Genomic DNA, 72,089 nt, shown 5'->3' on the forward strand with positions numbered 1-72,089 from the left:
GCAATGCTACCGAATACTAATTGGGTGTATGTAAACTTCAGTCCCCCCCTCCTCAGCCCCCTCCTGTACTCCCTGTTCACCTACGACTGCATGGCCAGGCACGACTCCAACACCATCATTAAGTTTGAAGATGACACAACAGTGGTAGGCCTGATCACCGACAACGACGAGACAGCCTAGAGGGAGGAGGTCAGAGACCTGGCCGAGTGGTGCCAGAATAACAATCTATCCCTCAACGTAACCAAAACTAAGGAGATGATTGTGGACTACAGGAAAAGGAGGACAGAGCACACACCCATTCTCATCGACGGGGCTGTATTGGAGCAGGTTGAGAGCTTCAAGTTCCTTGGTGTCCACATCAACAACAAACTAGAATGGTCCAAACACACCAAGACAGTCGTGAAAAGGGTACGACAAAGCCTGTTCCCCCTCAGGAAACTGAAAAGATTTGGCATGGGTCCTGACATCCTCAAAAAGTTCTACAGCTGCAACATCGAGAGCATGGTTGCATCACTGCCTGGTACTGCAATTGCTCGGCCTCCGACCGCAAGGCACTACAGAGGGTAATGCGTACTGCCCAATACATCACTGGGACCAAGCTTCCTGCCATCCAGGACCTCTACACCAGGCGATGTCAGAGGAAGGCCCTAAAAATTGTCAAAGACCCCAGCCATCCCAGTCATAAACTGTTCTCTCTACTACCGCATGGCAAGTGTTACGGGAGTGCGAAGTCTAGGACAAAAAGTATTCTCAACAGTTTTTACGCCCAAGCCATAAGACTCCTGAACAGGTAATCAAATGACTACTCGGACTATTTGTATTGTGTGCCCTCCCAACCCCTCTTTTACGCTGTTGCTACTCTCCGTTTATCATATATGCACATTTACTAACTATACATTCATGTGCATATGTACATACTACCTCAATTTGCCCCGACCAACCAGTTCTCCCACACATTGGCTAACCGGGCTATCTGCATTGTGTCCCACCACCCAACACCCGCCAACCCCTCTTTATGCTACTGCTACTCTCTGTTCATCATATATGCATAGTCACTTTAACCATATCTACATGTACATACTACCTCAATCAGCCTGACTAACCGGTGTCTGTATGTAGCCTCGCTACTTTTATAGCTTCGCTACTGTTTTTCACTGTCTTTTTACTGTTGTTTTTATTTCTTTACTTACCTTTCTTTGCACTATTGGTTAGAGCCTGTAAGTAAGCATTTCACTGTAAGGTCTACTACCTGTTGTATTCGGCGCATGTGGCAAATAAACTTTCATTTGAATAAAGGCGCCCTCTCCGAAAAGGTTAATTGACCCACTGTCCCACACAGTGACATGCAAATGAGTGAAACCGATTGCACAAAAAATTCTGGAATTTATATTTTTTTGTGCGGGCGCCCCATGCCGCCCCTGGTAAGATACCGCCCTGGGTGGCTGCCCATGTCGCCTATGTCTAAATCCGCCACTTCCAACAAGTGATATATGTTTCAGCAAGATTGGATTTTTTTTGTATTAACAGCAATGTTTATTGACTATACTCAATGGATGGAACGTAAGTCGCAGAAAATAAAGGTTGTGTTGGCAGCTGCAGAGAGGCATTTGGGTGTGCGAGACTTGACATTAGAAGGAAGCGTTACAGTGTGTTTAGCAGTGATGTCCCATCCTTTCAGGCTGTTGGCCTGAAGTAGGACTAAATACATTTAAATTGTGGAGTAGGGTATTTATTATTATTATATCATTTCATTTTTTGTGAGTGTAGTGTTATATGGTAGGGTAAGGTACAAATCTGTCGTTCTGCCCCTGAACAGGCAGTTAACCCACTGTTCCTAGGACGTCATTGAAAATAAGAATTTGTTCTTAACTGACTTGCCTGGTTAAATAAAGGTTAAAAAAGTATAAGGGAGTTATACTCCAGTCTAGTAGATGGCGGTAATGCAACATTATTGGATGCCAACTGCCGTTAAACCTCATCAATGAAGAAAACGTCGATCAGAGTGGCCATTATACAGCGAGTTTCCTTTGTAGGGGGCGACAGGGAAATAACAGTGCCGTCCCACACGGTGTATACGTGGGACATACAAATACCAGGAAGACTAACTAGCTTTGTATTGAGGATATCGGTACCGACAATAATCAGTGATTAGCTGCGCATCGTTAAGTTACAACGCCATCCATAGTTCCGGTTGACGTTATTTCATTACTTCACCATATCCACCAGTTAGCTAAAAACAGCACATTTGATCAGTTTTCAAAATGAACGATAAAGTCTTTACGATGGAATTAGACCAATGGGTCGAGCAACTGAATGAATGCAAGCAACTATCGGAGAATCAAGTGAGAACGCTCTGCGAAAAGGTAAGGACATCCAACTGTTTCTTCAACGCTAGCTTCTCACCGATAACTAGCGGACAATTTGTATGTCAGATAGCTCTCCCTGACCGAGGTTGCAGTCCAAACACTAAGACACACCCAGCCCCTCAGCCCTCAAATGAAGTGGACACTTCTGATGACGTTTCATGACGTCTGACGAGTGTACAGTTGCAGCGCGAGGGAGGAGTGATTTTGAAATGGACCGCCCTTGCGGAAATGTGTCACTAGTTCATCCCGCGATGGTTGTGTTTTCAGCCACGGGTGGTGCTTTATATGCGCTACAGTCAATTATGAGTGCATGTCTACTTATAGTAGCTATATAATTATTAATATATGCCTACTGTATGATAGCTAGCAAATTAATTAGCTAACTAACGTTAGCCTGCCTATCTGGAACTTCAGAAGGAACATTTCCAAAAGATAATAAAAAAAACATATTTGCTTTTTACGAGATGTGTTTGTGTAGTCATGTGCATTAGTAACACAATTTCTAATTATTTGCATTTGTTTTGACTTACAATTGTATGTAGACTCCTTTTTAAGTTTTGTCAGGCTTTTCTTAGCAGTTGTGCAATTGTCACAAATTGTATTATGGGGAATTTCAGGCCCCGGAGTGAACATAATAAAAACGAGGGCTGTGGAGCTTACGTTGCAAACTTCCCTTGTCATTTGTACCGCCCTCCAAGATGGTGATGGAGATTCCCCCAAGGGAATAAGTCAAGGGTAAGTGGACGAGGGTATGTCTTTTATGAGTTTGAACCGCAGCTCGAGTCTGTAATATCTACATGTTTCAAGCAGACTACAATAGTCTCTGTATTCAAGAAAGTGAAGGTAACCTGCCTAACCTCTTTCTAAAATTATCAGCTGAAATTGTTGCAACCTCTGTTACTAGCCTGTTCAACCTCTTTTGTATCGTCTGAGATCCCCAAAGATTGGAATGCTGCCGCGGTCATCACCTTCTTCAAAGGGGGATACGCTCTAGACTCAAACTGCTACAGACTTATATCTATCCTTCCCTGCCTTTCTAAGGTCTTCAAAGGCCAAGTTAACAAACAGATCACTGACCAGTTCGAATCCCACTGTACCTTCTCCGCTATGCAATATGGTTTCCGAGCTGGTCATGGGTGCACCTCAGCCACACTCAAGGTCTTAAACGATATCATAACCGCCATCGATAAGAGACAATACTGTGCAGCTGTATTCATCGACCTGGCCAAGGATTTCGACTCTGTCAATCACCACATTCTTATCGGCAGACTCAACATTCTTGGTTTCTCAAATGACTGCCTCGCCTGGTTCACCAACTACTTCTCTGATACAGTTCAGTGTGTAAAATCGGAGGGCCTGTTGTCCGGACCTCTGGAGGTCTGCTCGTGCCACAGGGTTCAATTCTTGGGCTGACTCTTTTCTCTGTATACATCAAATGATGTCGCTCTTGCTGCTGGTGATTCTCTGATCCACCTCTACGCAGACGACACCATTCTGTGTACTTCTGGCCATTCTTTGGACACTGTGTTAACTAACTTCCAGATGAGCTTCAATGTCATACAACTCTCCTTCCGTGGCCTCCAACTGCTATTAAATGCAAATAAAACTAAATGCATGCTCTTTAACCGATTGCTGCCCGCACCTTCCCACCTGTCCAGCATCACTACTCTGGACGGTTCTGACTTAGAATAGGTTGACAACTACAAATAACTAGGTGTCTGGTTAGAGTGTAAACTCTCCTTCCAGACTCATATTAAGCATCTCCAATCCAAAATTAAATCTAGAATTGGCCTCCTATTTTGCAACAAAGAATCCTTCACTCATGCTGACAAACATACCCTCGTAAAACTGACTATCCTGCTGATCTTTGACTTCGGCTATGTCATTTACAAAATAGCCTCTACTCAGCAAACTGGATGCAGTCTATCACAGTGTCATCCGTTTTGGCACAACTCCATATACTACCCTTCACTGCGACCTGTATGCTCTCGTTGGCTGGCCCTCGCTTTGTATTCGTCGCCAAAACCTCTGGCTCCAGGTCATCTACAAGCCTTTGCTAGGTAAAGCCCCGCCCTATCTCAGCTTACTGGTCACCATAGCAGCACCCACCCGTAGCACACGCTCCAGCAGGTATATTTCACTGGTCGCCCCCAAAGCCAATTCTTCCTTTGGCCTCCTCTCCTTCCAGTTCTCTGCTGCCAATGACTGGAACGAATTGCAAAAATCACTGAAGCTGGAGACTCATATCTCCCTCACTAACTTTAAGCACCAGCTGTCAGAGCAGCTCACAGATCACTGCACCTGTACATAGCCCATCTGTAAATAGCCCATCCAACTATCTCATCCCCATTTTTTTTCTTATTTTCTCCTTTGCACCCCAGTATCTCTACTTGCACATTCATCACTCCAGTTTTTAAATTGTCATTATTTCGCCACTATGGCCTTTTTGTCTTACCTCCCTTATCTTACCTCATTTGCACACGCTGTACATATACTTTTTTTTCCTATTGTGATATTGACTATTTGTTTGTTTATTCCATGTGTAACTCTGTCTTGTGTTGCACTGCTTTTCTTTATCTTGGCCAGGTCGCAGTTGTATATGAGAACTTGTTCTCAACTAGCTTACCTGCTTCAATAAAGGTGAAATTAAATGTAAAAAAATAAATGACTACCGCCCCTAGCACTCACGTCGTTAGCTAAGAAGTTGGCTCATATCAACACCATCATCCCTCAAACCCTTGCCTAGACCCACTCCAATTTGCAATACCCCCCAGAATGCTGTTCAAATCAAACCAAACTTTGTCATAAGTACTCAATGATGTACTCAAGTACTCAATGATGAGTACTCAATGATGAGACAGCCTATAGGGAGGAAGTCCGAGACCTGGCAGTGTGGTGATAGGACAACAACCTCTTCCTCAACGTGAACAAGAAGCTGGACTACAGGAAAAGGAGGGCTTAACACGCCCCCATTCACATCAACGGGGCTGAAGTGGAGCGGGTCGAGAGTTTCAAACTCCTTGGTGTCCACATCACCAACAAACTATCATGGTCCAAAAACACCAAGACAGTCGTGAAGAGGGCACTACAACACCTTTTCCCCCTCAGGAGACGTACAAGATTTGGCATGGGTCCCCAGATCCTAAAAAGTTCCACAGCGGCACCGCTGAGAGCATCCTCACCGGTTGCATCACTGCCTGGTATTGCAACTGCTCGGTATCCGACCTTAAAATGCTACAGAGGGCAGTGCGTACGGCCCAGTACATCGCTGGGGTCAAGCTTCCTGCCATCCAGGACCTATATACTAGGCGGAGTCAGAGGAAGGCCCCAAATTATTTTAATTTTTTTACCCTGCTACTACTCGCTGTTTATTATATATGCATAGTCACCTTACCCCTACCTACTAACCTGTACCCCCGCACATTGAATCTGTACCCCCTGTATATAGCCTCATTATTATTATTTTCTGTTGCGTTTATTTTTGTTTGTTTATTTTGTAAATATTTTCTTAACCAACAATGCAGTTCAATAATGAGTTAAGGGCTTGTAAGGTCTGTAGACCTTTTACCTTTTCATGGTATTTGGCACATGTGACATACAATTTGATTTGATAACTATGGGTGTGTTCTTAAATTCAATCTGGAGTGCTGGAGTGCGCTCTGGTCGTTTGTAAATTCATCGGTTATTCTGCGCTCTGGCACACTGAGATGAGAGCGCTCTGAAATCTAAGTATATTTTTTAATTTATTTTTTATGTAACCTTTTATTTAACTAGGCAAGTCCGTAAAAAAAAAAATCGTATTCTTACCCCGGCCAAACCTGGATGACAGTGGGCCAATTGTGCGCCGCCATATGGGACCAATCACGACCGAGATACAGCCTACAAGCCAGAGTGACTTTATGAACGCCCCCTATGTTTCCATTACTGGGCCGGTTAGTTTAGCTATCCAAAACGCCAACATAGTATCGCCCAGAGCAGGTTAGTTTAATAATCTGTCTATATTCTCGATTTGGGGGAGAAATGTATCTTATAAACGTCCGCGTCCAGTTACAGGTGATTCTACAAAAAAATCTTCCATGTTGTGCAGGTCTTTGTTTTGGGGGAACTGTGTGGCACTGTCGTCCACTTCTACACGTGTCTGTGTGGCACTGTCGTCCACTTCTACACGTGTCTGTGTGGCACTGTCGTCCACTTCTACACGTGTCTGCGTTACATGAAACGACTAGTTCCTGCAAAGATGCTGTGAAACGTTAGATGTGCGGCAGCTAAGATGAGTTAAAGTTGCCCGAGGTGCCTCCTCACGCAGTGCAAATAGGGTGACCACATTTAAAATACCCAAATGCGGATAACAGGATGGGACATTCATGGAACAGTGTATCCAACATGAATACATTTTTTTTTGGGCACAAGTTCTTGAAATTTTCCACGTTGACTGACCTTCATGTCTTAAAGTAATGATGGACTGTCATTTCTCTTTGCTTATTTGAGCTGTTCTTGTCATAATATGGACTTGGTCTTTTACCAAATAGGGCTGTTTTCTGTATACCACAATTAACTTGTCACAAAATAACTGATTTGCTCCAATGCATTAAGAAGGAAATAAATTCCACAAATGAACTTTTAACAAGGCACACCTGTTAATTGAAATGCATTCCAGGTGACTACCTCATGAAGCTGCTTGAGAGAATGCCTTGACAGCTTTGCACAGTATTGGCAAAGGGTGGCTACTTTGAAAAATATTAAATATATTTTGATTTGTTACACTTTTTTGGGGGTTGCATGATTCCATATGTGTTATTTTCATAGTTTTGATGTCTTCACTGTTCAACAATGTAGAAAATGTGTATATATATATATATATATATATTTTTTTACCTTGAATGAGTAGGTGTGTCAACTTTTGGCTGGTACTGTACATATTCAAAAATGTATCAAAACGTTCACCAGAGGACAATATTCAGAAATGATTTCAAAACCCACACAAAGGAGGCCATTGGATTGGCAAAGATTCTTACTTCTGTTCGTGTAAAAATTCAAATGACTATGATGATTTTTACCTTGTCAGCTTGTGGATTAGATCCAGCAGCCTTTCGGTTACTGGCCCAATACTCCTACCTGCCAGGCTACCTGCATCCCCTGTTAGGCTAGCGTAAGACTTTTTTTTGCCTATTTCACACGGGTCACTTTAGTGTTTGCATTTAACCTACAACGTGTCATGGAACTTCTGGAAGCACGGCCCCATCCATCAAAGGGGCACAGAACACGTAGAGCACCCAAAGGAGGTTTCTACACATCTCCCACTTTTTGCCCTGCTTCCATTCCGGATGCACACGGCACACCCTCTCTTGCGCCCTTTAAACTTCACCAGGAAGTGGCTGCTTTCAAATTATGAGATACAACTCGGTCTACACCCCCTGGTGCCACATTCTTGGTTTCCCGCTTCCTGCCACTATATCCATCACAAAGCGAATGCACAAGTTGCATTTTGAAAGCCTTCAGGGACATTCGCCTGTGGTTTCTGGGAAGGAGCCTTTGCAGGGTCCCCCACACAATGTAAGCATGATAATAGCAATTTTGAGCATCCCCCAAAACACTTACTTCCACTATTTCCTGGCTGTGTGTCCAACATTATAGTAGCTTCTGAACTGGTCGATGGTCAACCCCAACAATTTTCTTTCTTGTTGTAATCCAGGACCAGCTCTGGAACACAGAACTGAATGTTGTTCCTGTATTTTGATACTGGTTTTAGGGTGTCATTCTCTGAGCTATTAGAAAGTACACCTCATTTGTCCCTCCCGCAGCACACCATAACATTATCCACAGACCATTTTAGAATCTGACCTCTGTGGAGCTTGCCCTCCATAATGGGGGAATTCGTCCTATTGTGCCTTACTGTGCCACAATAGTATGTGTTAGTGCCAAGAAAATCTCTCACCAGGGGTTTGAGGGAAAATAAGATGTCATCATATACCTGGTGATCTGACAAGAGAAAGCCCCACATGAGCTCTATGACACCTAAGGCTAAGCCAAGCTCTGTTGCTTCATCCCCCTGATCTGTGTACACACTGAAAGCAAGGCAGTAGCCAGTCAAGGAGTCAGACACCATATTTTTATCCCGCACTTTTTGGGGGCATTTACTGCTTTCACAGTAGCCTACCGTTGGTAGATGACGTAGTAGGTGAAGTAGTTTGGGGAAATTCTCTTGCAGTTTTCTGATAAAAAGCCTGACTATGTCATTTCTGTCACATTGGCTGAATTTGGATCGAAGAAGTACATGTATTTACTAGGGATGCACCAATATGTCATTTTGGCCGATACCGATATTTAAATAATTGTGGCCTTTTAAGTATTATAGTACAGTTAAATAGTTGAAACACACACTGACCAAAAAGTTATTTTGTTGCCATCTACGTATGTCCCCATTTCCAGTAAAACCTATTTCTTTCACTTACTTGCTGTGTTGTTTTGTTCAGTCTCAACCAGGATTTCATCATACATGTCAATCAGTGAAGTTTCAGCTCTGTCTGTCCGTGGCCTCTTCATCTGTGCGCACTGTCACTGTGTCCGTTTCCATCTTGTCCAGCTGTATCTAATATTTCACATAAACCCTGTTTCTTGTCTGCATCGAAGTAGCAGTCCTTGTACCTAGCATCGAGCATGGTGGTGACACAGTGGAGGCTCAGAGAGAATGCCTGTTAAAGAAGTAGCGGTCCTTGTACCTAGCATCGAGCATGGTGGTGACACAGTGGAGGCTCAGAGAGAATGCCTGTTAAAGAAGTAGCGGTCCTTGTACCTAGCATCGAGCATGGTGGTGACACAGTGGAGGCTCAGAGAGAATGCCTGTTAAAGAAGTAGCAGTCCTTGTACCTAGCATCGAGCATGGTGGTGACACAGTGGAGGCTCAGAGAGAATGCCTGTTAAAGAAGTAGCGGTCCTTGTACCTAGCATCGAGCATGGTGGTGACACAGTGGAGGCTCAGAGAGAATGCCTGTTAAAGAAGTAGCAGTCCTTGTACCTAGCATCGAGCATGGTGGTGACACAGTGGAGGCTCAGAGAGAATGCCTGTTAAAGAAGTAGCGGTCCTTGTACCTAGCATCGAGCATGGTGGTGACACAGTGGAGGCTCAGAGAGAATGCCACCTAATCGCTTGTTCAGTACTTTTGTAAGTTTAACCCCACGGTCTGTGTGGGCAGTTTTGTTGAGCATGCGTTTCAATGCCATGACAGGGCATCACGTCTGCTGCAGGCGCAGTTGATAAGCTTGTTTCTCGAGTCAGTTGTTTGAATGGAGCTAGGAGTGTGTTCATGTTTCAAACATGTTCTCAAATGCCATTGAACTGGCAGCAGCGGTATGAGAACCAGCACAGTCTTGTGCTTTCCTCAGTACTAAATCCTCGTCGACCCACTATACTGTCAGACTCGGCATGTTCATGGGGCTGACATCGCTCGTCCAAATGTCAGTTGTGGAGCTAATAGCAGTGACACCCATAACAAGTAGCTCATGGATGTGATTTTCAACAATAATGTGTAACTCCGCCAGGGCAACATTTTTTTTCAAATGACTGCTTGACTTGAACTTGTTTAGTTGTTGGAAGTGTGCACTTACAGTTAGTTAGTCAGCCACCAATTGTGCAAGTTCTCCCACTTAAAAAGATGAGAGGCCTGTAATTTTCATCATAGGTACACTTCAACTATGACAGACAAAATGAGAAAAAAAATCCAGAAAATCACATTGTAGGATTTTTAATTCATTTATTTGCAAATTATGGTGGAAAATAAGTATTTGGTCAATAACAAAAGTTTATCTCAATACTTTGTTATATACCCTTTGTTGGCAATGTCAGAGGTCAAACGTTTTCTGTAAGTCTTCACAAGGTTTTCACACAATGTTGCTGGTATTTTGGCCCATTCCTCCATGCAGATCTCCTCTAGAGCAGTGATGTTTAGGGGGTGTTGCTGGGCAACACGGACTTTCATTTCACACACATTATTTAGTATTATTGATGCACCGATATTATATTTGGGGCCAATACCGATATCTGGTATTTTCCTTGCCAAAAAAAAGGCTACCAATAACTAGGGCTGGGCGATATGGCCAAAATCTCATGTCCCGATATAGGTAATTTCATATCCCGATATAGGTCATTTCATATCCCGATATAGGTCATTTCATATCCCGATAACGATACATATCATGATATAGCACATTTTCTGTAAATTGATTAAATGACCACGTGTAAAGGCCTATTTCTTATTACATTGTTAATAATGCTCAACAAATAAAAGATACTTCTTTTATTTGGAACCTTTGTGAAAATGTTCAATTAAGCATGTAATACAATATGAATGTATAAAAGGTCAATATAGTTGTAAAGAATATAAAATAGGCCTAAAATATATCAAATATATATTTAGCGGCTTGCCTGTTTTGCATGTTTTTTTGGCATTAATACGTGTCACATCAATTTGCATTTGGTACCTTGGGTCGAGTGTTAGCGTCAACTCACGAAACCCCTGTTTCTTGACCCTGTAAATTGGGGCCATGTCTTTGCAGATGTAAGTTGTAACGGCAGCTGTTATCTCTTCCATCTTCGTGATTCTTTGCCATATGGTGTGACGAGGGCAAAAGCCTCTTGCAACGTCTGAGTCCGGGGTTTGTTTTGAGCACTCGACCGTAGACTCTCTCTGTACTGTTTCACATGATTCTTCCGTAGGTGGTAAAAGAGGTGGTGTTTGAGCCTGTTTTCGGGACCGGCCTGCAGTATATTCTGCAGAGGACGGTTTTCTGGTCCGTCAGACTTTTCATACCCAAACCACATCCATGTGACCGAAGTAGCACCTCTTAGGTACGAGCTCTGTGTCACATTCACTCTCCTCCGTGTTTGTTTGTGTTGCAAATTTCCTTCCACACAATACGTGTGGAAGAACACAGAGCGTCGTCCAATTGACAAAAAATATTGCCGAACTGGATCAGGCAGTGCACAGCATGGTTGACATTGAGTAAATTGCCAAGACTCCTATTTGATATAGGCCATTTCAATGAATATGTTATATTTACACAAAGAGCGAGAACAATGTAGACAGAGCTAAGAGTCTCACCAAAGCAAAGGAAATTATCCAGTCAGAAAACACTTCTCGCTCGCTCTCTCTCAGATGATCTTGGCCAATAGCAGAAGTCTATTTTTATAGTGGACACTCCAGTGTCTTATTGTTATACAAGCCAAAATGCTATATTTTCTCTCCATACGATACACAGCATAAACAGTTGAAGTCGGAAGTTTACATAGGTTGGGGTCATTAAAACTCGTTTTTCAACCACTCCACAGATTTCTTGTTAAAAACAATCTAAACATAGAATTGACTGAAATCGTACACCTATGCATTCCCCCTAAAATGCGGTGCATTCTTCACATCTCAAATAGTGTGAGCTATACAGCAATTGGAATACCGAATGATTTCATAAATACAGCAGCCTTGAAAACATATTAGTCATACTGTGACGTTCTCCTTGGGTATAATCAGGAATCGTGGCCAATATCTAACGTTATCAATATACATTGCTGTCATGTGTTGAGATAATGAAGATCACCAAATGCAGTGGTTGAGATATTACCTTCAGATTACGTTGCCTTAATGTTTTGGGAAGGTCATGACATTATCAATCCATTTCGTTGGGGTTGGTCGTGGTTACCTAACGTGTTAGCTGGGTATTTGGCAAAGGAAACATTTCTGGTTGGTCTCGGAATGTAAAACCGTTAGGAAGGGAAATTTTAAAAACGGGATTAAGTGAAGTAGCAGCAAATATGTTGAATGAGCAACTAATGAGCAAGTTTGTCAAAATCCTTCAGGCTTATACCTTTCTTGCCTGGCGACTCATCCTTAAATGAATTCCGCTGCTCAATCGATCGCTACATGCATTCATTGTGGAAAGAAACATCACTTGGCCGACGCGATGTGGATGGGTAGCCAGGCAAATATCTTTCAGCCTAATATGTATTTTTACTTCGTCTTGTAGCTCTTTTTTAGAAGCATGCTTTTTGTAATTAATTGTCTTCACCAAGTTTACCTGGAATTTAGCCCGAAAGGATCTGACAAATGTGAAATGTCCAAACTACATCTCCATACCAGTCATTTGATTGTTTGACCTCAATCAGTTTCATGGAATATGCATTTAGATCTTGAAATACTGTGTTTGTGAACGAATTAGAGCAGGTGTTAACTATTAGCCTTGTATTTTTTTGAGGACTATTCAGCTTCAGCTAACCACCCTAAAATCTTGTTAGAAATGAACAGTAACATTATAGGTCTACTATGATCTGATATTATATTCTGTTATGTAAAATACAAATTAATCATTGTGATCTTGCAACTTTACTAAACAAGCACCATTGTGAGAAGTGATGAATTTTATATTTATTCTAATAATAAGTGTTGTGACTATTAGGCGTAGGGTTAACATCATTGCATCAAGATCTGTTACCTATCAGTCCTGAGACCCCAGCAAAAATCTGTTTTAATTTATCTGCATGTCCAGCCCTCACATTTAGCCTTACAATGAAGTGTTTTACCATTTTCTTTTCAGGACGTAGAAGTAGAACACAAACCAATTTGACATAAACAGTTACATTCATGAGTTTTATTGACAAATGTCAACAACAAAAAGTCTGCCAAAGCAAAAACCGGATTAAATATAAATGTTTATGAATTCTGTAAGTACAGAAATGGTTTGCTCACTGGGAAATTAATATACTGGTCGGTGACAACTGCGTGGCGTTTGGGACAGCAACTATGTGAGCTTATTACTGTATTATAGACTAGAGGTCGACCGATTTTATGATTTTTCAACGCAGAGGACCAAAAAAAGCCGATAACGATTAATCAACCTTTTTTTTGTATATTTTTTTGTAATAATGACAATTACAATAATACTGAATGGACACTTATTTTAACATAATACATCAATCAAATCAATTTAGCCTCAAATAAATAATGAAATATGTTTTTAATTTGGTTTAAATGAAGTAAAAACAAAGTTTTGGAGAAGAAAGTAAAAGTGCAATATGTGCCATGTAAGAAAGCTAACGTTTAAGTTCCTTGCTCAGAACATGAGAACATATGAAAGCTGGTGGTTCAATATTCCCAGTTCTTCAATATTCCCCGTTAAGTTTTAGGTTGTAGTTATTATAGGAATTATGACGTGTTAACTATTTCTTTCAATACCATTTGTATTTCATATATCTTTGACTATTGGATGTTCTTATAGGCACTATAGTATTGCCAGTGTAACAGTATAGCTTCCGTCCCACTCCTCGCCCCTACCTGGGCTTGAACCAGGGACACATCGACAACCGCCACCCTCAAAGCATCGTTACCCATCGCTCGACAAAAGCCGCGGCCCTTGCAGAGCAAGGGGAATAACTACTTCAAGGTCTCTGAGCGAGTGACGTCACCGATGGAAAGCTAGTAGCGCGCACCCCGCTAACTAGCTAGCCATTTCACATCGGTTACACCAGCCTAATCTCGGGAGTTGATAGGCTTGAAGTCAAACAGCTCCATGCTTGAAGCACAGTGAAGAGCTGTTTGAATGAATGCTTATTAGCCTGCTGATGCCCACCACTGCTCAGTTAGGCTGCTCTATCAAATAGGTCATTAGGTTTAGGTCATTAATATGGTCAAAACCGGAAACTATAATTTTGAAAACAAAACGTTTATTCTTTCAGTGAAATACGGAACCGGTCCGTATTTTATCTAACGGGTGGCATCCCTAAGTCTAAATATTGCTGGTACATTGCACAACCTTCAATGTTATGTCATAATTATGTACAATTCTGGCAAATTAATTACGGTCTTTGTTAGGAAGAAATGGTCTTCACACAGTTCACAACGAGCCAGGCGGCCCAAACTGCTGCATATACCCTGACTCTGTTTGCACGGAACACAAGAGAAGTGAAACCCTTTCCCTAGTTAAAAGAAATTCATGTTAGCAAGGAAATATTAACTAAATATGCAGATTTACAAATATATACTTGTGTATTGATTTTTTTTTTTAAGGCAATTATGTTTATGGTTACCATCAATCATGTGTAGTTAACTAGTGATTATGTTAAGATTGATAGTTTTTTATAAGATAAGTTTAATGCTAGCTAGCAACTTACCTTGGCTTCTTACTGTACTCGCGTAACAGGTAGTCAGCTTGCCACGCAGTCTGCAATGTAATCGCCCACAATCGGTGTCCAAAAATGCAGATTACCGATTGTTAAGAGAACTTGAAATCGGCCCTGATTAATCTGTCACCATGTCCTAGGATTTCCAATGATCTACTACAATCCAGCCCGCAAATGTATATATTTTTTTTATGCATTAAATATTATATTTGAGTTACGATTTTGAGAGGGGGTATAGGAAATAGGTATGTTCCTTGATACAGTTGGTAAAGCTGACGACTTCTCCGAGTTGAGACAGACTGGCTGGGCGACTTAGCTTTCGGTGCGAACATATTGGGGCATCTGAACGATCTGAATGTGAAACTGCAGGGAAATTGTGTTTTTGTGCATGAACGGTATTCCAATGTGGAAGCATTCAAGGCCAAACTTATGTTGCTATCCAGACAAATGAACAGCCGGTCTCACTCATTTTCCAACATTGCCTGCACTGAACGCGCCCACATTGCAGTGCCGCACTGAGACATACAGTAGCACTTTAATCGACCTGCATGCTGAGTTTCCCCCCGCTTCACCAAGGTAGAGACCTGAGCTGGAGCTTGTATCATGCCCCCTGTCTTTCGACAGTGAGAAAGCACAACCAGCCACACACCACAATTGGAGCTCATCGACGTCCTACGTGACAGTGCTTTGAAGGAGAAGTACAAAACAGCAACAATAGACCAGTTCTATGGCTCACTGACTGAAACAAAGTTTCCAAACACAAAGGATGTTTGTTTTATTCGGGTCCCCATATGTGTGTGAACAAATGTTCTCAGTCATGAATTACAATCCCATCATTGGTCAAATTTAACAAATGACCACTTGTCAGCTGTTCAAAGAATCTCTACATCAAAGATGACACCAGACTTTGATGCCCTTGCCAAGAGACGTGACCAGACCCATTGTTCACATTAAGACTTGAATAACCGTGACTGGGGTAGGCAAGAATTATGCCTTATCATGGTGATTGTTATGCAGTGAGAATTCGGGCTCCAGTTCGGACTCTACAGACGTTTTTGTGTAAAAGTCCCTGTCTCACAAACTGCACTTGCTCAGCCCCTGTTAATCATGCAGACTAATGGTTGGTATCTACGGATGCAGAAGACAAATCCAAGTGTACAACTATTTAAAGTCTGTAGCTCAAACACACTATGTTTAAAGGGGAAGTCCAAAATGTGCCAGCCATACGGTGGGACTCATTGGGTTAAAGAAGTTGAACAAGCTTGTGGTGCTGAAGGATAGCTCTGCAAATTCCACCAGTTCAGGAACAAACAACAATATGCCTATGACTACGTGATATAGCTATTTATAGACTCTAGCCTAATATAAATGTCAATATCATTGCACTGTTTGCGAGGAAAGCTTTATTGCGAGTAGGCATTTCATTGTATTGTGTAGCTTCAAACTTGACCACATAGTGATTAGCTTGACCACATAGTGATTAGCTTAAACCAAAGTATTCAGACTCCTTGACTTTTTCCACATTTTGTTACATTTACAGCCTTATTTTATTCTAAAATGTATTAAATTGTTTGTTTTCATCAATCTACACAAAATACCCCATAATGACAAGACAAAAACAACTTTTTAGATTTCTTTGCAAAAAAAATCTTAATTGACATTTACATGAGGATTCAGAATATTTACTCAGTACTTTGTTGAAGCACCTTTGGCAGTGATTACAGCCTCAAGTCTTCTTGGGTATGACGCTACAAGCTTGGCACACCTGTATTTGGGGAGTTTCTCCCATTCTCCTCTGCAGATCCTCTCAAGCTCTGTCAGGTTAGATGGGGAGCATCGCTGCACAGCTATTTTCAGGTCTCTCCAGTGTCTGGCTGGGCCACTCAAGGACATTCAGAGACTTGTCCCGAAGCCACTCCTGCATTGTCTTGGCTGTGTGCTTTAGGGTCATTGTCCTGTTGGAAGGTCAACCTTTGGCGCAGTCTGAGGTTCTGAGCACTCTGAAGCAGGTTTTCATCAAGGATCTCTCTGTACTTTGCTCCATTCATCTTTTCCTCGATCCTGACTCCTCCTCCCGCTGAAAAACATCCCCACAGCATGATGCTGCCACCACCATTCTTCACCATAGGGATGGTGCCAGATTTCCTCCAGATGTGACTCTTGGCATTCAGGCCAAAGAGTTCAATCTTGGATTCATCAGACCAGAGAATGTTGTTTCTTATGGTCTGAGAGTCTTTAGGTGCCTTTTGGCAAACTCCAAGCGGGCTGTCATGTGCCTTTTACTGAAGATTGGCTTCCGTCTGGCCACTCTAGCATAAAGGCCTGATTGGCGGAGTGCTGCGGAGATGGTTGCCCTTCTGGAAGATTCTCCCTTCTCCAAAGAGGAACTCAGGAGCTCTGTTAAAGTGACCATTGGGTTCTTGGTCAGCTCACTGACCAAGGCCCTTCTCCCCTGATTGCTCAGTTTGGCCGGGCGGCCAGCTCTAGGAACAGTCTTGGTGGTTCCAAACTTCTTATATTTAAGAATGATGGAGGCCACTGTGTTCTTGGGGACCTTCAATGCTACAAAAAAAAGATATGGAACCACACATCTGCCACACTGATCCTCAGCACGGGGGCCCTTCAGGGGTGAGTGCTCAGTCCCCTCCTGTGTACTCCCTGTTCACACATGACTGCACGGCCAGGCACGACTCCAACACCATCATTTAAGTTTGCCGATGACACAACGGTGGTAGGCCTGATCAACAATGACAAGACCGCATATAGGTAGGAGGTCAGAGACCTGGCCAACAACAACCTTTCCCTCAACGTAATCAAGAAAAGGAGAACTGAGCACACACCCATTCTCATTGACAGGGCTGTAGTGGAGCAGGTTGAGAGGTTCAAGTTCCTTGGTGTCCACATTACCAAGAAACTAACATGGTCCAAGCACACCAAGACAGCCATGAGGAGGGCATGACAAAACCTATTCCCCTCAGGAGACTGAAAAGATTTGGCATGGGTCCTCAGATCCTCAAAACGTTCTACAGATGCACCATCGAGAGCATCCTGACTGTTTGCATCACTGCCTGGTATGCTCGGCCTTCGACCGCAAGGCGCTACAGAGAGTAGTGCGTACTTCCCAGTACATCACTGGGGACAAGCTTCCTGCCATCCAGGACCACTATACCAGGCGGTGTCAGAGGAAGGCCCTAAAAATTGTCAAAGACCCCAGCCACCCCAGTCCTAGACTGTTCTCTCTACTACCGCACGTCAAGCGGTACCGGAGTGCCAAGTCTAGGTCGAAGAGGCTTCTAAACAGCTTCTACCCCCAAGCCATAAGACTACTGAACATCTAATCAAATGGCTTTTTGCATTACCCCTCTCTTTTATGCTGCTGGTACAGTTATTGTCTATGCATAAGTCACTTTATTAACTCTAACCACATATGTGTATATTACCTCAATTACCTTGACTTACTGGCACCCCCGCACATTGACTCTACCCCTGTATATAGCCTCACTATTGTTATTTTACTGCTGCTCTTTAATTATTTGTTACTTATTTTATTTATTTTGTATTTTTCTTAACTGCATTGTTGTTTAATGGCTTGTATATTCCGCTTTAGGCTTAATTTGACCTTCAAGAGTTATATTATTCCATGTGAAAGCCTACACTATTTTTCTTACAAAGAATGCAAATGTTACAATGATACATCCATGAGAAATTAAACACAATGGGAAGTATAAGTTCTGACAGTTTCATTATTCTTGGTAAAACGAAATACAAAAATTCTGATTAAAAAATCAAGAACAGCTTCACCAGACACCATAACTAAAGTAGATCATCTCCTGGGTGTCAACCAACAGGAGCATAAGGCAGAATCTGCGAAGGCCAGCAGCAGTAGGCAGAGGGAGGAAGAGTGTCGAACATCTTCTTCTGGTTAGGGGAAATGAATCTCTGGCTCCCTCTTCAGTCATTTGTGTGTTCATTTTTGGACAAACTCTCATTGTCTCCATGGTGATAATGGAGCAGCTTTCATTGCATATGGTGCGTTGATCTAGGAAGCTACGGTATCCTTGCAGTCAAAGGGGTGTCAGCTTAATATTGTGGAAAGATTGTTGATTCCATCAATGTAATTCTCTGCATCATTTCCAATCCCCATTCTGTTTTTTTGGTAAATATATATATATTTCCATATACAGTGGGGAGAGCAAGTATTTGATAAACTGCCGATTTTGCAGGTTTTCCTACTTACAAAGCATGTAGATGTCTGTAATTTCTTATCATAGGTACACTTCAACTGTGAGAGACGGAATCTAAAACAAAAATTCAGAAAATCACATTGTATGATTTTTAAGTAATTGGTTTGCATTTTATTGCATGACATAAGTATTTGATACATCAGAAAAGCAGAACTTAATATTTGGTACAGGAACCTTTGTTTGCAATTACAGAGATCATACGTTTCCTGTAGTTCTTGACCAGGTTTGCACACACTGCAGCAGGGATTTTGGCCCACTCCTCCATACAGACCTTCTCCAGATCCTTCAGGTTTCGGGGCTGTCGCTGGGCAATACGGACTTTCAGCTCCCTCCAAAGATGTTCTATTGGGTTTAGGTCTGTAGACTGGCTAGGCCACTCCAGGACCTTGAGATGCTTCTTATGGAGCCACTCCTTAGTTGCCCTGGCTGTGTGTTTCAGGTCATTGTCATGCTGGAAGACCCAGCCACGACCCATCTTCAATGCTCTTACTGAGGGAAGGAGGTTGTTGGCCAAGATCTTGCGATACATGGCCCCATCCATCCTCCCCTCAATACGGTGCAGTCGTCCTGTCCCTTTTGCAGAAAAGCATCCCCAAAGAATGATGTTTCCACCTCCATGCTTCACGGTTGGGATGGTATTCTTGGGGTTGTACTCATCCTTCTTATTCCTCCAAACACGGCGAGTGGAGTTTAGACCAAAAAGCTCTATTTTTGTCTCATCAGACCACATGACCGTCTCCCATTCCTCCTCTGGATCATCCAGATGGTCATTGGCAAACTTCAGACGGGCCTGGACATGCGCTGCCTTGAGCAGGGGGACCTTGCGTGCGCTGCAGGATTTTAATCAATGACGGTGTAGTGTGTTACTAATGGTTTTCTTTGAGACTGTGGTCCCGGCTCTCTTCAGGTCATTGACCAGGTCCTGCCGTGTACTTCTGGGCTGATCCCTCACCTTCCTCATGATCATTGATGCCCCACAAGGTGAGATCTTGCATGGAGCCCCAGACCGAGGGTGATTGACCGTCATCTTGAACTTCTTCCATTTTCTAATAATTGCGCCAACAGTTGTTGCCTTCTCACCAAGCTGCTTGCCTATTGTCCTGTAGCCCATCCCAGTCTAGTGCAGGTCTACAATTTTATCCCTGATGTCCTTACATCCTCTCTGGTCTTGGCCATTGTGGAGAGGTTGGAGTCTGTTTGATTGAGTGTGTGGACCGGTGTCTTTTATACAGGTAACGAGTTCAAACAGGTGCAGAGAATACAGGTAATGAGTGGAGAACAGGAGGGCTTCTTAAAGAAAAACTAACAGGTCTGTGAGAGCCGGAATTCTTACTGGTTGGTAGGTGATCAAATACTTGTCATGTAATAAAATGCTAATTAATTTCTTAAAAATCATACAATGTTATTTTCTGCAAAATCGGCAGTGTATCAAATACTTGTTCTCCCCACTGTATAATATATGCAAAGATAAGAAAATATGTAAATATATATACACGACAAGACGAGGACAAAGGACGTCTGACTGCTATGTCATCTTGGATGTCGTTAGTAATGTAAGAAATAATAATACATTAAAGAAATTATACATTAATAAACAAAATACTGCAAAGTTTCCTAAGAGCAAGAAGCGAGGGAACCCTCTGTCGGGTTACTTGTCTTGCAGCCTTTCATTCACCCTCTTGAATAAATGTTTACATTTGTATACACCAGTCACTGATGTTTTCTGTAATCCACTTTTTGTTCCCCTCTTCAGGCTAAAGAGATCCTGACGAAGGAGTCCAACGTGCAGGAGGTGCGCTGTCCCGTCACGGTGTGCGGAGATGTGCACGGCCAGTTCCATGACCTCATGGAGCTTTTCAGAATCGGGGGAAAATCGCCCGACACCAACTACCTATTCATGGGGGACTACGTAGACCGAGGCTACTACTCGGTGGAAACAGTCTCGCTGCTTGTCGCACTAAAGGCAAGTGAACTCTGAACTTGATGAGTGGGCTAAAACCACAGTATTTCAGTTTCTGGTATAAAGTCGGTCTTGCCGTCAGGGGTTGGAACCGGTTCAGTGAACAGGACCAAAAACCGGAAAATTACGTAATTTTTAGAGGAAACGAAACAACCAGAAGCGAAAGTTCAATTTTTATTTTTTATGTTTTTCCGCATGGGAACCACTTACAAATGTTATTTTACGTTCCAGGCATTTTTTTCAGTCCCACAAAAAAATGCAACAAAGCACCTATACAAAGCCCTCATTCTGTCACTCAAATAAGTTCCTATCTGCCAGTTAAAAATCTTTGCCAGTGCATGTTTTGTCACTAAAGCACCTTATACCACCCACCACTGCGACTTGTATGCTCTAGTCGGCTGGCCCTCGCTACATATTCGTCGCCAAACCCACTGGCTCCAGGTCATCTACAAGTCCATGCTAGGTAAAGCTCCGCCTTATCTCAGTTCACTGGTCACGATGGCAACACCCATCCGTAGCACGCGCTCCAGCAGGTGTATCTCACTGATCATCCCTAAAGCCAACACCTCATTTGGCCGCCTTTCGTTCCAGTTCTCTGCTGCCTGCTGCCTCTGCTCGCTGAAGTTGGAGACTTTTATCTCCCTCACCAACTTCAAACATCTGCTATCTGAGCAGCTAACCGATCGCTGCAGCTGTACATAGTCTATTGGTAAATAGCCCACCCATTTTTACCTACCACATCCCCATACTGTTTTTATTTATTTACTTTTTTGCTTACTTTTATTTTTTTCACCAATATCTCTACCTGTACATGACCATCTGATCATTTATCACTCCAGTGTTAATCTGCAAAATTGTATTATTTGCCTACCTCCTCATGCCTTTTGCACACAATGTATATAGACTCCCCTTTTTTTTCTACTGTGTTATTGACTTGTTAATTGTTTACTCCATGTGTAACTCTGTATTATCTGTTCACACTGCTATGCTTTATCTTGGCCAGGTCGCAGTTGCAAATGAGAACTTGTTCTCAACTAGCCTACCTGGTTAAATAAAGGTGAAATAAAAAAAATAAATGTAGGCTACCAGCCACTCCCCCTCCGAAATATAGTCTACTGGTAGAAAAAAAAGTGTGTTTTTTTCCAAATGCGGCGGAGAGTGCATGATTGTAAATGGTTTTGAATACGATGCAGTTAAGTTTTCACATGGTGGCTGCTGTCACATTCTTTGTAATGAAAAATGCCTTTAATCAAGTTTTTTAGGCCTGGAGATTTTGGAGCTAAACTCTCTCGCTCTGCAGGTCCGTTACCCAAAGCGCATCACGATACTGCGGGGGAACCACGAGAGCAGACAGATCACCCAGGTGTATGGCTTCTACGACGAGTGCTTGAGGAAGTACGGCAATGCCAATGTGTGGAAATACTTCACAGACCTCTTCGACTATCTGCCCCTGACGGCCCTTGTGGACGAACAGGTAACACATAAAGTGGTGTTATTTTATGTCATTGGCTGAATCCCAAATGGCACCCTTTTTCCTTTATAGTGCACTACTTTTGACCAGGGCCTGATTTTCACCAGTGTCCATAGGGCTGTGGTCAAAAGTAGTCAGAAGTTTACATACACTTGTAGGTTGTCATGAAAACTTGTTTTTTCAACCACTCCACAAATTTCTTGTTAACAAACTATAGTTTTGGCAAGTCTGTTAGGACATCTACTTCGTGCATGACACCAGTAATTTTTCAAACAGACATTATTTCACTTATAATTCACTATCACAATTCCAGTGGGTCAGAAGTTTACATGCACTAAGTTGACTGAACCTTTAAACAGCTTGGAATATTCCAGAAAAGGATGTCATGGCTTTAGAAGCTTCTGACAGGCTAATTGACATCATTTGAGTCAATTGGAGGTGTACCTGTGGATGTATTTCAAGACTTACGTTCAAACTCAGTGCCTCTTTGCTTGACATCATGGGAAAATCAAAAGAAATCAGCCAAGACCTCAAAAATAAAATAGACCTCCACAAGTCTGGTTCATCCTTGGGAGCAATTTCCAAATTCCTGAAGGTACCACATTCATCTGTATAGATAATAGTAGGCAAGTATAAACATCATGGGACCACGCAGCCGTCATACCGCTCAGGAAGGAGATGTGTTCTGTCTCGTAGAGATGAATGTACTTTGGTGCGAAAAGTGCAAATCAATCCCAGAACAACAGCAAAAGACCTTGTGAAGATGCTGGAGGAAACGGGTACAAAAGTATCTATATCCACAGTTAAACGAGTCCTATATCGATATAACCTGAAATGCCACTCAGCAAGGAAGAAGCCACTACTCCAAAACCGCCATAAAAAAGCCAGACTATGATTTGCAACTGCACATGGGGACAAAGATCGTACTTTTTGGAGAAATGTCCTCTGGTCTGATGAAACAAAAATGGTTGGCCATAATGACCATTGTTATGTTTGGAGGAAAAAGGGGGATGCTTGCAAGCCAAAGAACACCATCCAATCGTGAAGCACAGGGGTGGCAGCATCATGTTGTGGGGGTGCTTTGCTGCAGGAGGTACTTGTGCACTTAGGAAAATAGATGGCATCATGAGGTTGGAAAATGATGTGAATATATTGAAGCAACATCTCAAGTCATCAGTCAGGAAATTAATGCTTGGTTGCAAATGGGTGTTCCAAATGGACAATGAGCCCAAGCATACTTCCAAAGTTGTGGCAAACTGGCTTAAGGACAGCAACGTCAAGGTATTGGAGTGGCCATCACAAAGCCCTGACCTCAATCCTATAGAAAATGTATGGGCAGAACTGACAAACCGTGTGCGAGCAAGGAGGCTTACAAACCTGACCCAGTTACACAAGCTCTGTCATGAGGAATGGGACAAAATTCACCCAACTTATTGTGGGAAGCTTGTGGAAGGCTACCTGAAATGTTTGACCCAAGTTAAACCATTTAAATGCAATGCTACCAAATACTAATTGAGTGTATGTAAACTTCTGACCCACTGGGAATGTGATGAAAGAAATAAACCTGAAATGAATCCTTCTCTCTGCTATTATTCTGACATTTCACATTCTTAAAATAAAGTGGTGATCCTAACTGACCTACGACGGGGAATTTTTTACTAGGATTAAATGTCAGGAATTGTGAAAAACTGAGTTTTAATGTATTTGGCTACGGTGCATGTAAACTTCCGACTTCAACTGTACATAATAGGGTGCAGTTTGGGATATACATTGAATGTTATGCATAAGTTCAAAGGAAGCCTTCCTAATTATGTTTGTGATTTACATGTAGGCAACAACCCTCTTATCCAAAGTGACTTGTCTTACGTAAAGGTAAATCACGTCTATTCTTTCGTCCTGTAGATCTTCTGCCTGCACGGTGGCCTCTCCCCCTCCATAGACACACTGGATCACATCCGGGCACTGGATCGCCTGCAGGAAGTTCCACACGAGGTCAGTGTTGCCTGACAGAGGACCTAATTAGTCAGCCCTGTCAACCACGCAGACAGTGGGGGTAGGATACTAGCTAGCTGTCAGCACCGAGAGGGGCTGTCAGATGGTATGAGGTCGACTGCATGATGGTGTGGTGGTGTTGACCTACCGCAGTGTTCGAGCCAAGCCCCAGGTTGTGTTCAGTAGGCACCAAATGGAGTACAATAGGGAGACCTTAACTGGACTTGTCCACGGTGAAATAATCCTTTTTGTTTTCTGGCTGTTTTGCTACGTCGTGCCATAATGAACATGACCCTGGTCTCTTTCCAATGCTATTCAGGTTCCAATGCATCACTGTCATTGATGGCTGCAGTCTTATGACAAGTATTAGGATTATTTCTCTCCTTTGTAATCCTACTGCCCATTACATATTTAATATGATCTCTGTGTTCAAGCCATCCTCAATAAGGTCAGAATCCCTATGCGGCAATTTATTGAGGGCTGCTTTTCGTGTGTGTGTGTTTCAGGGGCCCATGTGTGACCTGCTGTGGTCAGACCCAGATGACCGTGGGGGCTGGGGCATCTCCCCCCGAGGTGCTGGCTACACCTTTGGGCAGGACATCTCGGAAACCTTCAACCATGCCAACGGTCTTACCCTTGTGTCCCGTGCCCACCAACTTGTCATGGAGGTAACCACAGTTATGCTTTTAGTTTAGGCAGTTAATGTTTATGCTCAGTGTCTTTATATACTTGGTTGGTGTAGTTTTAGTATCAAAGCATGTAGCAATTACAGTGATTCTGGGAGTAAAATGCTTCTGTAGATGGTTTAGAATTTGAATCCTCCCATGGAAGAGAGGACAATTTTTCTAAATGTTTCAAGTCAAATATTGTAGTACTTCCGTTCTGTACATGGAACCTGAAGGTCTGTTAAGACTGCCCAGAGGGAATTGAATTTGAGATGTCAAAATGAACAGATATCGCGGTAAGAGCAGATGTAGCCTACACACACTTGAGTTAGCTTGCCCTCCATGTCTTTGTAGATGTTTCAGCTGGAAGCTACTGTGCAAATGTTAGCTGTTTAACACGGATAAATAATTCAGGAGTCTTGTGTACACCGTTTTCATTTATAGTATTATCCACTACCGGCTTTGAGGGAGGAGCTGGCGGCTTGTGTCCAAAATGGAACCCTATCCCGCACGTAGTGCACTATTTTTGAACAGGGCTCTCTTTTTAAAATTTACTGAGGGGAATAGATTGCTATTTGAGACGCATCCTTGGAATTCACCTGGCTCAGAATTCCAGGGCCAGAATGTAGAGTTGGAAATTAAACCATGTACTGTATACATATATACTACTTATACTACTTATTGTAAAGAAGGTTGTAAGGGAAGGGTTTAAGTACCTAAAATACATACATGGCATATGCCCTCAGAAAGATCTAACTAATGATTAGAATAAGCAATTTAAGGTTCACTTAACTTTTTATGGTGATGCAAATTTTTGTTTTCCAGGGCTACAACTGGTGTCATGACCGAAACGTTGTCACCATCTTCAGTGCACCAAACTACTGCTATCGCTGTGGCAACCAAGCTGCCATCATGGAACTGGACGATACTCTTAAATACTCTTTGTAAGTCACATTGAGGTTATCTGAGGCTCTAAGGACAGGTGAACTCAGATTAGTGTTTATAACCAGGTTTCCATCCAACCATTTCATACAGATGAATTCCCTGATGCATTAGAGTCACTACCAGACTGATGGAAACAGGATATTGTATAAATGTCGACAGACAAGGGCCTCCCGGGTGGCGCAGTGGTTAAGGGCGCTGTACTGCAGCGCCAGCTGTGCCATCAGAGTCCCTGGGTTCGCGCCCAGGCTCTGTCGTAACCGGCCGCGACCGGGTGGTCCGTGGGGCGACGCACAATTGGCCTAGCGTCGCCCGGGTTAGGGAGGGCTTGGTCGGTAGGGGTGTCCTTGTCTCATCGCGCACTTCCGGGTTGGATGCGCACTGTGTTAAGAAGCAGTGCGGCTTGGTTGGGTTGTGTATCGGAGGACGCATGACTTTCAACCTTCGTCTCTCCCGAGCCCGTACGGGAGTTGTAGCGATGAGACAAGATAGTAGCTACTACAACAATTGGATACCACGAAATTGGGGAGAAAAAGGGGGGTAAAATAAAAAAAATAAAAAATGTCGACAGACAATTTGTTGGTTCGACACGGGATCTTTTCAAATCAAATTTTATTGGTCACATTCACATGGTTAGCAGATGTTATTGTGAGTGTAGTGAAATGCTTGTGCTTCTAGTAACAACAGTGCAGCAATATCTAACAATTCCACAACAAATACCTAATGCACACAAATCTAGTAAAGGAATGAAATAAGAATATATACATTCATGGATGAGCAACATCAGGGCGGCATTTTTGTGTCTGTAAAATGTATAAAGTGAGAAATGGCGGTGGAAATGCATTTTATGCGCAAATATTGGTATAATAACCATCATATTGAAGTAAACTTGATATGTTGTGTGGTCCTCCCACTACGACTCGGGAAAGCATGCCGTTTATTAGGCCACAGATTAAATAAATGATGATGAACTTCACCGAGTGGTGAAAGTGAATGGTGGGGAGCTTGATACACCGTACTTATTCTGGTGATGTTTATTTATCAATGCATGGATGCCGTTTGACAAATACATATTGTCCTTAATAATCTCGTCTAGTCTACCTGCACTGTATCTGCCAGCTGTTGGCTGTAGTGCACGTGCCAAGATCAGAGTAGGCACATTTGTTGTATAATGCAACAGTATTTGTGACACTACATTATTTTTATTTGCAGTACGTCCTGTATCCACAATAAGTCTGTTTGAGTTGTGCTCATTTTCCAAAATTCAATGCATTTTTCCATGAATGCTGTGTTCTTTTGCTATCAATGCACATAACAATCAATGCACAAACATAACTATCAATGCTGCTGAATTCATAGTTGTTTTTTCTCAGCCGTGTAGCATTTATTTTGGTGATTTTTAGTTCTCAGTGATTATATTATAAATAAAATATATATACAGTGCCTTCAGAAATTATTGACACCCCTTGACTTTTTCCAGATATTGTTGTTGCAGCCTGAATGTAGAATGGATTCATTTGAGATTTTTTTTGTCACTGGTATTGTCACACAATACCCCGTAATGTCAAAGTGGAATTAGGTGTTTTGAAATTTGTACAAATTTAATTACAAATGAAAAGCTGAAATGTCTTGAGGCAATAAGTATTCAACCCCTTTTGTTATTGCAAGCCTAAATAAGTTCCAGAGTAAAACAAATGTTGCTTAAGTTGCATGGACTCACTGTGTAATAATAGTGTGTAACATCATTTTTGAACGACTACCTCACCTTTGTACCCCAACACATACTGTAAGGTCCCTCATCTCTGTACCCCACACATACTGTAAGGTCCCTCATCTCTGTACCCCACACATACTGTAAGGTCCCTCATCTCTGTACCCCACACATACTGTAAGGTCCCTCATCTCTGTACCCCACACATACTGTAAGGTCCCTCATCTCTGTACCCCACACATACTGTTAGGTCCCTCATCTCTGTACCCCAACACATACTGTAAGGTCCCTCATCTCTGTACCCCCACACATACTGTTAGGTCCCTCATCTCTGTACCCCACACATACTGTAAGGTCCCTCATCTCTGTACCCCACACATACTGTAAGGTCCCTCATCTCTGTACCCCACACATACTGTTAGGTCCCTCATCTCTGTACCCCACACATACTGTAAGGTCCCTCATCTCTGTACCCCCACACATACTGTAAGGTCCCTCACCTCTGTACCCCACACATACTGGAAGGTCCCTCACCTCTGTACCCAACACATACTGGAAGGTCCCTCACCTCTGTACCCCACACATACTGGAAGGTCCCTCATCTCTGTACCCCACACATACTGGAAGGTCCCTCACCTCTGTACCCAACACATACTGTAAGGTCCCTCACCTCTGTACCCAACACATACTGTAAGGTCCCTCACCTCTGTACCCCACACATACTGCAAGGTCCCTCATCTCTGTACCCCACACATACTGTTAGGTCCCTCATCTCTCTACCCCAACACATACTGTTAGGTCCCTCATCTCTCTACCCCAACACATACTGTAATGTCCCTCACCTCTGTACCCCACACATACTGTAAGGTCCCTCATCTCTGTACCCCACACATACTGTAAGGTCCCTCATCTCTGTTCCCCAACACATACTGTAAGGTCCCTCATCTCTGTACCCCACACATACTGTAAGGTCCCTCATCTCTGTACCCCACACATACTGTAAGGTCCCTCATCTCTGTACCCCACACATACTGTAAGGTCCCTCATCTCTGTACCCCACACATACTGTAAGGTCCCTCATCTCTGTACCCCACACATACTGTAAGGTCCCTCATCTCTGTACCCCACACATACTGTAAGGTCCCTCATCTCTGTACCCCACACATACTGTAAGGTCCCTCATCTCTGTACCCCACACATACTGTAAGGTCCCTCATCTCTGTACCCCAACACATACTGTAAGGTCCCTCATCTCTGTACCCCACACATACTGTAAGGTCCCTCATCTCTGTACCCCACACATACTGTAAGGTCCCTCATCTCTGTACCCCACACATACTGTAAGGTCCCTCATCTCTGTACCCCACACACATACTGTAAGGTCCCTCATCTCTGTACCCCACACATACTGTAAGGTCCCTCATCTCTGTACCCCACACATACTGTAAGGTCCCTCATCTCTGTACCCCACACATACTGTAAGGTCCCTCATCTCTGTACCCCACACATACTGTAAGGTCCCTCATCTCTGTACCCCACACATACTGTAAGGTCCCTCATCTCTGTACCCCACACATACTGTAATGTCCCTCATCTCTGTACCCCACACATACTGTAATGTCCCTCATCTCTGTACCCCACACATACTGTAATGTCCCTCATCTCTGTACCCCACACATACTGTAATGTCCCTCATCTCTGTACCCCACACATACTGTAAGGTCCCTCATCTCTGTACCCCACACATACTGTAAGGTCCCTCACCTCTGTACCCCACACATACTGTAAGGTCCCTCATCTCTGTACCCCACACATACTGTAAGGTCCCTCATCTCTGTACCCCACACATACTGTAAGGTCCCTCATCTCTGTACCCCACACATACTGTAAGGTCCCTCATCTCTGTACCCCACACATACTGTAAGGTCCCTCATCTCTGTACCCCACACATACTGTAAGGTCCCTCATCTCTGTACCCACACATACTGTAAGGTCCCTCATCTCTGTACCCCACACATACTGTAAGGTCCCTCATCTCTGTACCCCACACATACTGTAAGGTCCCTCATCTCCGTACCCCACACATACTGTAAGGTCCCTCATCTCTGTACCCGACACATACTGTAAGGTCCCTCATCTCTGTACCCCACACATACTGTAAGGTCCCTCATCTCTGTACCCCCACACATACTGTAAGGTCCCTCATCTCTGTACCCCACACATACTGTAAGGTCCCTCATCTCTGTACCCCACACATACTGTAAGGTCCCTCATCTCTGTACCCCACACATACTGTAAGGTCCCTCATCTCTGTACCCCACACATACTGTAAGGTCCCTCATCTCTGTACCCCACACATACTGTTAAGGTCCCTCATCTCTGTACCCCACACATACTGTAAGGTCCCTCATCTCTGTACCCCACACATACTGTAAGGTCCCTCATCTCTGTACCCCACACATACTGTAAGGTCCCTCATCTCTGTACCCCACACATACTGTAAGGTCCCTCATCTCTGTACCCCACACATACTGTAAGGTCCCTCATCTCTGTACCCCACACATACTGTAAGGTCCCTCATCTCTGTACCCCACACATACTGTAAGGTCCCTCATCTCTGTACCCCACACATACTGTAAGGTCCCTCATCTCTGTACCCCACACATACTGTAAGGTCCCTCATCTCTGTACCCCACACATACTGTAAGGTCCCTCATCTCTGTACCCCACACATACTGTAAGGTCCCTCATCTCTGTACCCCACACATACTGTAAGGTCCCTCATCTCTGTACCCCACACATACTGTAAGGTCCCTCATCTCTGTACCCCACACATACTGTAAGGTCCCTCATCTCTGTACCCCACACATACTGTAAGGTCCCTCATCTCTGTACCCCACACATACTGTAAGGTCCCTCATCTCTGTACCCCCCAACACATACTACCCCACACAGGTCCCTCATCTCTGTACCCCAACACATACTGTAAGGTCCCTCATCTCTGTACCCCACACATACTGTAAGGTCCCTCATCTCTGTACCCCACACATACTGTAAGGTCCCTCATCTCTGTACCCCACACATACTGTAAGGTCCCTCATCTCTGTACCCCACACATACTGTAAGGTCCCTCATCTCTGTAGGTCCCCCACACATACTGTAAGGTCCCTCATCTCTGTACCCCACACATACTGTAAGGTCCCTCATCTCTGTACCCCACACATACTGTAAGGTCCCTCATCTCTGTACCCCACACATACTGTAAGGTCCCTCATCTCTGTACCCCACACATACTGTAAGGTCCCTCATCTCTGTACCCCACACATACTGTAAGGTCCCTCATCTCTGTACCCCACACATACTGTAAGGTCCCTCATCTCTGTACCCCACACATACAATTATCTGTAAGGTCCCTCATCTCTGTACCCCACACATACAATTATCTGTAAGGTCCCTCATCTCTGTACCCCACACATACTGTAAGGTCCCTCATCTCTGTACCCCACACATACTGTAAGGTCCCTCATCTCTGTACCCCACACATACTGTTAGGTCCCTCATCTCTGTACCCCAACACATACTGTAAGGTCCTTCATCTCTGTACCCCACACATACTGTAAGGTCCCTCATCTCTGTACCCCACACATACTGTAAGGTCCCTCCTCTGTACCCCACACATACTGTAAGGTCCCTCATCTCTGTACCCCACACATACTGTAAGGTCCCTCATCTCTGTACCCCACACATACTGTAAGGTCCCTCATCTCTGTACCCCACACATACTGTTAGGTCCCTCATCTCTGTACCCCACACATACTGTAAGGTCCCTCCTCATCTCTGTAGGTCCCTCATCCCACACATACTGTAAGGTCCCTCATCTCTGTACCCCACACATACTGTAAGGTCCCTCATCTCTGTACCACACACATACAATTATCTGTAAGGTCCCTCATCTCTGTACCCCACACATACAATTATCTGTAAGGTCCCTCATCTCTGTACCCCACACATACAATTATCTGTAAGGTCCCTCATCTCTGTACCCCACACATACTGTAAGGTCCCTCATCTCTGTACCCCACACATACAATTATCTGTAAGGTCCCTCATCTCTGTACCCCACACATACAATTATCTGTAAGGTCCCTCATCTCTGTACCCCACACATACTGTAAGGTCCCTCATCTCTGTACCCCACACATACTGTTAGGTCCCTCATCTCTGTACCCCAACACATACTGTAAGGTCCCTCATCTCTGTACCCACACATACTGTAAGGTCCCTCATCTCTGTACCCCACACATACTGTAAGGTCCCTCATCTCTGTACCCCACACATACTGTAAGGTCCCTCATCTCTGTACCCCACACATACTGTAAGGTCCCTCATCTCTGTACCCCACACATACTGTTAGGTCCCTCATCTCTGTACCCCACACATACTGTAAGGTCCCTCATCTCTGTACCCCACACATACTGTAAGGTCCCTCATCTCTGTACCCCACACATACTGTAAGGTCCCTCATCTCTGTACCCCACACATACTGTAAGGTCCCTCATCTCTGTACCCCACACATACTGTAAGGTCCCTCATCTCTGTACCCCACACATACTGTAAGGTCCCTCATCTCTGTACCCCACACATACAATTATCTGTAAGGTCCCTCATCTCTGTACCCCACACATACAATTATCTGTAAGGTCCCTCATCTCTGTACCCCACACATACAATTATCTGTAAGGTCCCTTTGTCGAGCAGTGAATTTCAAACACAGATTCAACCACAAAGACCAGGGAGGTTTTCCAATGCCTCGCAAAGAAGGGCACCTATTGGTAGATGGGTAAAAATGCCGGCATTATTGTAATCAATTGTAATTGTTCTGAAATGTTCAAATGTGCCAGTTCTGTAATGGTCTTCATTGGAGTCATGCTAATGTTGTATTTCCTGTCCTCCTCCAGCCTTCAGTTTGACCCTGCACCTCGACGCGGGGAGCCCCATGTCACCCGCCGTACCCCCGACTACTTCTTATAAAGGGGAAGAAGACAGCAAGCAATAAACCCCCAAAACCTGTGTGCATGTGACCTGTTAAAACATGACAGCACTGACATGGACCAAAATGTGCCATATAAGCTTTGAGTACATAATACAAATTGCCCCGTGTCTCAGTAATGCAACACAGTGTTCCGTTTGAGCCTTGACTCTAGTTTCCTGCTGTATAATATTGATCATAATGTTATTTTGTTCATGGGCTCTACACAGAGAGAGAAAGCATCCCTATATACAGTATTTCCCATTATTGCGTCTGAGCGCACAAGCACTGCCATTGAGGCAATCTCTATTTTGAAGTGGTCCATTTTCTTCACGATTGGCTGATCTCTCCTGATCACCCGGTTGGCCATGATATTTGGGGGGCTAAAATGGCCTTTTGGCCACTAGAGGCCTCTCTCTGCAACTGTACATTACTCTGCACAAAAAAATGTAATAACTTGCTTACTTTCCCCACCCAAATATCACTGGCCAATGATACATTTTCCATCGGCAATGCCTGGAATGTGAATAACGGTATTTTATACAAATGCACAAGCTTACATCCCCAGCCCGCTCTTCTTCACCAAACTTCTTCCTACTCTTCCCCTTGGGCTAATCTACCTGTTTATTTTCCTCTGTATATTTGTCATGAAATGATTGCCTCTTTGATGCATTTGAACTAATAAAGTACTTTTAATTGTAAATGACACCAAACCACTGACTCCCAGGGATATTTTCAATCAAAATGGTCCACTCATACAGTAAATCTGTGTAGCAAAATGTTTTAAAAAAGCTTGGGAACCACTGTTTGAGCATTGGGAAGAGTACACTAGGCAGAGGTGGAAAAAGTACTCAATTGTTATACTTGAGTAAAAGTAAAGATACCTTAATAGAAAATGACTCAAGTAACCCAGTAAAATACTACTAAATGAGCTTAAGTACAGTGGTGGAAAAAGTACTCAATTTTCATACTTGAGTTAAAAGTAGAAAGTAAATGCTATACATAAAATTCCTTATTTAGCAAACCAAATGGCACAATTGACTTTTTAATTACTTTTTTTGACAGCCGAGGGCACACCAACACTCAAACAAAGCATTTATGTTTAGTGACCATGGATGTTCTCTGTTTAGTGAGTCCTCCAGATCAGAGGCAGTACGGATGACCATGGATGTTCTCTTGATAAGTGTGTGAATTGGACCTTTTTCCTGTACTGCTAAGCATTCAAATTGTAACTAGTACTTTTGGGTGTCAGTGAAAATGTATGGAGTAAAAAGTACATTTTATTTTGGAATGTAGTGAGGTTAAAGTTGGCAAAAATATTAAAAGTAAAGTAGCCCCAGAAAATGATTAATACTTTCAAATATTTTTACTTAAGTACTTTACACCACTGACACTAGGGTTGTAGACTGTCCTGACATTGAGCTGTAATTCCAGGCAATATGGATTTATTTAACAGGTTTATATACTGAACAAAAATATAAACTCAACATGTAAAGTGTAAAGATGTTATAAAAGAAACGTTCCATATGCTCAAATTGTGTCCACATATGTTTTTACATCACTGTTAGGGAGCATTTCTCCTTTGTCAAGGTAATCCATCCACCTGACAGGTGTGGCATATCAAGAAGCTGATTAAACAGCATGATCATTACACAGGTACACCTTGTGATGGGGACAATACAAGGCCACTCTAAAATGTGCATTTTGTCACACACAATGCTACAGATATCTCAAGTTTTGAGGGAGCATGTAATTGGCATGCAGACTTCATTAATGTGCACCAGAGCTATTGTAAGTTAATCAAATGTTAATTTCTCTACCATGAGCCGCCTCGAACGTCGTTTTAGAGAATTTGGCAGTACGTCCAACCGGCCTGATCAACTCTATGCGAAGGAGATGTGTCATCACATCGCTTCATGTGGCAAATGGTGGTCACACCAGATACTAACTGGTTTTCTGATCCACGCCCCTACCTTTTTTTAAAGAGTCTGTGACCAACAGATGCATATCTGTATTCCCAGTCATCTGATATCCATGGATTAGGGTCTAATTAATTTTTTTCAATTGGCTGATTTCCTTCTAACAGTAAAATATTTGAAATTGTTGCATGTTGCATTTATATTTTTGTTCAGTATAGAATCACCTTTGGCAGTGATTACAGTATTTCTGGGTAAGTCTAAGAGGTTTGCACACCTGGATTGTACAATATTTGCAATTTATTTTGATTTGTAATATTCAGGGATGCAAACTAGTCACCTTTAGGTGAAATTCTCAGTTTCGAATCCAAAATAGGTGACCTATGTGATTTGTGTAGATCCAATGAGAAAAGTTTGGGGGGGTGGGGCTTTGGATCACAACTGGCTGTAAGCGAATGAGTGATGTGCATTTGGTGCAATACTAGCTGTATCCAAGGCTCAGTGTAGCTTAGTAGTTAGAGCATTGGACTAGTAACTGCAAGGTTGCAAGATCAAATCCCTGAGCTGACAAGGTACAAATCTGTCGTTCTGCCCCTGAACAAGGCAGTTAACCCATTGTTCCTAGGCTGTCATTGAAAATAAGGATTTGTTCTTAACTGAGTTAAATAAAGGTAAAAAAAAAAAAAAAAAAATGACATAGGGGGATTCTGCTACTTTAGGCACTTTGCAACAATGGCGGCGGATAATTTTAGAAAGAGAGGGTCCAGATAGTCTAGGCCAGCTGATTTGTAGGGGTCCAGGTTTTGCAGCTCTTTCAGAACATCTGCTATCTGGATTTGGGTGAAGGAGAAGCTGGGAAGGCTTGGGCAAGTAGGGTTGGGGTAGCCAGGAGGAAAGCATGGCCAGCCGTAGAGAAATGCTTATTGAAATTCTCGATTATCATGGATTTATTGGTGGTGACCGTGTTTCCTAGCCTCAGTGCAGTGGGCAGCTGGGAGGAGGTGCTCTTATTCTCCATGGACTGTACAGTGTCCCAGAACTTTTTGGAGAGAGCTACAGGATTCAAATTTTTGATTGACAAAGCTAGCCTTAGTTTTCCTAACTGACTGTGTGTGTTGGTTCCTGACTTCCCTGAAAAGTTGCATATCGCGGGGACTATTTGATGCTAGTGCAGTCCGCCACAGGATGTTTTTGTGCTGGTCGAGGGCAGTCAGGTCTGGAGTGAACCAAGGGCTATATCTGTTCTTAGTTCTATATTTTTTGAAAGGGGCATGCTTATTTAAGATGGTGGGGAAATTACTTTTAAAGAACAACCAGGCATCCTCAACTGACGGGATGCGGTCAATATCCTTCCAGGATACCCAGGCCAGGTCGATTAGAAAGGCCTGCTCGCAGAAGTGTTTTAGGGAGCGTTTGACAGTGATGAGATGTGGTCGTTTGAGATCCTGATTGAAAACAGCAGAGGTGTATTTGGAGGACAAGTTGGTCAGGATAATATCTATGTTTACAGATTTAGGGTTGTACCTGGTTGGTTCCTTAATTATTTGTGTGAGACTGAGGGCATCTAGCTTAGATTGTTGGGCGGCCTGGGTGTTAAGCATATCCCAGTTTAGGTCACCTAACAGAACGAACTCTGAAGATAGATGGGGGGCAATCAATTCACATATGGTGTCCAGAGCACAGCTGGGAGCTGAGGGGGGTCTGCCAGACAGGGCAAAGTTTTGTGAGTGGCTTTCCCACCCAGGCCACTAAGGTTGCCATGAAGGCCTGTATGGATCCACAACACGCTAAATAACGGGTCTCTTGTAAAGCTTTGTGGTCCAATCATCTGCTTAGTGGATAATACCAATTATAGATGCATTCACGACGAAACTACAGCATGAATGACCTATGTTTCCCAAAGAGCACAAGGGTTTAAGTAATCCCCTTGCAAATGTCCATTCCCTGTATCCCTAATAATGTTGTACAATTAATGATTTGCATTATTGTTTTAAAGGAAAACTGTCATCAAATTATTGCAGGTGATGCCCTATTTGGGCTTCCCAGAAAAAAGATTGTCTGGGACCAGCATTGAGGGTCCCAAACATGCTGGGTGGTTATTTTGTGACCAAGAAAAAGTCGACTGCTTTGTAGGTGGAGCATCAGATACGCCAACTGAGGTATACTGGATTTTGAAGAATTGGATGTATCTCACAATCAGTTAGTATCGCTAGCCCTCAGTTAGTATCGCTAGCCCTCAGTTAGTATCGCTAGCCCTCAGTTAGTATCGCTAGCCCTCAGTTAGTATCGCTAGCCCTCAGTTAGTATCGCTAGCCCTCTTCTGTGTGACATGTGTGACGTGTGTTTGTGTCTATAACCATCAGCTGGGCTAATGTTGGGGCTAATGTTGGGGCTAATGTTGGAGAAGTTAAATGGTTGGATTGAAATCAGGAGAAGCCATTTATCCTTGGTGATGCGACTCTAGCATTGAACTATTCTGTCCATATTTTTTAGGGGGGGAAGTTGAACAGATTTGATAAAACTTGAATTGCTTAGTGAACGTGACTTTTTTCACTCATGCTTATACACTTCATTTTACAGGGGATTTCAAGCCGGGGATCCGCTGCGATCGAAACCTGGACATAACTGGTGTGTCTGCGAGGCACGAGCATCCGCTGAAGTTCCTGAACCTGAAGAGAGGAGAGAAGTATGTTGATGGATACGTGTGGATGGATGGATAGATTGATGCCTCAGATGTGTAGCTGATGTATTTTAGTTATATAACATTGGCTACGATGACTGATGTTGAACTGTCATTTCAGGTTTGCGAATGCTGAGTTCCTGCTGGGGGACCGGAAAGCAATGAAGGGACCAAACATCACAGCGTTTCTTCACTTTGACACTGCATTCCAGCTGAAGCCTCATTTAAAGGTATAATTTATTCTGTTAAAAAACAATTCTTTACAGACAGTGGCCCTAACAGTATTAAGAAACAGCTAGTTGTAATTTGTCCTAATCCTGGTCTTTACCTGACTCTGCTGGTCATCTATATACATTTCACCCTCTATATCCATTATGGTATTTACCTGACCCTGCTGGTCATCTATATACATTTCACCCTCTATATCCATTATGGTCTTTACCTGACCCCGCTGGTCATTTACCTGACCCTGCTGGTCATCTATATACGTTTCACCCTCTATATCCATTATGGTCATTACCCGACCCCGCTGGTCATTTACCTGACCCTGCTGGTCATCTATATACGTTTCACCCTCTATATCCATTATGGTCTTTACCCGACCCTGCTGGTCATCTATATACGTTTCACCCTCTATATCCATTATGGTCATTTACCTGACCCTGCTGGTCATCTATATACGTTTCACCCTCTATATCCATTATGGTCATTTACCTGACCCTGCTGGTCATCTATATACGTTTCACCCTCTATATCCATTATGGTCATTTACCTGACCCTGCTGGTCATCTAATGAATGTTTGAAAGTGTTTTTGTGTGCTCTATCCTGTTCTGATAATCCATCCGTCTGACCAGCATGCACACCATGAACTGTTTGTAGTGTGCTTCTGTCTCTGCATCGCTTGCTCTTTGGGGTTTTAGGCAGGTTATCCGTAAAGCACTTTGTGATGCTTTCATACAACTGCTGATGTTAAAAGGGCTTTATAAAATACATTTGACTGATTTGATGATGAAACTCTTGCTATGGTTTCACTAACAATTTGATATTTTAGTAAAATTCCTAACATTGTTCATAAGATATTTTTCTCTACCTTGTGAGCATTGCACATGTATAGCTCTGTCAGTGTGGCTTATTTTGTTCTGCAATAGATTTAATTAGGCCCTTGATTATGTTGGATCTGCATATCTACTTCCTGTTATTTTATACTCTTATCACCACCACCTGCGGTCACCTGACCCTTTCAACTTCATATCCCAGAACCATGAGTTCCCCTCCTCCCCTACTTTAATCTATTCTACATGAAGTCTTCTGACCTGTGTGCAATACTTCACGATGCATAATCCATTCTACACTACAATCTACACTCAAAAGGATGTTGCCTTCCTAACTGGTTAGTTTTATGATGAGATGCTTTCATACTGTTAAAATTTGTGCTTATATATTTGTTTAATATTTTCCAGGTCTGACATGATGTCCCCGTCAATCACAGATGATAGGAACGCACAGTTGACTACTCAGCTTGAGAAGTAAACCGCTTTTTCAGGATGTTGTCTCCATCATATTTGTCCCACTGTATTGGGGCAAGTCAATACAGGTTTTAAACCTTTTAACATACATTTTCACGTTTCAGCCTTGAGAAAAGGTTGAAGGCCATGGAGAAGAGAAACTGGAGAAGCTGGTCTCTTCAACACTGCGCAGTAATTTTGGAAAGTCTGCAGACTAAGAAGACTCACTGTCTGCTGGACACAATCTATAGGCTGGTCCTGGAGCGCTCTTTCTATTGTGGCCTGGTTTGATTTGATTTGATTTTGCAGATGGACAAACATCGGAGAGAATAAAACAGCAGATCAATGCCGACAATGGAAGGAACAAGTCACCTCAAGACGTATGTGGATATTCTCCAGCAAGCATATACAGTCTGGTCCCAGGTGTCCAACAGCTTGGGGGACAGTCTGCTCCGGGCAAAGCAGTGTGCAGTGATGCTGCATAACATATGCCTTAGGGCAGCAGAGGAGAGGCACCATCAAGGAGGTGTTGCACATATAACTTCCCAAGATGGCGTAGCAGTGAAGACGTGTTTGTTCGTCCTCTCGTGTACTTTTGTATTTTTCTTATTTTTTGTATATATATTTCAATTTTATTTTCAATCTCTTTTCGATTTTTATTTGATTATATCTTCCGGTAACCTGCCTCACCCAATGTGATACGGAATCGCTTTTATTTTTAATTTTAGAACACATTCAAGAACCTCCAGAAGCTAACCAGCTAATAAGCTACAAGCTATTTAGTCATGCTATTTTACCTTCTGCACAGATACAAGCCCTGTTTTTAGCCTGGATAATACTCGCCAGTCTACCAGTATCGGACTGTCTCTCCACAACAACGCCAAATTCCTGCCATAATCCCTGGACCACTACTTCTGATCTTCACAGCTATCTTGCGCTCACCGTGGCACCCAGTACCGAAGCTATCCCTGAGGCCCACCTCCCAGCCTACTCAGCTGTTCACCCGAACCCCACTCATACACGGCTAGAGCCCAATACACCACCGGATCCTTGCTGTAAACTCTGGACCTTGGCACTGGATCACCGCTGCTACCGATTGGCTATAGTGGCTAACGCCACTGCCACGAAGCTAGCACCAGTTAGCCGTGAGCCAGGCGCATCTCCCGGCTAGCAAACTAAATTCTACAATACCTCTTTCGCCATCTGGCTTGGATTCTCTGTCGACACGGCGCCCCGCCGCACAACCACGACTGGTCTGCCGACGAATACTCCATCCGCTGTGCCTTCAACCGGCCTCCGTCGGAGCAGACGCTCCTACTAGCCCCGGGCTACTAACTTTAAACGCTGTGTCGCCTGCGTGCTAGCGTAGTGGCGGCTTCCCTGTTCCATCTACTGCTGCCCCATGGACACTATGATCACTTGGCTACATAGCTGATGCCTGCTGGACTGTCCATTAATCACGGTACTCCGTTCTGTTTTTTATTTTTTTATATGTCGGCCCCAGCCGCGAACTCAGGCTCTGTGTGTAGTTAATCCGACCCTCTCTGCCTAGTCATCACCATTTTACCTGCTGTTGTTGTCTCACATGTTGTTTTAGCTAACTCTCCCAATCAACACCTGAGATTACATTATGCCTAGCTGTATGTCTCTCTCAAATGTCAATATGCCTTGTATACTGTTGTTCAGGTTAGTTATCATTGTTTTAGTTTACAATGGAGCCCCTAGTTCCACTCTTCATACCCCTGATACCTCCTTTGTCCCACCTCCAACACATGCGATGACCTCACCCATTATACAACCAGCATGTCCAGAGATACAACCTCTCTTATCATCACCCAGTGCCTGGGCTTACCTCCGCTGTACACGCACCCCACCATACCCCTGTCTGCGCATTATGCCCTGAATATATTCTACCACGCCCAGAAATCTGCTCCTTTTATTCTTTGTCCCTCAACGCTCTAGGCGACCAGTTTTGATAGCCTTTAGCCGCACCCTCATCCTACTCCTCCTCTGTTCTGCGGGTGATGAGGAGGTAAACCCAGGCTCTGCGTGTCCCCAGGCACCCTTGTTGACTTCTGTGATCAAAAAAGCCCTGGTTTCTTGCATGTCAACATCAGAAGCCTCCTCCAGAAGTTTGTTTTACTCACTGCTTTAGCACACTCTGCCAACCCTGATGTCCTTGCCGTGTCTGAATCCTGGTTTAGGAAGGCCACCAAAAATTCTGAGATTTCCATACCCAACTATAACATTTTCCGTCAAGATAGAACTGCCAAAGGGGGAGGAGTTGCAGTCTACTGCAGAGAGAGCTTGCAAAGTAATGTCATACTTTCCAGGTCCATACCCAAACAGTTCGAACTTCTAATTTAAAAAATTACTCTCTCCAGAAATAAGTCTCGCACTGTTGCCGCCTGCTACCGACCCCCCTCAGCTCCCAGCTGTGCCCTGGACACCATTTATGAATTGATCGCCCCCCATCTATCTTCAGAGTTCGTTCTGTTAGGTGACCTAAACTGGGATATGCTTAACACCCCGGCAGTCCTACAATCTAAGCTAGATGCCCTCAGTCTCACACAAATAATTAAGGAACCAACCAGGTACAACCCTACATCTGTAAACATGGGCACCCTCATAGACATTATCCTGACCAACTGGCCCTTCAAATACACCTCCGCTGTCTTCAATCAGGATCTCAGCGATCACTGCCTCATTGCCTGTATCACTGTCAAACTCTCCCTAAAACACTTCTGTGGTGACAACTCCACCAGCCCTATTTATGATATCATTCACTAAAATGATACCTTTTCTTTTTTTTTTCTTTGAAAAATACGTTGTTGTTTTTTTATCAGTGAGTATATTTGAGTTCAACCACAATATTTGTTATATTATTTGTTTTGTCTTTATAGGTGGATTAAACTGAAATTGCAACCAACTTTCTAAGCCTTGTTTAAAAAATAACAATATTTTGGAGATGATTTCCTTTTCAAAAAAATGAAAGTGAGCAGGTGTAATCTGAATAAAGGGAAAAGGCCATTCTTGAACATGGGGTGAGACATTCTTACTAATTTACTCGAGAACCATATCGGATTTAAGTATAACTTTTGTATGACTGATGCCTTTAGTGAGAGGTCTTTTTTGTTCATATAATTTAAAAAGCATGTCATAAAAATCATAAGCAAATAGGTCAACTGTGATATGACTAAAGATTTTTCCACAAATAGACAGGTAGTTTCCGTCCATGGTAGCAATAAAAATGTATTGGAGTGAGATAATTTCTTTCTTTTGGAATTTGTATACAGAGTATGTCCACATCTCCGTCAGACCATTTAATTGCTAAACTACACGGTAATGTAAAATGTGCATTTTTTTGTGATCCAATACGTAATATAGTTACTTAATAGTTAATTTGGTTTTAATCCAGAGAAGTTAGCAAAAGTGTATCGATCCTCTATGAGGCCGTGGAGAGATTATATTTGTGGTTTTAAAATAAAACATGAATCATCAGCGTACAATGGCACCTTAGTTTTTAAGCCACAGATTTCTAATCCCTTAATATTATTGAGAAACTCCCAAATACAGTTGTGCCAAGCGTCACACCCACGAAGACTCTAGACTGTAAATCGCTGCCAAAGTTGCTTCAACAATGTACTTAGTAAAGGGTCTGAATACTTATGTAAATGTAATTTATCCTTTTTAAAATTGTTAAAAAATGAGCAAAAATGTCTAAACACCTGTTTTTACCTTGTCATTATTGTGTTTAGGTTGATTAAGGGGGAAAAAAAACAATTGAATCCATTTTAAAATAAGGCTGTAACCTAAAAATGTGGAAAAAGTCAAGGGGTCTGAATACTTTCCGAAGGCACTGTATGTATGTATGTATGTATGTATGTATGTATGTATGTATGTATGTACAGTGCCTTGCGAAAGTATTCGGCCCCCTTGAACTTTGCGACCTTTTGCCACATTTCAGGCTTCAAACATAAAGATATAAAACTGTATTTTTTTGTGAAGAATCAACAACAAGTGAGACACAATCATGAAGTGGAACGACATTTATTGGATATTTCAAACTTTTTTAACAAATCAAAAACTGAAAAATTGGGCGTGCAAAATTATTGTGTGTAAATATATACATAAATATTATTACACCCTTATTATTTACATTTTACACTAAAGAAATCCTTAGCTCAAATCCCTTTGTACTTAAGTTTTGAAATGACGAAATATAAATAATATAATCATGTGACTGTACTCTAAAGTGTAACAGATATAATTGATAATCAGTCTTGGTGACGCTACACTGAAAATATAGTTTACCAAGCTAACAGTTACTTCACAATGGAATAATTAAGCTGCACTAAAGCTACCCTTTTAGAAAAATAGTTACTTTGAAAAAGTAATTCAGTTCATCCAAACTACTTGGTGAAAACTTATGTAAATATGAAATTTCATAGACAACAAATTGCAAGGATAGATCACTTTGGGGTCATATGTTAACCGGTTGTAGAGAATAGTGAACTATATGTAATTCAACTAGGTTTTGCAGTAGATTACTCATTGGTTATTACTGCATTGTCGGAACTAGAAGCACAAATTTCGCTACACTCGCATTAACATCTGCTAACCATGTGTATGTGACAAATAAAATTTGATTTGACTTAAAACATTTACAAATTATGTAAACTACAATTTCCTTTCTTTTTCGTCATCAGATCTGCACAATTCTCACTTTATACATTGTTTTTGTGTTTAATAGGCAAAATTACACATTCTGTTAACACATGACCCCAAAGTGAACTGACCTTGCAATTTAGATTTACATATGATCAATCATCGTTTGGATGTAGTGAACTACATTTTCAAAGTAATTTTAGTTAAGTAAAATATATTTTATTTTAGCTAAACAAATAGTGTGTAATTCCAGTAGTTTGCTACACCGCTACATGGCAAAAAAGTAATTAACTGCTGAAAATACTACCTAGATTTGAATTTAGTTATACTGCAAATTGCAGTTAAATGACTAGTTGAACTAAATGCAGTTCACTACTCCCCAATGCTGTTGAGAACTAGAAATGTTTATGGAGGCTTACTGAAGGTCAATGGGGGTTATTCATAAACCTTAAAGATAGAGTCGGCGAAATGACATTGCCACAGATATTGCGATGAGCAAGATGCATGACGTCATGACGTCGCTCTCGCACAGTCACACATATTATCGGCGCATCTGCACGAGTTCGCTTCACGCATTCACAACGTGGTTGCCACGGGACCAAAACAGCGCTTCAACACTCTTAGTTGTTACGGAAATTAACCCACTTTGCTGTTTACTTTCTGCATATTGCCAGCAGCATACCACCCTGCATACCACTGCTGGCTTGCTTCTGAAGCTAAGCAGGGTTGGTCCTGGTGAGTCCCTGGATGGGAGACCAGATGCTGCTGGAAATGGTGTTGGAGGGCCAGTAGGAGGCACTCTTTCCTCTGGTCTAAAAAAAAAAATCTCCCACTGCCCCAGGACACTGCCCTGTGTAGGGTGCCATCTTTCGGATGGGACGTTAAACAGGTGTCCTGACTCTCTGAGGTCATTAAAGATCCCATGGCACTTATCGTAAGAGTAGGGGTGTTAACCCTGGTGTTAACCCTGGTGTCCTGGCTAAATTCCCAATCTGGCCCTCAAACCACCACGGTCACCTAATAATCCCCAGTTTACAATTGGCTCATTCATCCCCTGTAACTATTCCCCAGGTCGTTGCTGCTAATGAGAATGTGTTCTCAGTAAACTTACCTGGTAAAATAACAGATATATAAAATATGTCATATTGCTGACTCTACCTTTAACAGCTGAGAAACATGTACCACCTATTTCAAAACATATTTAACAATGTATAGATAGTCTATTTGTATAGTAAGTTTGATTGGATAGAACTGATCACTACATGCATCATACTCAGGATGTTTACAAGACATATCATATTCAAATGGAAAAATGGCATACGCACATTATTCATAATTATTATTAGTATAATATTCTTAAGGTCAGTAGTTACCAGCTTCTTTCTGTTTTGAAAAATAAAAACAGGTGGTAAATTTAAACCTGCAGTAAAGTTACACGAATAACCCCAAAGCTCTCAAGCAGAATACCACACGTTCATATAAGATACCACTATCTGAAATACCTGGGTGAGAAGTTATAAAAGACAACAAAAAAGCAGAGTGAGTGTAAAGACCTTAGTCATATCTACTCAGGACAAGCACACATTGCAGGAAAGACCACACCCATTATGATGCTACACACCTCTTCTCAAAATGGTTGCAATAAATGACGAAGATTCTCAATTGAACATCTTCCTCTGCTTTTTCTCTTTCGGTCTCTCTGTTAGCAAAAGTACAATCTAGAAAAATATCTGTTTTACGTACAAAACTGAGGTCAAAAACAGCGTTTTGGCTACATTTTCTACCAGTACGTTTTCAAGGAAGTCGAACTTCAGAAAAAAAGGTAACTTTAAAATCATCTCACAACATATGTCTTTGTCTCTCCTTATAATATAGGGTTTTAATATAGGTTTTTATATAGGTTTTACTATAGGTTTTTATATAGGTTTTAATATAGGTTTTAATATAGGTTTTAATATAGGTTTTAATATAGGTTTTTTATATAGGTTTTAATATAGGTTTTAATATAGGTTTTTATATAGGTTTTAATATAGGTTTTAATATAGGTTTTTATATAGGTTTTAATATAGGTTTTTTATATAGGTTTTAATATAGGTTTTAATATAGGTTTTAATATAGGTTTTAATATAGGTTTTTTATATAGGTTTTAATATAGGTTTTTATATAGGTTTTAATATAGGTTTTTATATAGGTTTTAATATAGGTTTTTATATAGGTTTTAATATAGGTTTTAATATAGGTTTTAATATAGGTTTTTTATATAGGTTTTAATATAGGTTTTAATATAGGTTTTAATATAGGTTTTTATATAGGTTTTAATATTTTAATATAGGTTTTAATATAGGTTTTAATATAGGTTTTAATATAGGTTTTAATATAGGTTTTAATATAGGTTTTTATATAGGTTTTAATATAGGTTTTAATATAGGTTTTTATATAGGTTTTAATATAGGTTTTAATATAGGTTTTTTATATAGGTTTTAATATAGGTTTTTATATAGGTTTTTATATAGGTTTTAATATAGGTTTTAATATAGGTTTTAATATAGGTTTTTTATAGGTTTTATAGGTTTTTATATAGGTTTTAATATAGGTTTTAATATAGGGTTTTATAGGTTTTAATATAGGTTTTAATATAGGTTTTATATAGGTTTTTATATAGGTTTTAATATAGGTTTTAATATAGGTTTTTATATAGGTTTTATATAGGTTTTAATATAGGTTTTAATATAGGTTTTAATATAGGTTTTAATATAGGTTTTAATATAGGTTTTAATATAGGTTTTAATATAGGTTTTAATATAGGTTTTTATATAGGTTTTTATATAGGTTTTAATATAGGTTTTTATATAGGTTTTAATATAGGTTTTAATATAGGTTTTAATATAGGTTTTAATATAGGTTTTTATATAGGTTTTTATATAGGTTTTAATATAGGTTTTAATATAGGTTTTAATATAGGTTTTTAATATAGGTTTTAATATAGGTTTTTATATAGGTTTTAATATAGGTTTTAATATAGGTTTTAATATAGGTTTTAATATAGGTTTTAATATAGGTTTTAATATAGGTTTTAATATAGGTTTTAATATAGGTTTTAATATAGGTTTTTATATAGGTTTTAATATAGGTTTTTATATAGGTTTTAATATAGGTTTTTATATAGGTTTTAATATAGGTTTTAATATAGGTTTTTATATAGGTTTTAATATAGGTTTTAATATAGGTTTTAATATAGGTTTTAATATAGGTTTTTATATAGGTTTTAATATAGGTTTTTATATAGGTTTAATATAGGTTTTTATATAGGTTTTTATATAGGTTTTAATATAGGTTTTAATATAGGTTTTTATATAGGTTTTAATATAGGTTTTAATATAGGTTTTAATATAGGTTTTAATATAGGTTTTTATATAGGTTTTAATATAGGTTTTAATATAGGTTTTAATATAGGTTTTTATATAGGTTTTTATATAGGTTTTAATATAGGTTTTTCAGATTGTGTTAGTGGACTGGGGTCACCTTGCAGTCCATCTTTCCCCATCTTTGTCTGTCCTCCAATGATGCTACAGTTGGGACTGTTCCAAGCATCCTATTTGTTGCCCATGTGCTCAGTCAGGAAATCAAATAACACTTCCTGCACTGACTAGAAGTGGGAGGAGCTAGAGGAGAGGTGGGAGGTGGAGTTTGGCCTTTGAACTCAAATCCACCGGGCATCGACAGATATACACCTCACTCCCGACAGTCTGAACAAACAAGAAGCTAAACAAAAATGGAGGCAATAAAGTTGACAAATTTTCTTGAGTGCAAAAGTGTGGAGCTCCAAGGAAGGGAGTCTTGAGGGGAGGGGAGGAGGGGGGGTCTGTGGCCCCATATCGCATCTTGTCGGAGTGTAGGGAGGAGGGCTTGAGCAGGGCAACGTGCGCTTTGGAACTCATGATGACTCAGTGTTACTGACATCATGGCAATTACTAGTATTCACCTCATCCCTTGATGTTGTTGTAATGTGACAGTCTCTCTTTCCCAGGTTGGCAACCGTTTTTCCTGCTGCTATGTATCAACTCCTCTCTGCTCCTCCTCGCCCTTCTTTTTACCTTTCCCCTCCACCAACTCCACCATACTCGGTACACGGCCTTCACCCTCTTCCTCCTCTTCGTCCGAGTCCTGCATGCAGAGCGTTTTTCGAGTCACAACTATTCTCCTCCTCTTCACCCCTCCTCCGGTTGACTCCCGCTGTCTTTCTCCGTGCCCGTCTCTGTCCTCCTCCAGTGTGAGCTCGAACAGGAATTTGGCCCCAGGGAGGCAGCCGCTGCTGTGGTCAGATTTGTTGGGGGCGGGCAAGGGGCTCTGGGCGACGGTGCTCTGGTACCCCTCCCTGTTGTCCTCCAGAGTCTCCAGGATGTCCTGGGCGTCAGGGTGCACCAGGTCAGCCCAGGTCTCCCACAGTGGGTGGACGATGTAGTCGATGAGCCCCACCTGGAGAGAAAATGTGTATCAGCTTGAGTTTGTACTGAAATAAATTGTCAGGTCAGATATTGACTTTCTTTGTGTGTGTGTGTGGGCGCTCTTGTGCACATGTGTATATACTATATGTGTGTACTGTACTTACCTGGTTCTTCTGGACAGACGCGTTGTGTTTGTCACACATGGGGCTGATCTCCATGCCTCTCTCCCTCTCCCTGTCCCCCTGGCTGAAGAACTTCCATAATGCGGTCGGTCCACTGGCGGTACAGCTGCAGGGGCTTGGTGGGATTACTGAGGTCTGCACAGTGCACTATGTTCTGGAGTACCTGGAGAGAGAATTAGAATAGAAAATCCCCTTTATGCAAACACATTAACAACCATCACATTTCAGCCCTCACATATATAAAACAGCAAAAGAAGCAATGATTAAAAGATCAACTGTAAACCTCTCGCACTATCAACGGCACATAAAACATTCTGCAGGCCCCAAGAGAGAGAAGGAGAGGGTCAGGTAAAGATGTAGTCACAAAATTAACATATGTTCTTAGTTTGACCCCCTCAAATTCAAGTCCCGGCAGCTTGACAACCACTGGCTAGCCACTTGTATGACTGAATGATGGAGAATGCTAGTGAGGGGCTTTTAAATGGCAAATTCAATTTCAGATCCCTCCCAGATGGCTCTCTGGATAAAACCAAAGTAATTTGCATCTACTACAAGGCTGAATTTGTTTATCACCGAAGTACATCAAGTCGGTTGGAGACTTTTATCTCCCTCACCAACTTCAAACATCTGCTATCTGAGCAGCTAACCGATCGCTGCAGCTGTACATAGTCTATCCGTAAATAGCCCACCCAACTTTACCTACCTCATCCCCATACTGTTTATATTTATTTACTTTTCTGCTCTTTTGCACACCAATATCTCTACCTGTACATGACCATCTGATCATTTATCACTCCAGTGTTAATCTGCAAAATTGTAATTATTCGCCTACCTCCTCATGCCTTTTGCACACAATGTATATAGACTCTCTTTTTTTCTACTGTGTTATTGACTTGTTAATTGTTTACTCCATGTGTAACTCTGTGTTGTCTGTTCACACTGCTATGCTTTATCTTGGCCAGGTCACAGTTGTAAATGAGAACTTGTTCTCAACTAACCTACCTGGTTAAATAAAGGTGAAATAAAAATAAATAAAAATAAAAAGTCTTCAATGTCATTTAGAAGCGATACACACCGTTGACGCCGGCAATACAAGTAATGTTACTGGTAGCAATGGAGGACGTCTATGGCAGGCTTAGCTAGAAGTGTGTGCGCGCCGGAGGCCTATGGACACATCGACGAACAGCAAGCTAGCACAAGCTATAGACAAGTGGATAGCTACAGTTTGCAGGCCAGTCCACATTGTGGAGGACAAAGGCTTGAGGGACATCATTCAGATCGCATTTAAGGAATACCTAGGATAGGATAAAGTAATCCTTCTCCCCCCCCCCCTTAAAAGACCTAGATGCACTATTGTAAAGTGGTTGTTCCACTGGATGTCATAAGGTGAAAGCACCAATTTGTAAGTCGCTCTGGATAAGAGCGTCTGCTAAATGACTTAAATGTAAAATGTAAATGCATCAAACGACTCAACTTATGAGTTACCCTCGAGAGACACCGTCGTTACAAGAACACACGAGCTGTACGAAAGCGAGAGGACTACGAAAGCGGAGGAGTTGAAACATGCAAAAGCTGTTGCTCTCATGGGAGAGCACTGGACTTTGGTGAGTAACCACAACTAGCTTGGGGTTACTGCGCACCACATTGAGGAATTCACACGCTCTGGCCGTATTGAAGACAGAAGAGAGGTACTATGCTGAAAAGTGCGCCGACCATTTCATGGATGTAGCAAAGCAGTCAAACATTTGAAAAAAAAGTTACCACACTTTGCACAGACAGTCCACGGAACATCAAATCAAATGTTATTTGTCACATACACATGGTTAATGCGAGTGTAGCGAAATGCTTGTGCTTCTAGTTCCGACAATGCAGTAATAACCAACAAGTAATCTAACTAACAATTCCAAAACTACTGTCTTATACACACAAGTGTAAGGGGATAAAGAATATGTACATAAAGATATATGAATGAGTGATGGTACAGAGCAGCATAGGCAAGATACAGTAGATGGTATCGAGTACAGTATATACATATGAGATGAGTATGTAAACAAAGTGGCATAGTTAAAGTGGCTAATGATACATGTATTACATAAGGATGCAGTCGATGATATAGAGTACAGTATATACGTATGCATATGAGATGAATAATGTAGGGTATGTAACATTATATTAGGTAGCATTGTTTAAAGTGGCTAGTGATATATTTTACATAATTTCCCATCAATTCCCATTATTAAAGTGGCTGGAGTTGAGTCAGTATCAGTGTGTTGGCAGCAGCCACTCAATGTTAGTGGTGGCTGTTTAACAGTCTGATAGCCTTGAGGTAGAAGCTGTTTTTCAGTCTCTCGGTCCCTGCTTTGATGCACCTGTACTGAGCTCGCCTTCTGGATGATAGCGGGGTGAACAGGCAGTGGCTCGGGTGGTTGTTGTCCTTGATGATCTTTATGGCCTTCCTGTGACATCGGGTGGTGTAGGTGTCCTGGAGGGCAGGTAGTTTGCCCCCGGTGATGCGTTGTGCAGACCTCACTACCCTCTGGAGAGCCTTATGGTTGTGGGCGGAGCAGTTGCTGTACCAGGCGGTGATACAGCCCGCCAGACTCACATCAAGCATCTCCAATCCAAAATTAAATCTAGAATCGGCTTCCTATTTCACAACAAAGCATCCTTCACTCATGTTGCCAAACATAACCTCGACTTCAGCGATGTCATTTAAAAAATAGCCACCAACACTCTACTCAGCAAACTGGATGTAGTCTATCATAGTGCCATCCGTTTTGTCACCAAAGCCCCATATACTACCCACCACTGCGACCTGTACGCTCTCGTTGGCTGGCCCTCGCTTCATATTCGTCGCAAAACCCACTGGCTCCAGGTCATCTACAAGTCTTTGCTAGTTAAAGCTCCGCCTTATCTCATCTCACTACTCACCATAGCAGCACCCACCCGTAGCACGCGCTCCAGCAGGTAAATTTCACTGGTCACCCCCAAAGCCAATTCCTCCTTTGACCGCCTTCCAGTTCTTCCAGTCCTTCCAGTTCTCTGCTGCCAATGACTGAAACTAATTGTAAAAATCACTGAAGCTGGAGACTCATATCTCCCTCACTAACTTTAAGCATCAGCTGTCAGAGCAGTTTACAGATCATTGAACCTGTACATTGCCCATCTGTAAATAGCCCACCCAACTACCTCATCCCCATATTGTTCTTTTTTTTGTTGCTCCTTTGCACCCCAGTATCTCTACTTGCACATTCACCTTCTGCACATCTATCACTCCAGTGTTTAACTGCTAAATTGTAATTATTTCTCCATTATGGCCTATTTATTGCCTTACCTCCCTAATCTTATTTAATTTGCACACACTGTATATAGACTTTTCTATTTTGTTATTGTCACGCCTGACCTTAGAGATCCTTTTAATTCTCTATTTTGGTTAGGTCGGGGTGTGACTAGGGTGTGCAATCTAGGTTATCTATTTCTTTGTTTGGCCTGGTATGGTTCCCAATCAGAGGCAGCTATCTATCGTTGATCCTGAGTATCTATCATACTCAGGCAGCCTTTTTTTCACCTTAGTTTGTGGGATCTTGTTTTTGTACGGTTGCTTTCCAGCCCTACAGAACTGTGTGTTTCATTTTGTATTTGTTGTTTTATCGGTGTCATCAATAAAAGACGCTGCACCTTGGTCTACTCCTTCCAACGACGAGCGTAACAGTTATTGACTGTATGTTTGCTTATTCCATGTGTAACTCTGTGTTGTTTGTGTCACACTGCTTTGCTTTGTCTTGGCCAGGTCGCAGTTGTAAATGAGAACTTGTTCTCAACTGGCCTACCTGGTTAAATAAAGGTAAAATATAAAAAAATATTTTATATTTGAGATTCTTCAAAGTAGCCACCTTGATGACAGCTTTGCACACGCTTGGCATTCTCTCAACCAGCTTCATGAGGTAGTCACCTGGAATAGATTTCAATTAACAGGTGTGCATTGTTAAGATAATTTGAGGAATTTCTGTCCTTCTTAATGCGTTTGAGCCAATCAGTTGTGTTGTGACAAGGTAGGGGTGGTATACAAAAGATAGCCCTATTTGGTAAAAGTCCATATTATAGGCAAGAACAGCTTAAATAAGCAAAGAGAAACGACAGTCCATCATTACTTTAAGGCATGAAGGTCAGTCAATCCAGAAAATTTCAAGAACTTTGCAAAAAACATCCTCTGTTTGCCTACTTTTACTGACACCAGCCATATTCAAATGTGTGTTGAGCGTTCGTAAATTCATCAGTTATTCTGCTCTCTAGCACACTCAGACGAGAGCAGATGGCCAGACTGAATTTACGAATGCACCCGAAATGGTTACTTGCATATTGGAGTCTTTTGTTAAGACATCTAGCTAGCTAGCTAAACAATGAACTATAATCCCAACCCATGACGTTACTACCCTACATGAATCTGCAGGTAGCTACCCAACCAGGTTCAATGTTAGCTAGCTAACATTAGGCTATAACTAGCCAAGCAAATGGCTCTGAGATATGAATAATAAGATCATAAACGTAATGTTAACTAGCGAGACAGCCAGCTTTCGTCAGCTAGCTAGCTAACAGTACACTTTAACTTGAAATGAAAAGACTATGTCAAAATTAAAAACATGTAATATCTGAAAATGTAGCTAGCTAGACTATCTTACCAGTGGTCTGAAATCGGAGTAGATAGCCAGAGTGAATTTACCAGCTACCGACCCCCACGACGTTGGGAGTCAAGGAAGGAACTGACGGCATAGGCGGGGGTCCTATTGATGTCCAGGGGAGGGGTGTCGTGGGGGACGGCACCAGCCAAGGAACCAGGAACCCCCGGGCTGAAAAGACGGTGAGATACGGTAGTAGATGGGGAGTTGTAATCGATATGTTACCTTATTGACTAGAGGTCAACCGATTAATTGGAATTGCCGATTAATTAGGTCCGATTTCAAGTTTTCATAACAATCGGAAATCGGTAATTTTGGACGTCAATTTTGCCTGGGTTTTTTTCTTTATTTTTTTACACCTTTATTTAATCTTTATTTAATTAGGCAAGTCAGTTAAGAACACATTCTTATTTTCAATGACGGCCTAGGAACGGTGGGTTAACTGCCTTGTTCAGGGGCAGAACAACAGATTTTTACCTTGTCAGTTCAGGGATTCAATCTTGCAACCTTACGGTTAACTAGTCCTACGCCTGTTACGCGAATGCAGTAAGAAGCCAAGGTAAGTTGCTAGCTAGCATTAAACTTAATCAATCATAATCACTAGATATAACTACAGATGGTTGATGATATTACTAGTTTATCTAGCGTGTCCTGCATTGCATTCGCGAAAAAGGATTGTCGTTGCTCCAACGTGTACCTAACCATAAACACCAATGCCTATCTTAAAATCAATACACAGACGTACAGTGGGGCAAAAAAGTATTTAGTCAGCCACCAATTGTGCAAGTTCTCCCACTTAAAAAGATGTGTAATCTTTTGTAATTTTCATCATAGGTACACTTCAACTATGACGGACAAAATGAGAAGAAAAAAATCCAGAAAATCACATTGTAGGATTTTTAATGAATTTATTTGCAAACTCCTGCTCAACTCCTGCTCTGTTCCCGTGCCTCAGTGGCCTTGGTCCCATCTGTCCATAGATTTCGTTACTGATCTTCCCCCGCCTGACCACTGTTATGGTTGTTATATTATACATATCTGATGGCCTCACCACTGTTATGGTTGTTGTGGACATATTCTCCAAATCCTGACATTTTAGCCCTATCTCTTGTCTCCCTACCGCTCTACAGGTCGCTGAGGCACTATTCCAGTAGGTCTTTGTCTCCGAACGTGGCCCCCAATTCACGTTGCGGGTATGGAGAGCCTTCATGGAGAAGCTGGGGGAGTCGGCCAGCCTCACATCCAGGTATCGGCCTCAGTCCAACGAGTAGGTGGAGAAGACCAGCTGTGTAAGTTTCTTAAGAGTCACTGCCAGGATCGGCAGGGGGAGTGGGCGTGGTTCCTTCCCTGGGTGGAGATTGCCCAGAACTCACTTTGTCACTCCTCCACCAGGCTAACTCACTTCCAGTGCGTCCTGGAATATCAGCTGGCCCTGGCCCCATGGATCCGGAGCCAGACCGAAACACCTGCAGTGGACTAGCGGTTCCAGCGTGCGAGGAGGTTTGGAACGCTGCCCATTTAAGGCTCCAAAGTGCCGTCCGCTGCCAGAAGGAGCAGGCGGACCGCCACAGCAGCACCTGTGTTCCATCCTGGTGATCACATCTGCCTCGTAACCAGGAACTCCCGCTCTGCCTACCTTGCTGGAAGCTGAGCCCCCGTTTTGTGGGGCCCTTCAAGGTCCTCTGGAGGCTCAATAATAGAGGTTGACCGATTATTATTTTTCAACCCCGATACCGATTATTGGAGGACCAAAAAAAAGCAGATACCGATTAATTGGACGATTTTTAAAATGTCTTTGTAATAATGACAATGACTATAATACTGAATGAACACTTATTTTAACTTAATACAATACATCAATAAAATCAATTTAGCCTCAAATAAATAATGAAACATGTTCAATTTGGTTTAAATAATGCTTTGTTTTTCAAAGTGTTGGAGAAGAAAGTAAAAGTGCAATATGTGCCATGTAAGAAAACTAATGTTTAAGTTCCTTGCTCAGAACATGAGAACATATGAAAGCTGGTGGTTCCTTTTAACATGAGTCTTCAATATTCCCAGGTAAGAAGTTTTAGGTGATAGTTATTATAGGACTATTTCTCTCTATACCATTTGAATTTCAAATACCTTTGACTATTGGATGTTCTTATAGGCACTTTAGTATTGCCAGTGTAACAGTATAGCTTCCGTCCCTCCCCTCACTCCTACCTGGGCTCGAACCAGGAAGAGCAAGGGGAACAACTACTCCAAGTCTCAGAGCGAGTGACGTTTGAAACGCTATTAGCGCGCACCCCTCTAACTAGCTAGCCATTTCACATCGGTTACACCAGCCTACTCTCGGGAGTTGATAGGTTTGAAGTCATAAACAGCAGAGCTGCTGGCAAAACTTACTAAAGTGCTTTTTGAATGAATGCTTATGAGCTTGCTGGTGCCTACCATTGCTCAGTCAGACTGCTCTATCAAATCATAGACTTAATTATAACATGATAACACACAGAAATGCGAGCCTTAGGTCATTAATATGGTCGAATCCGGAAACTATCATCTCGAAAACAAGACGTTTATTCTTTCAGTGAAATACGGAACCGTTCCGTATTTCATCTAACGGGTGGCATCCATCAGTCTAAATATTCCTGTTACATTGCACAACCTTCAATGTTATGTCATAATTACGTAAAATTCTGGCAAATTAGGCGGCCCAAACTGTTGCATATACCCTGACTCTGCGTGCAATGAACGCAAGAGAAGTGACACAATTTCACCTGGTTAATATTGCCTGCTAACCTGGATTTCTTTTAGCTAAATATGCAGGTTTAAAAATATATACAGTGGGGCAAAAAAGTATTTAGTCAGCCACCAATTGTGCAAGTTCTCCCACTTAAAAAGATGAGAGAGGCCTGTAATTTTCATCATAGGTACACTTCAACTATGACAGACAAAATGAGGAAAAAAAATCCAGAGAATCACATTGTAGGATTTTTTATGAATTTATTTGCAAATTATGGTGGAAAATAAGTATTTGGTCAATAACAAAAGTTTATCTAAATACTTTGTTATATACCCTTTGTTGGCAATGACAGAGGTCAAACGTTTTCTGTAAGTCTTCACAAGGTTTTCACACACTGTTGCTGGTATTTTGATCCATTCCTCCATGCAGATCTCCTCTAGAGCAGTGATGTTTTGGGGCTGTTGCTGGTCAACATGGACTTTCAACTGTGTGTGTGTGTGTGTGTGTGTGTGTGTGTGTGTGTGTCAGTTTTGTGTGTGCGTACGTGTCTTGTCAAGGAATCTTGGATTTCCATTAATTGTCTGGAGCTAATTGCGCAAGGAAAAACATGTTTTTCTCTTATTTATAAAATTAGTTGACTGTAATGGTGGAGCAAAGGTGTAAGGTGTCAAGTGTTCAAACCATATTATAATGCATAATAACTGTCATCAGAGAAATATGACATTTCGTCATTCTTTACTTTTAACGGGTGAAAACATTTGTACAGTTCAAGTTCACTGGTTAGGCCTGCCGTGTGAAAGATCCCAAATGGACATGCAGTCATCTGAAAGCTCTCTTGGTTCAGTCAATAGTGCCACCTGCTGTTGATCACACCTTATTTCATAAATAACCCAATTTTATTTTCTTGCAAAGATGTATGAATGTGGTTGGAAGAATAGTCCTACCAAGTAACTGTTTCCCTCTTATTTGTCTGTCAAATATCAGCTCATCGTCTCACTACATTGCACAAACAAGGGAGTATTTCATTTTTATTTTGTTGATATAGGATGAGATGAACAGAAACGTGTCATTTGAAAGTCATATCTTTCATTATTTCAACTTTTACAAAGAACAATAAAGACATTGCTGTAGGTCAACATTAGGAATCTACAGGAGTAAGAATATGTCAGATAAACCTTCCGGAACCCTCACCTGCCATTCTAACTAACTCCAATTTGTAAGTCGCTCTGGATAAGAGCGTCTGCTAAATGACTTAAATGTAAATGTTAAATGTAACTGATATGGCAACTCAGACAGTTGGGTCGTCACTAGTTAAGACCTGATTTTAAATCTAAACTTAACCTTAACCGCAATGCTAACCTTATGCCTAACCTTAAATTAAGACCTAAAAGCACATTTTTGTAGCAAAAGTTGACTCCCCCCTCAGGAGACTGAAAAGATTTGGCATGGGTCCCCAGACCCTCAAACAGCTCTACAGCTGCACCATCGAGAGCATCCTGACCGGTTGCATCACCGCCTGGTATGGGAACTGCTCGGCATCCAGCTGTAAGACACTAAATCAAATCAAATCAAATGTATTTATATAGCCCTTCGTACATCAGCTGATATCTCAAAGTGCTGTACAGAAACCCAGCCTAAAACCCCAAACAGCAAGCAATGCAGGTGTAAAAGCACCTGCATTGCTTGTATGCACTACAGATTGTAGTGCATACAGCCCAGTATATCACTGGGGCCAAGCTTCCTACCATCCAGGACCTATATACTAACTTGGCGGTGTCAGAGGAAGGCCCCAAAAATGGTCAAAGACTTCAGTCCCCCAAGTCATAGACTGTTCTCTCTGCTACCGGAGCACCAAGTCTAGGTCCAAAAGGCTCCTTAACAGCTTCTACCCCCAAGCCATAAGACTGCTGAACGATGAATAAAATGGCCACCTGGACTATTTACATTTGATTTTACATTGCTGTTACTATCTGTTTATAATCTATGCATAGTCACTTTACTCCTACCTACATGTACAAATTACCTCGACTAACACATTTACTCGGTACCGGAACCCCTTTAATATAGCCTCGGTATTTTATTGTGTTCGTTTTTATTTCATTTTTTTACTTTATTTTATTCTGTACATTTTTTCTTAACTCTATTTCTTGAACTGCGTTGTTGGTTAAGGGCTTGCAAATAAGCATTTCACGGTAAGGTGTTGGGTGTTGTATTGGGCACATGTGACAAATTACATTCGATTTGATTTGTGACTGTGACTTTGTTGCTGTGTTATCTTGTGGAAACCAGACAGTGGGGGCGGGCTGCCGGTGAGTTTGTTTACATTGCTCATAACGCGCCATGCGATTCCTGGCTACGTGATGACGTAACCTGAAAGAAATCCGGTGGAACTCGGAAGAGAGGTGACTGTTGTATTCTAAATCAAAAGATCAAAATGAAATCAAAGGTGAGACAACTCTATTTTTCATGCATGTACGACACCTAGATATTTACGTATGGCCAGTCATTCTTGAAAACCTAGGAATTCATCATGATCGTTAGAATTTGATGTATTCCGTGCATTCTACTTGGGTTAGCGCCATAGCTCAGCTAGCCAGCTTCTGCAACATTGTTTTTTTCAGCATCTTGTGAATCACACGGGAAATGGAAATGTTTACACTTGCACACATAAGAGTGTGCAGATGTTGAAATTCAAACCTATATGGCTTACCTACGTTTTCTTCATTGTGAGTATTCAATTGTATTTGCTTGGTGACAGCTTCTATCATTGAGTATCATTAGCTAGTTGGCGATAGATTTAGTTGGCGACAGATTTCATGCGAATATTCTAAAATCTGCATAAAGAAAATATTTGCATTTCCGTCAAGTGGAGTGTTTCCACCAAAACTGACTTGTTGCGGAGAAAAAACAGTGCGTGATGACGTAGACACACAGCATTACATTTTTATTACGTTTTCATGTACATGATACAAATCTAAATGTGTTTCCATCGCATTTTCAACTCAACCAATAGTTTTGTCACAACTGTTGCCTAAATAGCCTGCGTCCTCTGGTCTTGACACATGCCTTCTAACCAACAGTTCGCTAAATTATGAGATTATTATGGATATTTGTTTTTGTCAAGCATCGGATCATCATGTCACCAGAATGAGTCCCTCGATATTTATTGGAAAAGACCATGAAGCTCATAGCGTGCACTTTCAGCACCCTGTGAAGTTCCTCATAACTAACTTCATCAGTACCTAATAAACTGCATGGTTTCCCGAGTCGTAGTGCGAGGACCACACACTATATCATCGCCCGACTCCCAAGTTTGCTTCAATATGATGGTTTTTAAATCAGTATTTGCGCATGAAGGCGTTTCCACCGCCATTTCTAGCATAATACATGTTACCGACACAGAAAGGTCCCACCATGTGGAATGAACACGTTATCTGTAGGCATTTATAAAATTGTACGGAACCTTCCTGTTTCCATCACAGCTGTCATTCATTTTCGTAACTATAATTAAAAAAAAGGTTTTGTAAGGTATTACTTTGCTCACATGAACCCTACACCCCACTTATGTACATTTTATGGCCATCTTTAGCAAGTTCTAGCTACTCCATGTGATCTCATGATTAATAGAATTATGAAATATTTGTCTAACTTCTTTTAAACTGACATGAATAATTAATCACAAGTATTGTTTTTATCACATCTAGCTAAGTGGGAGTGAAAGTGCATTTTTCTGTTTTGTCAGTGATATAAGGAATATCACAGAAACTGTGCTCGCAAAGTTAAAACATGAGTGGATTGCAAAGTACTAGGCCTATGTACAGTAATACCTTTATGCTCTAGATCTAGAACCCACATATTTAACTTCAACATGATGATTGACTTGTTGATGTTCTACATGTTCTAGATCTAGAACCCTGGCTGCCATGGAGTCCGAGGGTAACGTGCTCCGCGTGGACTTCCCAAACTTCTCCGGATCCCTGCTTCAGAAGCTCAACCAGCAACGGCAGAGGGGCCAGCTTTGTGACATCATCGTGGTCATCCAGGGCCACCAGTACCGCGCTCACCGGGCCGTCCTGGCCGCCAGTTCGCCCTACTTCTGCGACCAGGTCCTCCTCAAAAACAGCGCCCGTTGTGTTTTACCCGACGTCATGCACCCATGTGTGTTCGAACGCCTCCTCCTCTCTTGCTACACAGGCACCCTGCACCTACCGGCCGGCGAAGTGGTAGCCTTCCTCACTGCAGCAAGCTTCCTCCAGATGTGGCACGTGGTGGACAAGTGCACTGAGCTGTTAGAGGTGGTAGGAAGCGGCGCAAGAACATTAGTGCACAAGTCTTCTGGTGAGCTTGGGGACAGGCCTTCCCCTGGAGACAGCAGCTACCACAGCCCTGGGGATGGCTCCATGGGCCTGGAGGCCGGCGGAGTAGCAGTGGAGGGCTTTGCCAAGATGGAAATGGATCAGCTCCTGGAGAACAGCTTCTCCCCATCCTCTCTGGAGAACAACAGCACCCAGCCCGGCGGCAGCTGCTCTCCGCCGGTCGACCACGACGGCTCAGGTAGCGAGGCCACCAGCCAGGACGGGGATGACGAGGAGGTTGGTGAGGGGGACTACCAGTACTCCAGACCAGCCTACGTCCCACCCAGCATCATGGGCCACAGGAAATGGGTCCATGTGAAGTCAGAGAGGCGTGAGGATTGCGGGGGCGGCGGGGCTCTGTTTAGCGGGGATCCTGCGGTTACTGACCCCGAGCAGATGAACTTTAACCTCTCCCAGGCCTCGGCCAGCAAGAGCTCCCTGGGCCACAGCATCGACGAGAAGCTGGCAGCTCAGCTGGAGGATCGCCTGGAAGAGGACCCGCTGGACTTTTATGGCACATCCATGGAGGGCTTCTCTGCCGACAAGGTCGAAGGGACCCCGCTTGGGCTGAAGAACGACCTGCTAGGAGGTGCAACCGGGGGTGAGGAGAGTGGCGGTGGTTTGGAAGGAAATCCCAGTGGCCTCCAGGAAGAGACTTCCCACTCGGGCTTTGCCTCAGTGGTCTACAAATTGTACCCCTGCCAGTGTGGCAAGAGCTTCACCCACAAGAGCCAACGGGACCGGCACATGAGCATGCACCTTGGCTTGCGGCCATACGGCTGCGCCGTGTGCGGTAAGAGCTTCAAGATGAAGCACCACCTGGTGGGCCACATGAAGATTCACACGGGTGTAAAGCCCTACGAGTGCAGCCTGTGTGCCAAGCGCTTCATGTGGCGGGACAGCTTCAACAGACACACGTCCTCCTGCACCAGGGCCCACCAGGCCCGGACTGCCGTCAACGAGCAGGCTGCCCAGATCTGCTGACCCCAGATCAGATTTCCAACTACAGTTCACCTCGTCATCTCCCACAGTCCCTTATCAGTTTCACTGAGCAGGCTGCCCAGATCTGCTGACCCCAGATCAGATTTCCAACTACAGTTCACCTCGTCATCTCCCACAGTCCCGTATCAGTTTCACTGAGCAGGCTTCCCAGATTTGCTGATCCTGGATCAGATTAACACACCAGCTTGGATGACCACCCTCCAATCAGTTTAGGTGGATTTAGGGTTAATCCACCCCTTTTGATTTGAACAAAACCTTCCATACATATTTGCCCGTTGTAGAGGTGCTCAGAAACAGCTTTTTCTTTTACCTGAATGCCAACATATTCAAAAGATTAAGGTGCTCAAAGTTGACCCATTCTTCATACCTAACCATTCCATAAAACATCCATGTCTTCATCACTGGAAAAGATCAACGGATTACATTTATATCATTTGAAAAGCTTACAAACAGGGTTGTCAAACTATTTGATATATTTTGCCATCGGTTGAGACACAACATGCTCTTGAATACAGGGTGGGTATAATGGTTTGGCTAATAAATGTAGTAAAATGGGAATAACATTTACATTTCACGTGGATCCACAAAGATGGTTGGAGGTCCAGACATCAGAGAATGTTGACTTGAATGGGAATATCTGTTGTTTTAAATTATACTGTCAATCCTTCATAGGAAACCTATTGGAATCATAGGAATTTACATTTTTACATTTGTCATTTAGCAGATGCTCTTATCCAGAGCAACTTATGTGTGAGTGCACACATTATATTTCTTTTTTTCCATTTAAAAATAAAAATACTTGTCCCTCGTGGGACTCAAAGCCACAATCTTGACGGAGCATAGATCAAATAGATAATTGGAAATATAGATAATAGAATAGACATGACGATTTAAGTTTACATTTAATGGTGGGTTGACCGGCGGTCACCTTTGTGGTAGACTGGTAGTAGTTAAAGTTAACATTTTATTCAATTATCATTTCAGTGGTGTACCTGGAGGTTATTCAGTAGTGAGTTGCCTAGTTAAATAAAGGTTAAATATGTTTTATTTTTTTAAACCCAGCTAAATTGCAGTGGTCTGAAGGGATAGGTCCATTATATTTCTATGATTGAAATGATACCCACCTTGTATTCTAGAGCAGGTTGTGTCTCAACTGTTGGTGGGCAAAACACAAAAACCTCAGATGATGTGAAATAGGGCCTAAGCTACATATGCAAATATGAATTTAAAAAATCAGAGTTTACACATTTTTAGATAATTGAAGTTAAAGGTTTAAAAAAATGTTTAAATTTTTTAATCCTTTGACACGTACCAACAAACGGGTGTGGTCCCTGCAGCGTACGCTCAAACCAGTGTGATTAGAACGCTTATTTAGAACGTCCAGTTTTGATTGACACAACAGTCAGTGTTTGATCTGGCCACAGCTTTTTCACAGAAACATTTAGCACAAACACAGTCCTTACAACATTATGTCCTGAATATGAGCAGTTTATTTTTGGATGCAATGTCCAGACATTCACAGAAGTAACAACAGCATAACACAATCATCCAAACCGGAAAATGTAGGCTACATTAGTCCTAGCGCTAACTGAGGAAAGATTGAGGCCTGTTCTGACTACAGATGCACAAATGTCTGCATACTTGATCTGCGGAAACACTGGGGAAGTGCTTGGGCTCTCCTCGAAGTGAGAAGTTTGTCCGGTTCAGTAAAGTCTCAAACATAAATTGTCCACAACAGTGAAATGGGCTACTTCTATGTGAATTAATGAGGAGGTGGAACACATCTGAATTCAAACTGTTGTGAGAAAATAAAACTTGTTAGAAAATAATTTGACATTGACTAGTTGAAACATAGCCGATAGATAATTAGCAGGCTGCGAGGGTTAACTGTCCTCTTACTGAACTGATCACATTTAGGAACATTCATTGGGGGTGGCAGGTAGTCTAGTGGCTAGAGGGTTAGACTAGTAACCGAAAGGTTGCAAGATCTAATCTCCGAGCTGACAAGGTAAAAATCTGTCGTTCTGCCCCTGAACAAGGCAGTCAACCCACTGTTCCTAGGCCGTCATTGAAAATAAGAATTTGTTCTTAACTGACTTGCCTAGTTAAATAAAAGTAAAATTTAAAAAATCTGACATCACGTGTATTAAACAACTCACGCTGGTGTGACCGATAGAGATATTTGGAACTCACAAGTGAAAATGTTAAATATAATATGAAGTAAATCATGAAATAGTTTGATAACACTTTGTCATCTTCTAAATGACATCAAAATCAGTAATGAAGACAGGGATGTCTCATGGTATGGTGACATGGGTCAACTTTGAGCACCTTTATCTTCTGAATGTTTTGGCATTCAGGTCCAAAAAGTCATTTTCTGATCACTTCTTCCATGGGCAAACATGTATGGAAAGTGTTGTTTAAATCAAAAAGTGATTGACTTCAAATGGATTTACCCTTATAGATTTACAACGGGGCAGCGGCCTGAGCCAACCGTCACATACAAACTGATCCAAGATCAGAATCCTGGGACGCCAGCTTTGCAGTCTAGTTAGCTACTCAGATCTGCCGAGTCAGAATCAGAACCTCAGAAATTGTGGTGTGTGGACTGCTATAGCCACTTAACAGGAGAAACATGGAGTGCATGTACAGTGCCTTCAGAAAGTATTCATACCCTTTTACTTATTCCACATTTTGTTGTGTTACAGCCTCAATTCAAAACATTTAATTTCTTCTACTTCTCACCCATCTACACAATACCCCATAATGAAAAAGTTAAAACATGTTTTTAGAAATGTTAGCAAATTTATTGAAAATACAATACAGAAATATCTCATTTACATAAGTATTCACACCCCTTAGTCAATACTTTGTAGCAGCTGTGAGTCTTTCTGGGAAAGTTTCTAAGAGCTTTCCACATCTGGATTGTGCAACTTTTGCATGCTATTCTTTTCCAAATTCAAGCTCTGTCAAATTGGTTGTTGATCATTGCTAGACAACATCAGGTCTTGCCATAGATTTTCAAGAAGATTAAAGTCAAAACTGCAACTCGGCGACTCGGGAAGATTCACTGTCTTCTTGGTAAGCAACTCCAGTGTAGATTTGGGCTTGTGTTTTAGGTTTTTGTCCTACTGAAAGGTGAATTAATCTCCCAGTCTCTGGTGGAAAACACTGAACCAGGTTTTCTTTTAGAATTTTGCCTGTGCTTAGCACCATTTAGTTAATTTTTTATCCTGACAAATTCCCCAGTCCTTAACGATTACAAGCATACCCATAACATGATGCAGCCACCACTATGCTTGAACATATGGAGAATTATACTTTGTAATGTGTTGCATTGGATTTGCCCCAAACATAACACTTTGTATTCAGGACAAAAAGTGAATTAGTTTACCACATTCTTTTGCAGTATTACTTTAGTGCCTTTTTGCAAACAGTATGCATGTTTTGGAATATTTTTATTCTGTACAGGCTTCCTTCGTTTCACTCTCTCAATTAGGTTAGTATTGTGGAATAGCTCCAATGTTGTTGATCCATCCTCAGTTTTCTCCTGTCACAGCCATTAAACTGTAACTGTCACCATTGGCCTCATGGTAAAATCCCTTCCTCTCCGGCAACTGAATTCGGAAGGACGCCTGAATCTTTGTAGGGACAGGGTTTATTGATACCCCATCCAAAGTGTAATTAATAATTTCATCATGCTCGAAGGGATATTTAATGTCTGCTTTTTTTATTTGAACCCATCTACCAATAGGTGCTGTTCCTTGCGAGGCACTGATATGAGGTAGTCATTAAAAAATCATGTTCAACACTATTATTGCACATAGTCCATGCAACTTATTATGTGGCTTTTAAGCCAATGTTTACTTCTGAACTTAATGAGGCCATTACAAAAGGGTTGAATACTTATTGACACAAGACATTTCTGCTTTTCATTTTTAATTCATTTGTAAAACATGTATAAACATGATTCAACTTTGACATTATCAGGTACTGTGTGTAGGCCAGTGGGGAAAAAAATCTACATTTAATCCATTTTAAATTAATTCTGTAACACAACCAAATGTGGAAAAAGTCAAGGGGTGTGAATACATTCTGAAGGCACTGTAAATAGACTTTGAAGCATGAATGGGTTGGTCACACATCTAATGTGGGGTCCATGTTACCTCAATGTTCTCACATCAATAGCACACTGGCTAAAGCCATGATATTTACTTGGTTTAAACCATATATGGGCCTTTCTTTTGTTAACTATGTGGTAGGGTGTTTTTTCGCCCTCAGGACTGGATGTTGGAGAGTAGTGCCATTTATCTTGTCAATTAGCCTGCCATTCCCCAGAGGAGTTGCCATTTTGAAACCTTACTTGTTTATCCTCCGATGACTTCTCATATCTGTCACCTTGAAAATCAGGGATTCTCCTGTTTATCGTGTATTAATAGTTTATTTATTCATGGTTTTGGGAGTGGAATCATGTAAATGAGACAGTGTATCTTTGACATACTTGTACAGTTGTAGAAAATGATGGTATGTTCAATGATGGTGAGTATGGTTTGTTAAGGTGTGCCAATGTACTGTGTAGCCCAAGTTAGGTAAACATAACTTGTGAGGCTGTTGAGCTATGTAAATGGAATAGTACTTATGATATTAGCGCACGTTTTTGACTTATTGAACATACTTTAAAGTCCAGTGTTTCCAGATTTCTATGAAATATGATCCTAAAATGAATTACAATTTGAGTGAAATACTTTTCCTTCCAAAAATGGGTAATCAAGCATGTTAAAACACAGCTTTTCTGGGTTGGAATTGTGTGTGCGTACCCCAACAACAGAATTGTGTGTGCGTACCCCAACAACAGAATGGTGTGGGTGTACCCCAACAACAGAATGGTGTGGGTGTACCCCAACAACAGAATGGTGTGTGCGTACCCCAACAACAGAATGGTGTGGGCGTACCCCAACAACAGAATGGTGTGGGTGTATATCGTTCATTAAAAATGTTCATGCAAGTTGCCCTGCTCAGCCAATGAGGTGTGACAATGGGGCAACTTGTTCATGCAAGTTGCCCTGCTCAGCCAATGAGGCAGGGTGACATCATTCTCTATGGGTAAATAGCAAGTATTTTTTTAAATGGTCTGTTTGAGATACAAGTTTGAGGTGGAGTTTAAGTGTTTTTTTTCTCCAATTTATGCTTTGGCCACAAATCTGAGTATGAAACGAGTCAACATAATGATTTTGGTTTGAGTTAACAGAATATATACTTTTAAAAGTTAGGTTTTCCCTGGATAGTTACTTTAAGTTTAATGAGTCATGCTTTTCAGTTTTGGAAATAGTATTCTTAAAGGCACTTAAACCTAGTTTGAACCAGAGCATGCCTTTCTAGTGACTTTTTGCCAGTAGGCTACCTGCTAGATAGTCTCTTCACACTTTTGTACAGTCAGCCACATAAAGAGTTATGTGAAAAATAATAAAAGGTAGTATGCCTAATTTTTAAATGATGCCTGGGATAAGTCATAAGACTGTTTCGCTTGCTAGGTTTGTGATGCTAGGTCTGTTTTACAGTTTATACTATTTCAATTCAAACAGGATTTGACTGATGTTATATTTCCAAACAACAATTGATATGTTTAACTGGAAACCTCAATTACATATACTAAAACCTCAACATATTTATCATAAAATATTTAACTATATTTTCGGGAAGTAGGTATAAATAAATGTACAAATGCACAAAAAGATTACTGTAGTTTGTAGTTACCCAACATCTGATAATCAACATATTGAATATAGTTTGTGGTTTCTTACTACTCTTATAGCCTAATAAATATTGTTTTTAGATAATTTATGACTGACATTGTTGATATATTGTTATTTTTTTAATCAGCACGCGTTAATGGATTTTGAATTTAAGATATGATCCTTGTAGAATGAACGTTAAATCCTAAAATGTTTTGTAAAAAAGGTGACAATTGGTACTTATACCACCACAACGAGGAATATGCCACAATCTGTTCACCAATAGCTTTCTAGGTATTGTTAAAGACAATTAAAGTGGACAGTCTAAGATTTTGCACTAGTTGCTACTTTAGTGACTATGTATTACGGGTGCCCTGGGAAATAAAGAGCAAACTATCTTCATTTTGAGGATAAAAAATATAATGATTTAACTACAGGACCAACTGAATTTGTTTGGGAAGATGTTTCTGCTTTTGCTTCCTTATATTAGTGATGACATTTTGTAGTATACTGAATAATAGAATACTACACATGTTAGTATCCCTTGATCAGGTTCCATGATCAAACATGTTTTTAGAAATGTTTGCAAATGTATTGAAAATGAAATACAGAAATATGTCATTTACATAAGTATTCACACCCCTGAGTCAATCCACGTTAGAATCACGGTTGACAGTGATTACAGCTGTGAGTCTTTCTTGGTAAATCTCTTAAGAGCTCTGCACACCTAGATTGTACAATATTTGCACATTATTCTTAAAAAAATATTCAAGCTCTGTCAAGTTGGTTGTTGCTCTGTCAAGTTGGTTGTTGCTCTGTCAAGTTGGTCATTGCTAGACAACAATTGTCATTTCTTGCCATAGATTTTCAAGTAGATTTAAGTCAAAACTGTAACTAGGCCACTCAGGAAGATTCAATGTCATCTTGGTAAGCAACTCCAGTGTCTGTTCAGTGTTTTTCGGTTATTGTCCTGCTGTAAGGTGAAAAGAACCTGGACCAACAAAGGTATTGCAAGTGTCTGGAACAGGTCATTTTTCATTATTTTTCAGGATTCTTGATTACTAGTATGCAAATTGTATTTTTGTATTGGCTGCTAACGAAACAAAAGACAATCATTTTAGAGTGACAGTCTTTTTTCATGTGAAAGCTAACATTGGTGCATTTGATTCAGAGTAGGACCTCTATGTCTACTGTATGCGGTACAAAATATGGTATCTGAAATGATGCTACGGTATTTGCTTCCACATTGCATTTATCAGAAGTTCTGTAGGTTATCTGGAGAAATTTAATCTAATTATCAATTGAAAATAAATTCCTCTGAATGATAGGCCTAGGTACTGTTAAATAAAATTAAAGCGAACAGTCTGAGATTTAGCACTAGTTAGTTGCTGTATTACAGGTGTCCTGGGAAAATAAAGAGCAAGCTAACTTCATTTGAGGATGAAAAACAATGATTAAGCAATAGGACCAATTGAGCTTGTTTGGGAAGATGTTTCTGCTTCCGTGCCCATTATATTAGCGGTGAAACTAAAACTACCTCACATAAATTAGCATGTGTCTTTAGATTTTTACTATCTAACAAAAGTTGCTCCCATTTTTCCAGAACTCTTTCCTAAAACTTTCTTTGTCACCATTTTCGATATTTTCTTCTTATAGAAGAACTTTGAATGTTTTGTACAAACAAAATGTTTTCAGCAATAAATGTTTGCTCCCTGTGTAACATTTCATAGGTGATGTTGTTTGGAAATCTCTACTTCACTAGGTTACATGAATGATTTAAATTATATTACCTGTGGACTATTTCTCTTATGCTGTGTAAATGGAGCAACCTATGACACCCTACCACAGGGTGGTGTATTTTGAGACGGTCAAATAATGGAGGGTTGTCTTGATACCAGTATTGCGATACCACGGCACTGAGTTTTCCATGGCAAAAAGAAAACACAAAGCAGACTGAACTCTATGGTCCTTTAAAAAACCTGCTGTATGTAAAATATTGTGTGATGTAGCTTGGGAATAAACAAATGTGACTCTAGGTGACAATAGAAGGCTTTGGCCGTGTTTGAGAACATAAAAACCGCCATGTACCATGCATGGGTGACTTGTGATAGACGTTTGGCAGGAGAGGAGTTCATAAAGTATGACCGGGAGAGGTAGATGGAGACAAATGTAAGATTAGAGCCATTCTGATAGATGTGTTGCAGGAGAGGAGTTCATAAAGTATGACCGGGAGAGGTAGATGAAGACAAATGTAAGATTAGAGCCATTCTGATAGATGTGTTGCAGGAGAGGAGTTCATAAAGTATGACCGGGAGAGGTAGATGAAGACAAATGTAAGATTAGAGCCATTCTGATAGATGTGGGACAGCAAGCCCAAGGGTCTGCATCTACTGTATACAGTGGTTCCTCAACTAAAAGTTTTGAGATTATTCAGCGGGATTTAGAGGTAATTTGTGGTTAAGTACGGTACCCTGTGTCACTGTTTCATTGCTTCACACCAGCGCAAGGGGGAGAAAGAGCACTGATTACTCTTTTGGGTCCCAAGGCGCTAATGTGTCTCTACCGTACAATGAGTGGCCTATATAAAAATCTAACTTTTCTCTTTGTTTCTACTCGTCAACAGTATCTATTACAACAAGAGAAATGAAAATGACCTGGATGCCATGTACAGTAGTATAGTCTCTAAAATGACCTGGATGCCATGTACAGTATTATAGTCTCTAAAATGACATGGATGCCATGTACAGTATTATAGTCTCTAAAATGACCTGGATGCCATGTACACTATTATAGTCTCTAAAATGACCTGGATGCCATGTACACTATTATAGTCTCTAAAATGACCTGGATGCCATGTACACTATTATAGTCTCTAAAATGACCTGGATGCCATGTACACTATTATAGTCTCTAAAATGACCTGGATGCCATGTACACTATTATAGTCTCTAAAATGACCTGGATGCCATGTACAGTATTATAGTCTCTAAAATGACCTGGATGCCATGTACACTATTATAGTCTCTAAAATGACCTGGATGCCATGTACAGTATTATAGTCTCTAAAATGACCTGGATGCCATGTACACTATTATAGTCTCTAAAATGACCTGGATGCCATGTACAGTATTATAGTCTCTAAAATGACCTGGATGCCATGTACACTATTATAGTCTCTAAAATGACCTGGATGCCATGTACACTATTATAGTCTCTAAAATGACCTGGATGCCATGTACACTATTATAGTCTCTAAAATGACCTGGATGCCATGTACACTATTATAGTCTCTAAAATGACCTGGATGCCATGTACACTATTATAGTCTCTAAAATGACCTGGATGCCATGTACAGTATTATAGTCTCTAAAATGACCTGGATGCCATGTACACTATTATAGTCTCTAAAATGACCTGGATGCCATGTACACTATTATAGTCTCTAAAATGACCTGGATGCCATGTACACTATTATAGTCTCTAAAATTACCTGGATGCCATGTACACTATTATAGTCTCTAAAATGACCTGGATGCCATGTACAGTATTATAGTCTCTAAAATGACCTGGATGCCATGTACACTATTATAGTCTCTAAAATGACCTGGATGCCATGTACACTATTATAGTCTCTAAAATGACCTGGATGCCATGTACAGTATTATAGTCTCTAAAATGACCTGGATGCCATGTACAGTATTATAGTCTCTAAAATGACCTGGATGCCATGTACACTATTATAGTCTCTAAAATGACCTGGATGCCATGTACACTATTATAGTCTCTAAAATGACCTGGATGCCATGTACACTATTATAGTCTCTAAAATGACCTGGATGCCATGTACACTATTATAGTCTCTAAAATGACCTGGATGCCATGTACACTATTATAGTCTCTAAAATACATTTTTTTGCGAGGATCTTTTGTTCGTCATTTTCCTTTCATAATGCATATTTATTTACTAAGAGATTATTATTATTTTTATAATTCTATATTCTCACAGCACACATTTGAAAATCCCAAACTCTAAAAGCAATTGGAAAGGAGGCTACAAATTATTTGTGACATTGTGGTTACCATAAAGAATGTAAACAAGATGCTGTGTTTTTATTTACAGTAGTGATGGACAGCTGGAGGCATTTTGAAAACTTGTTTTTCACAATTTTACTGTAGTACTGTATTACTGTAGCAGGTATAGCTCATAATGCAAACAATGTTTCCTATTAGCCCGACTAAATGAAATCAAACTTTATTTGCCACATGCGCCGAATACAAGTGAAGACATTACCGTGAAATACAATTAAATATAAAAAAGACAAAACCAGATTTAGCAAATAAATACATACTTTTTTATTGAACTTCCTCCTTGTGTCGGTGGCCCCTTCAGCTCTCTTAATTAAGCCCTCACCAACTCCCACAGTCAATGCTTTATACTACTCCTTACTATTCATAACAAGTGGAGCCAAGGTTTTAAGTTTTGATATCCACCTGGATTCAGCTGCTTTTCCCTGGAAGCTTTCATCTCCAGACCGGTAATGCGCAGGGAGGTTGTAGGGTGGTTTTGAAAGTGTTTTTCCAGGTGTGTTTTTAATGTTTTATTCAATTGTGTAGATGTGCTGTTTGAGGCGTGTCAAGACTGTGAGACTGGTTTCTCCTATATAAATGTTGTGACATAATGTGCATGTTATGGCATATACACTGTTGGTGCTCTGAATGGTCATGAGTTGAGGAATAGGACTGGAGGTTTGTCCATGTGGATTTTGAATGTGTGGGAATTGTCTATAGTACTGTCATTCTATAGGTGGTTTATTGGAATATTATGATCCCTTAGATTGTGGTTCCTGCAGCATGCTGATATACAGTAGGTCTGAATTCCTGGAGTGGGTATGTTGTGTTTGGGTGAATGCGGTTTGAGTCTGGAATGAAGGAGTCTGTTTATGTTTGAGAAGGTTGTGATGAGGGGTATAATCTGTGGATCTGTATCTTTTGGGGGGATAGGAACAACAGGCCTGGGAAAGGTCTGAGGGTGGAGGACAGGGATAGGATGGGGGGATAGGGACAACAGGCCTGGGACAGGTCTGAGTGTGGAGGACAGGGATAGGATAGGGGGATAGGAACAACAGGCCTGGGAAAGGTCTGAGGGTGGAGGACAGGGATAGGATGGGGGATAGGAACAACAGGCCTGGGACAGGTCTGAGGGTGGAGGACAGGGATAGGATGGGGGATAGGAACAACAGGCCTGGGAAAGGTCTGAGGGTGGAGGACAGGGATAGGATGGGGGATAGGAACAACAGGCCTGGGAAAGGTCTGAGGGTGGAGGACAGGGATAGGATGGGGGGATAGGAACAACAGGCCTGGGAAAGGTCTGAGGGTGGAGGACAGGGATAGGATGGGGGGATAGGAACAACAGGCCTGGGACAGGTCTGAGGGTGGAGGACAGGGATAGGAACAACAGGCCTGGGAAAGGTCTGAGGGTGGAGGACAGGGATAGGATGGGGGGATAGGAACAACAGGCCTGGGACAGGTCTGAGGGTGGAGGACAGGGATAGGAACAACAGGCCTGGGAAAGGTCTGAGGGTGGAGGACAGGGATAGGATGGGGGATAGGAACAACAGGCCTGGGAAAGGTCTGAGGGTGGAGGACAGGGATAGGA

General features: G+C 41.7%; 2 protein-coding genes and 1 long non-coding RNA gene across 4 annotated transcripts; all 3 read left to right on the plus strand.

Annotated features, from left to right (window-relative positions):
- The first annotated feature begins 1,997 nt into the window (after positions 1 to 1,997).
- On the plus strand, positions 1,998 to 33,256 carry LOC115147121 (serine/threonine-protein phosphatase 2A catalytic subunit beta isoform). The gene is made up of 7 exons (XM_029689134.2): positions 1,998 to 2,363; positions 20,527 to 20,736; positions 22,034 to 22,207; positions 24,107 to 24,196; positions 24,703 to 24,864; positions 25,687 to 25,805; positions 32,473 to 33,256. Exons 1-7 carry the CDS (start codon positions 2,262 to 2,264, stop codon positions 32,543 to 32,545), a joined length of 930 nt encoding a protein of 309 aa, XP_029544994.1. The 5' UTR covers positions 1,998 to 2,261; the 3' UTR covers positions 32,546 to 33,256.
- Positions 33,257 to 37,266: 4,010 nt separating this feature from the next.
- Positions 37,267 to 41,574, plus strand: LOC135562350 (uncharacterized). The gene is made up of 2 exons (XR_010459868.1): positions 37,267 to 37,369; positions 38,601 to 41,574. It is a non-coding gene; the product is annotated as an uncharacterized LOC135562350 (long non-coding RNA).
- A 16,128-nt stretch (positions 41,575 to 57,702) lies between these two features.
- LOC115146978 (zinc finger and BTB domain-containing protein 43-like) lies at positions 57,703 to 68,158 on the plus strand. Of its 2 annotated transcripts, XR_010459880.1 has the most exons (3): positions 57,703 to 57,790; positions 59,249 to 65,728; positions 65,781 to 68,158. XR_010459880.1 is itself a non-coding variant. In XM_029688970.2 (2 exons), exon 2 carries the CDS (start codon positions 59,268 to 59,270, stop codon positions 60,681 to 60,683), a length of 1,416 nt encoding a protein of 471 aa, XP_029544830.2. In that variant the 5' UTR covers positions 57,703 to 57,790; positions 59,249 to 59,267; the 3' UTR covers positions 60,684 to 68,158. The 2 variants fall into 2 exon arrangements, 1 of the variants encoding a protein (XP_029544830.2); XM_029688970.2 differs by having other exon boundaries at positions 59,249 to 68,158.
- The last annotated feature ends 3,931 nt before the right edge of the window (positions 68,159 to 72,089 follow it).

This window comes from Oncorhynchus nerka, linkage group LG19 (genome assembly GCF_034236695.1).
Source record: "Oncorhynchus nerka isolate Pitt River linkage group LG19, Oner_Uvic_2.0, whole genome shotgun sequence".
NCBI classification, from domain to species: Eukaryota; Metazoa; Chordata; class Actinopteri; order Salmoniformes; family Salmonidae; genus Oncorhynchus; species Oncorhynchus nerka.

Bases quoted from the DNA above. Each gene is read 5' to 3' on its own strand.
- LOC115147121 (XM_029689134.2), top strand. From the start codon at position 2,262: ATGAACGATAAAGTCTTTACGATGGAATTAGACCAATGGGTCGAGCAA. The intron at 2,364-20,526 runs GTAAGGACATCC...TCCCCTCTTCAG, and splicing joins TGAGAACGCTCTGCGAAAAG to GCTAAAGAGATCCTGACGAA. The intron at 24,197-24,702 runs GTCAGTGTTGCC...TGTGTGTTTCAG, and splicing joins TGCAGGAAGTTCCACACGAG to GGGCCCATGTGTGACCTGCT.
- LOC115146978 (XM_029688970.2), top strand. From the start codon at position 59,268: ATGGAGTCCGAGGGTAACGTGCTCCGCGTGGACTTCCCAAACTTCTCC.